Source organism: Adiantum capillus-veneris, chromosome 15 (genome assembly GCF_014529385.1).
Source record: "Adiantum capillus-veneris isolate H3 chromosome 15, ASM1452938v2, whole genome shotgun sequence".
Classification (NCBI taxonomy): domain Eukaryota; kingdom Viridiplantae; phylum Streptophyta; class Polypodiopsida; order Polypodiales; family Pteridaceae; genus Adiantum; species Adiantum capillus-veneris.
Genome location: NC_140945.1, coordinates 683,598 through 755,686, shown reverse-complemented (window position 1 = coordinate 755,686; position 72,089 = coordinate 683,598). Strand labels below are relative to the sequence as shown.

Sequence of the window (72,089 nt, the reverse complement as noted above, 5' to 3'; positions counted from 1 at the left end):
CTTCTTCGGTTTTTGTTGTATAGCACGAATTAGTCCCACTTCATTTCTCCTCTTTTCGGGAAGTTTTCACATCAAGTGCAAGCATTCGCCATGGTGGCTAACAACAACACATATGTATTCAAGATGTGTGTTGTTGAGGATTAATTGGATGGGGAAAATTACGAGAAAATTACCCAATGTGGGCTTACATGATGCAACATGTTCTTGTGTCAAAGGGCATGTGGAATGTTGTGTAGGGCATTGATGTATGTCCTACTTCTAAGGATACAAGCGATGTTGAGGATTTGGTGGCAAGATTGTTGCTACTAGAGCTGTTTTGCCTATGGCTGAGCAGGCTCATTGGGATGTAAGAGATGTGGAGGCTCATGCATTGATTTTATTATCTGTGAAGCGCACTATTACTCCTCACATTTGTTCATCTAAATATTCAAAACAAGCTTGGGGGATTCTGGTTGGTCTTTATGCAAGTCGCAACGAGGCTAAAATTGTGTTGCTGCGTAAAGAGCTAGAATCGAAGATTATGCATGAGGAAGATGTAATAGACACTTTCCTGGTTGGTATCAAGGATATTAATGAGCAACTTATTTTTGCAGGCGAAGTCATTTTTTATAGTTTCCTTGCGCAAATTGTTCTTGATGCTTTGCCAGATTCTTACCAGACTTTTGCTAGTACTTGGAGACTTATGACCCAAGGAAATCTTGAAGTTGTTAAGTTTGATGCATTATGCACATTGTTGTTGCAAGAGTCACTTTTTACAAAAAACAAGGCTAAACAACGAACAATTGAACATCCCTTTATTGTTGCTCAAAGAAAAAGTGGTAACAGCAATGTAGCCACTTCTTATGGTTCTTGTGCGGGTGGAAAGGCATTTGTTCCTAATGCTTCTGCTAGTAGCACTTCGTCTGGAAATTATGGTGAAAAGGGAAAGAAGAAGATGTGTTGCCATTATTGTAAAGCTAATGATCACTTGATCACGCAGTGCCCAAAATTGAAGGCAAAAGAGGCAAAGAAGAAAGAGGTTGGTTGACAAGTGTAGCTATTGTAGAGTCTTTTGTGAAAGGAGATTTGATCTTGATGTAGATGCAAAGGGTGCTTTTAGTGTTGAGGGCACTTATGATCCTCTTGTCCATGATGCATGTGTGTCAAATGCTGCAGATGCTCATGTGTGGTACATTGACAATGGTGCTACAAAGCACATTACATCTCATCATGACTTGTTTATCTCTCTCGAGGATGTCATTCGTGGGGTGCCGACTCTCATTCACCACATCACTACCAAGGGGGGTTTGTTACTATACATGTGGTAGTGATGTGTGTGAACACATCACTACCCCAGAGATCTTAAGTGTGTGTGCCCCGGAGATCTTAAGTGTGTGAACACACTTAAGATCTCCGGGGCATTTTTCCCCTCACTAGGAGGTTTTTCCCCATGCATTTTATACATGCCCATCACTCTAGGGCTACATTACACTAAGTAATACTACTCTCTGTTGTGTGCCTTGAGCTTTCTTTGTCTTCTTCAAGCTGTGTGCATTTCCGTGCAACCCTATTTCCAACAGTGAAGCTTGTCAGTTTGGAAAGCAGGCAAAAGCATCATTTCCTCATGATAAGCATGTAAGCAATAATGCATTGGATTTAGTGCATAAAGATGTATGGGGTCCAACAAAGACTGCATCTATGAGTGGATGTAGATACTATGTGAGTTTCATTGATGACCATATAAGAAAGGTATGGGACTATTTCATGAAGCAAAAAAGTGAAGTGTTTATGCACTTTCAAAATTTCAAAGTTATGGTTGAAAAACAAATTGAAAAACATGTAAAGTGCCTGCAGCTAGATGGAGGGGGAGAATACTTCTCCAATGAATTCAATGGTTTTCTAAAAAAGCATGAAATTCAAAGGTAGTTTTCAAGTAGGTATACTCCATAGCAAAGTGGTATTGTTGAGGGGAAGAATAGGCACATTGCAAAGGTTTCTAGAGCATTGATGAATGACAAGAACATGCCTCATTATTATTGGATTGAGGCTATTGCTACATGTGTTTACATTATCAACAAGACCCTAATTGTTGCAGTACATGATATGACACCGAAAGAGAAGTTTTTTGGTGAAAAATTGGATGTATCAAATTTTGCAATATTTGGATACATTGCCTATGTGCATGTGCAGAAGAAACTAAGAAGTAAGCTTGACCTAAAAGAAAAAAAATGTGTGTTCATTGGTTATTCCCTTGAGCAAAAAAGGTACAAATGTTACAATCTTGTCACAAGTAAAGATGTTATTTTTTATGAGAAGGCAAGTTGATATACTGATGCGAAGGATGGTTTAGGGGCTGATGTAAGAGAGAATGTGGCTACAAAAAATGCAAGTGCACAGACGTAGGTTTTGAGTGGGCTGCAAAGATCACCTAGTTTAAGTCATGGTGAGAATCTATGGAATGGCAAGTTGCGTGAAAGAGTGAGTCATGCTAACTCTTCAAATGTATCAAGAAAGGGGAAGGAAAAGGTAGATGATGCCCCTAAGCTGCAAAATTTGAGTGATGGTGATAACAATGGTTCCAATCAGAGTTTAGATGAGGAATTTGGCATACCCTCTGTGAAGACTCCAAGTGTAAGAAGTATGCAAGCAGGGAACAAGGCACTTGGAAGTGATCCTAGACCAAGCAGACCTAAAAGAGTAAGAAATCATGTGCAGAGATTGACTTATGATAGATATGTGGCTCGTCATTGTGTATATCTAGCAAAGATTACAAAGGAGATAGAGCCCACATGTTTTGAGGATGTTGTTAACGATGAAAAAATGGTGGCAAGCTATGGACAAAGAAATGACTACCCTTGACGTAAATGGAACATGGGAGTTGGTGCCATTATCAAAGGGAAAGAATGGATAAGTGGGTTTACAAAATAAAGCATAACATTGATGGTAGTGTGAGTACGTACAAGGCCATGCTTGTGGCCAAAGGTTATGCACAAACTTATGGGATTGATTATGAAGATACAATCAACCATGTAGCCAAGACTGCTATTGTTCGTGTGTTCATTGCAGTGGTCACATCTTTAAAATGGGTGTTGAAACAAATGGATGTAAAGAATGTCTTTTTGAATGGAGACTTGGGAAGGAAGTTGTGTATGTGGAGCAGCCACAAGGCTATGCAAATATGAGGCTATGTGACCTTGTATGTAGGTTAAAGAAAGCATTGTATGGGTTGAAGCAAGCACGTAGAGCCTTGTGTGAGAGGATTGTGGCATTACTCAGTTCTATAAGGGTCATGCCAAGGATCGTCAGTTACACCATCTCCAAATGGATACACCATAATTCTTGACATCCCTTCCACTTGAGATTGATACCAAGATAGGACTCCTCCTGCTTTTCAATGCCAACACAAGGGGGTGATAACATTCACTTTTTCTCATATGGAATCCTTAACCTCAAAATATCTTTCCTTATCCATTTAAAACTTTCAATTCAAAGCCATCAGACTAAATTTGAACTCTACCTTCCAAGGTCAACTGGTGAGAGATATCAAATTCACCCTTGATTCAAGGTCACTAATGCTTCGTTTTTTGGTTATGACCGAGCACAGACATCAGTGTGTTCCCCTAAGATGAGTGTATTTACTAACTACACGAGTCCTCGTTCCCAAGTTTGATCCCCAGTCCGTAAACCCTTTCCCTATTTTTAACTTAATTTAATGGACAACATATAATTGGGTTCAACTTTTTGGCCAACAAATTAACCCTTCAAAATCCACCCTCCCACGAAACCATTCGATAAATGCACCTTTTCGAGATAGTACTATGATACTAAAAAAAGCGCGCCAACCATGTCGAACCAAGAATACATTTCAAGGATTTGAAAGCAAATTGCAAACTATTGCATACCCTTGCAAGTATGCATTTATCAACTTGTTCCCACCTTTTTCCTGTTTATAATGTTTTAGTTACTTTTTTCTTTAGTATATAAAAGTTATCTAGTTATCTTTGAAGCAATCACATATACTTCTCTAGGCATATCCCTATCCTCGTCTCAGGACTCGGGTATCTAGTCTCCTTCGCCACGTGTGGAGGCAACACCTTTACACAATTTTCAATTCTTATTTTTCTTTATCTTATTGGAAAAGGCTTATAAAATTAATCTACCTTAAGTTCCTTTCATATAAATATTTTGAGAAGCACAGCAAAGGTCCAGCTAAGGAGGACAATTGCAGGATCGCCCGTTTAGGTTCCTAGTCTTTTCAAGGTTCATTTTTACCAAACAAATATAATAATTCCTTAATTAAATCACATCCTCCTCCCTTATCTGATCCCTTCTTGGAATCCCTTTTCCCTTCCTTCTTTTCTCGTCGACGCCAGGTCTACCTAGACTATGTTGATTTTCAGATGCATCCACGTGTCTCACCATCCGATCGTGACTCGCTCCCATCCAATCCCGATTCCAAGGAATTGAGTGAACTCGAGCTTAAAATGTAGACCAAACTTTATTAATCCTAGCTAGAAAGGACCATCCCATGTTGCATCCCACATGTAAAAACTACGCCGGTCTTTTTTCAAACATGTAAGACAAATTTCACACTTTAAACTTCTAGGTTATGCTAGGGCTATCCACATCAAATCTTCTCAGTAAAGTTTTAATCCTAGTTGAAATTTAGAGTGAGTTCCTTGAGTTATAATCCCTTAGTCCTTATATCCTTTTAATGTCTACTCAAACAAGACCTTAAGAAATACAACAAGTCTCTTGGGAGTTTAAGGTTTTATCTCGACGTAAGTTACAAGTTAATCCCGTCTTGGGCAAATTCCATTTGTTTTCCTTTGCATCGTTTACCATCCATGGGGCATCTCCATGAAAGCAATGGGATTTCTGTGTTCAAACAACATAGTCATCACTTTTGTGAATCTATCCCCTTACTCACCCCCATATCGCAATTGCAAAACAAATTTGAAAGAATACAAACTTGAGAAGAGCAATGCATATTCTCTTTATGATGATCTTTGCTTAAGCTTTGCTTTAGTGTGGACCATGAATTGCAAACATATAATTGTGTTCTGAGTGTGTTCACACACATCACTACTCTCTGTTGTGTGCCTTGAGCTTCCTTTGTCTTCTCCAAGTTGTGTGTGTTTTCCTACAACCCTAATTCCAACAATTGGTATCAGAGCAAGTTGCAACCTCGCGGGCTTAGTGGGCCAGCAGTTCAAGCACTTGCCTGCTCACTTTCTCCAATTTTTGTGAGCTTTGGTGAGCGTTTGCAGGTTGACAAATATTTTGAGAGAATTTGTAGAGTTTGATCAGCTTAGATTTTTTATTTGGTCTCATTTCGGCCTTCGTTTCCACTACAAACAGTACTGCACATGCTATTTTGTCATTTTGTAAAAAAAACAAATCAGTGTCGTTTTTTGCATAACATGTCCCTTGTAGTCTTCTATGGTTTGTGCTATATAGCACATGTTGTTCCCGCTTTCCTTCTCCACTTTTCGAGCAGTTGATGTGAAAACTGATATTCAAGATGTGTTCAAGATGTTTGTTGATGAGGAGACAGATTGGATGTGGACAATTACCCTATGTGGTCTTATATGATGCAACATGTTCTTGTGTTGAAGGGCATTTGAAACATTGTGCAGGGCATTGATGTACGTCCTAATTTTGAGGATGTAGGCGATGTTGAGGATGTTGCAGGTCTTGCTGCAAGGATTGTTGTTGTTAGAGTTGTTTTGCCTACGTAACAAACTAGCAACCAAAATGTGCATGCCAAAGGTTTGCATCTGAAATAGCCTTTGAATCCACAATTGCATTTGCAAAATTCTACCCACACTTGTCATACACAGTGAGCTTATACAGCCCACTACATAAAATGCCAAATGCAACAATTTCATCACCAAAACTGAGATCATGTACTGTACATTTGTCATCCACAAATTTGACTACAAGACCAAGTCAAGCAAATGCAAATACAGATAAAAGATTCTTCTTGATCCAAGGTACATAAAGTGCATCAACAAGTGTGAAAGAACTACCATTTCCAGTAGTAAGCACAATTTTTCCAACTCCCTGAACCGGATAAGAGGCATTGTTGGCACAAGTAATTGAATATCCATGAGGGACAGACTCAAGAGAGGTGAACAATCATGATGTGAGGTAATGTGCTTTGTAACACCACTATTAAAATACCACACATGGGAATCTACAGCAATTGACATGCATGCATCATGGATAGCAAGATTATAGGTACACTTTGCATTAAAAGACTATTCTGCATCAACATCAGCATCACAGTCTCCTTTCACAGAAGACTCAACAATAGCTGCATTTGTAGTGGAACCAGCATTTGCAGTGGAATCACCCTCTTTCTTCTTAGCCTCTTTGGCCTTCAACGTAGGACACTGCTTGATCAAGTGATCATTAGCTTTACAGTAATGGCAACGCGTCTTCTTTGTGCCCTTATCACCAGAATTTCCAGACAAATTTCTGCCATTAAATGCATTAGGAACATGTGATTTTCCACTCACAGAGGAACCATGAAAAGTGGTTGCATTACTGTTACCAAATTTTCTTTGAGCAGCAATAAAGGTCTGTTCAATCGCACACTATCTAGTCCTGTTTTTTTTGGAAAGCGACTCTTGCAACAACAATTTGCATAATGCATTAAACTTGACAACTTCAGGATTTCCTTGGGTCATAAGTCTCCAAGTACTAGCAAAAGTATGGTAAGAATCTGGCAAGGTATCAAGAATAGTCTATGATGGGGAGAGCTGGGAGCACAACGGAAGAAGAATACGCACGCACACACTCACACACACACCACCATAGCCACACACAGGTTGAAGGGGGAGAGCCAACGTACTGTATGTCCCCTTTCTTTCTTCTCTTATCTTATGCACTAAGGCACACTACACATTGTACTTAGTGTTAGTGGCTCACACAAGTGTATAGTTGTACACTTAGGGTTAGTGGCAGTTAGTGATGGGCGGTCGACCACATGGCCATTAAACCTAACATTCTCCCACTTGATGGCCAATGTGGGAGACTATAAAAATGGAAGAGCACCACTCTTCACCCAATGCCTATCAACTTATGACAGTGTTGAAACTGATGGCTGGAGAGACTCTTAGTGAGTGCATCCGCTGTGTTCTCTGACGTAGGAATCTTCACTAAATCAAGGCTCTTGTTTGCCAGGCATTCACGACTGAAGTGATAGCGCACATCAATGTGTTTCGTTATGGAATGAAACACTGGATTGTTAGCCAAGGCAATAGCACTTTGACTGTCACAATGAAGAACTGGTGTACACTGCTCCAATCCAAGATCTTTCACTAGGCGAGCAAGCCAAATAGCTTCTTTGCATGCTTCACTCAATGCAACATACTCTGCCTTTGTGGTAGAAATGGATGTACAATCTTGAAGAACAGATCTCCAAGAAATAGCAGAACCAGCAAATGTGTAAATCCAACCTGTTGTTGATTTACGACTGTCAACACACCCTGCATAGTCACTGTCTACAAATCTCTGAATGGATGACTCTCCACGACCATAGCATAATAGTCTATCTGCAGTGTCACTCAAGTATCTGAGAATCGACTTGACAACGTCCCAATGCTTTTTACCAGGGCTAGACATAAATCTGCTGCTCTCGTAGATGGAAGAGACTGCAACAATGGTACCTATAACTAGCTATGGAAGCACTGCAACACAAACTACCACAAGAGGGCTGAAAATTTTAGCTCCTGGAATGGGGTTTCTAATGGCTCGAATGGCTCCGAAAGGGGGGTAAAACCTCAAGACGCTTGCTGGAAACGCTCTCGGGAAGCTGAACTTGCCAATGGCAAAATCGGAATCCTGTTTGCACTCTTGAAAGTGTGCGCGCGCGTGGAAACGATTTCAGGAATGAAACCGCTCTGATACCAGATGATGGGGAGGAGCTGGGAGCACAACAGAAGAAGAATACGCACGCACACACTCACACACACACACCACCATAGCCACACACAGGTTGAAGGGGGACAGCCAACGTACTGTATGCCCCCTTTCTTTCTTCTCTTATCTTATGCAGTAAGGCACAATACACATTGTACTTAGTGTTAGTGGCTCACACAAGTGTATAACTGTACACTTAGGGTTAGTGGCAGTTAGTGATGGGCGGTCGACCACATGGCCATTAAACCTAACAGTCTACACAAGGGAACTATCTGAAATGACGTCACCTGTAGAAATAAGTTGCTCATTGATATCCTTGACACTAGCGCACAATATTCCAGACTTCCTTTGACATAAGAACATGTTGCATCATGTAGTCCACATAGGGCAATTTTCCCCATCCAATCTGTCCTCAGCAACGAACATCTTGAACACATCTATGTTGTTGTCGACCATGGCGAATGCCTGCACCTGATGTGAAAACTGCTCGAAAAGAGGAGAAACAAAGCGAGAACAACACATGCTATATAGCAAAAACTGTAGAAAACTGTAAGGGACCTATTATGCAGAAAATGGCACTGACAGAAATTTTGTACAAAATGAAAAAATAGCCTACGCCAAATTGCATGTAGTGGAAACAAAGGCTGAAATGAGCTTGAATCAGAAATCTGAGCAGACTAAGCTCTTCGAGCTTATCAAAACTTTTATCGGCCTGCGAACGCTCGGCAAAACTCACAAAGATCGGAGAAAGTGAGCAGGCATGTGTTGGAGCTGCTAACGACTAAGCCCGAGAGGATGTAACCTACTCTAATACCAATTGTTGGAATTAGGGTTGCAAGAAAACACACACAGCTTGGAGAAGATGAAGGAAGCTCAAGGCACACAACAAAGAGTGTTTTACTTAGTGTGAAATGGAAAGATTAGTTAGCCTTGGAGTGATGGGCGTATATACAATGCACGGGGGGAGAAACCTCCTAGAGATGGAAAAAATGCCTCGGCGGTCCTAAGTGTGTTCACACACATCATTACGACATGTACATGGTAACATGCCTAGACTCTCAAATGAGGATAATAATTGAGCAAAATCAAACAAGCCCAAGAAAATGTGGAGTTGAGTGCCACAATGTTTACAGGTGGTTGGATATAGATACAGCCTTATTAAAAGAATTCGTCGAGCAAGAAACTGTAACTGGCATATGCTCGATCGAATGTGGCACAACAATGTTCCACCTTCACTTCCAGATGGTTGTGAGGATCATGGCCACATTGATTGTGGGTATCAATAAGAAAATAAAACAATTTTTGGGCTAACAAACACCTTATTGGTGCAAATATCTAGTGCCATGTTTTGGAACAAAAAAGCATGCATACCGTTCACAATACTCTTGGGTACTACATCAAGGACATGGATCAACCCACACTATGAGAGTTTCTTGAACAATGTCTCCATAGATTATATTTACAAAGGTGTTGAGTTGTACAAGCATTATGGTACCGATGAGCTAAGAAATAGAGTTTTTGATGCACACCAATATTTTTTACTACAGATTGATGTTCTAGAAATTCAATTTGTAGCACCCAGTTGGCGATGATTTCCTCTCGACGCTTCATCACATGATAAAATCAAGGAAGTGTTATCAATAATCCTCATAGATAACACCATTCCACGGTCGTGGGTTTCCATTGAAAAAGATAAAGGCATTATGGTAGTGCATCATCTTTCCCTCAATGACCACATATGAAGATATCATGGACATTTTATAGACAATACTATGTATGCAATTTTGTCCTTTCATGTAGAATTTTTGTCATGCAATTTTCTACATGATAGGTCCCTTACAATAATCTTTGGGCTGTGCTATATAGCACACGTTAGTCCTACTTCATTTTTCCTCTTTTGAGGCAGTTTTCACATCAGGTGTTTGCTACTTGAAGACAAATTGGATGGGGCTTAGCTAATGCGATCTTACATAATGACACATGTTCTTATGTCAAAGGGCATATCGAATGTTGTGTAGGGCATTGATGTACATCTACCTTCTGTGGATACAAGCTTTGTTGAGGATGTTGCAGGTTCTAGTATAATCTATTGCTACTAGAGTTGTTTTGCCTAGAACCGAGCAATCTTGTTGGAGTGTAAGAGATGCACAAGCTCATGCATTGATTGCACCATCTATGAGGTGTACTATTACTACTCACATTCACTCAGCAAAATCAACAAAACAAGCTTGGGATACTCTTTGGTCTTTATGCAAGTCGCAATGAGGCTAATTGTATTGATATGTAAACAGATGGAGCAATGAGACTAATTGCCTACAGTTGAGCAATCTCGTTGGGATGTAAAAGATGCATAGGCTCATGCATTGATTGCATTATCTATGAAGCACCCTATTACTCCTCATTCGCTCAGCAAAATCAACAAAATAGACTTGGGATGGTCTTTATGCAAGTCGCAATGAGACTAATTGCATAGCTGCATAAAGAGCTCTAGTCAAAGATTATGCAAGAGAAAGATGACATGGATATCAATGAGCAACTCATTTTTGTAGTTGAAATTATTTATGACAATTCACTTGTGCAGACTATTCTTGATGTGTTGCCAGACTTTGATGAGACTTTGGCTAGTACTTATGACCAGGGGAAACTCTAAAGCTGTCAAGTTTGATGCATTGATCACATTGATCACATTGGTACTACAAGAGTCACTCTCAAGAAAGAACAGGGCTAAACAACATGCATTTGGACAAGCTTTTATTGCTCCTCAAAGTGGAAGTGGTAACAGTAATACAATCACTTCTCTAGGTTCTTCTATGAGTAGTAGGTCAGTTGTGTCTACTGGTTCTATTGGTAGCAATTCTTCTAAGAATTTTGGTGAAAAATGCAAAATGAAGATGCGTTTCCATTATTGCAAGGCTAATGATCACTTGATCAAGCAATGTCCTAATCTAAAGGTCAAAGAAAGAGGCTAGAACATCTACCAGTGTAGCTATTTCATAATCTTTTGTAATAGAGATTATGATGTTGATGTAAACAGAGAATGGGAAATTATTCTAGAGTGCACTTACGCTCCTTTTGACCATGATGCATGTATGTCAATTGCTACAGAGTCACATGTTTGATACTTTGTAGTGGTGCTACAAAGCATACTATTTTGCATCAAGGCTTGTTTACCTCTCTTGAGGCCGTCCATGCGAGTACGGTCACTTGTGCCAACATTGCCTCTAATCCGGTCAAGAGAGTTGCAAAGATTGTGCTAATTTTTGCGAGTGATATTTCTTTCACACTAGCTGAAGCACTTTATGTACCAAAGATCAAAAAGAATTTTTTGTCTATAGTTGTACTTGCAAGACTTGGTCTTATTGTCAAATTTATGGATGACAAGTGTAGAGTTCATGATCTTAGTTTTGGTGATGAAATTATTGCACCTGACCTTTTGTGTTGTGGGCTATATAAGCTTACTTTGTATGACAAGTGTGAGCAAAATTTTACAAATACAATTGTGGATTCAAAGGCTGTTTCAGATGCAAATCTTTGACATGCACATTTTGGGTATCTAAATTTTACTAGTTTGCCACGTTTGCAAAAAATTGATATGGTTGCTTCTTTGCCACCTCTTGAAGCACCTTTTAAGAATGTTTGTGAAGGCTATAAGATGTAGCGTTGAAAGTTTCCAAAGGATGGTTCGGTAAGGACTACATACAGGTTACAACTTGTGCATAGTGATGTTTTTAGGCCTGTGCAAACTCCATCCTTGGGTTATTACCTGTGCTTCGTGAATTTCATTAATGATTACTCCAAGCATGCATGGGTGTCTCAAAATGTACTATGGGAACCCTCCGTTTAGATAGAAGGAGAGTGTATATGTCTCATGAGTTTAATGCATTTACTGGCTAGCCGTGGGATTAAACATCAATACATAGTATTGTGTACACCTTACCAAATGGTATTGTTGAGAAAAAAAATAGGTCTCTTACGGAAATGGCATGATGTATAGTCAAGAGTCAAGCTTTACCATATTTGTTTTGGTTTGATATCATCATATGTGCTACCTTTGTACTTAATAGGTGTTTTTCTATATCTTTGTAGTCCAAGACTCTTTATGAAGCATGGCATGATAAAAAGCCATCTATTGATCACATGCACATTTTTAATTGTTTAGCTTATGCTTTGATATGACAAAAGTAGTGTTGATAATTGATAATAAGGCTGTTAGATACAATTTTGTTGGTTATAGTTATGAAAGCAAAGGTTACATGTGATACTCTCTGCTAACAAAATGTATCTTTGTTTTATGAGATGTTAGAATCTATTCAGCCTTTTGATCATGAACCATAGACAATAATGTAGGCTCAAAAGATATTTATGACACTTTGTTACCTCTTTTTAATGGTGGAAACTTGAATGTAAGTTCTAATGAGGTAAATATACAGCCTATGGGGGTTTTGAAAAATATTTCAAATCAGACTGTTATACTGATACATATGTACATTATGTACTTTATGTGGAAAGGGATGAGAATGAAAAGGCCAAGGGTATGCCAAAATGCTGGTGCATACTTTGTACGATAGCCAATTATGCAAATGTACATGATGTACTTGATGTGGAAAGGGTTGAGAATGAAGAGGCTAGGGGTATGCCAAAATGGTTGGTGTGTATTTTGCATGACAAAATTGGATGCACCTATGCAAAACTCATACAAGTTAGTCTTAGATCCAAAGGTCCATCACGCATAGGAAATTCAGATGAAATTACTTCCCAGAGAAAACTGATACAACACACGGGATTCTATCTTTGACCAAGAGATTGGCATGGACCACCTTCCTAGGGAAAGTGAGTCTGGGACAGGCCAAACAAATGCATTGATCCAATGCATCTATGAAAGGACTCTGGGAGATGCCTTGAAAATCCTCCTCCCTACCACCCTAGTTATAAGCCCTTGGCCCTCTAGGATTCCCTGTCCACCTAGTCAATTGGCCCTTGGCCTAGGTTCGTGACCCCCCCGGGGTTGCCCTTGGCATTACATTACTCCCCCCTTGGAGAAGTGTTTTTGTCCTCGAAAACAAGAGTGGGAAACTTCTTCGTAAGAGCACTACTATTTTCCCAAGTGGCACCTTCTTTAGGTCGGTATTTCCACTTGACTAAAGCTTGTCGACGTACGTGTATGTAAATCATGGTAGTCTAAAATTTGCTGAGATTCATGCGGTTGGGTAGGAGGTTCAACGACATCAACCAAAATCTATTGGTTAATGACATTGTCATCCCCATGCAAGCATCTATGTAAATGACTTACATGAAATATCGGATGAATATGAGAGTGTGCATGTAACAAGAGTTTGTAGGATCAATCACCAACTGGCTTGAGTATCTTGAAAGGCCAAAGTATCTCAGAGATAATTTAGGTGTCGGCCTAGTCGTCAAACTTTCTGAATTCTCTGGCACATGGCAAAATACCTCTTTCGCTTCCATGAAGGTAACTTGTCAACGATTCTCATCAGCATACTTCTTATATCGCTCATGTGCTTGTCAAACATTTTGACGAGCTAGATTCAGTATATCCATATGGTCTTGGATAAAATCCTTAACCTATTGGAGCTTTTTAGATGCCAACCCCACCATAATTGGTGACCTAGGTTGAAAATTGCACATTACATGAAAGGACTAAATGCAATCGTTGCATGCTTCGCACTGTTGTAAGCAAACTCAGTAGATAATCTTCCCAGTCTGATTTCTTCTTACTAACATATGCTCGTATTATATCCTCTAGCACTTGATTGACTCTTTCAGTTTGACCATCTGTTTCAAGATGATATGTTGTACTTAGGTTGAGTTGCGTACCCAATCGTTTAAACACATCCCTCCATATTAAACTTGGGATCATGATCACTCACAATGTTACTTGTGGCAATCCATACAACCTGTACAGATTGTCCACAAATAACTTAGCTAACTGTGGAGTCTTAATTGTTGATTTAATTGGAATAAGCTTGCATAGTTTAGTCAACCGGTCTATGACCACCAATACCGAGTCATGATGTAATGGAATTTGCCTATTCAATTTGAGAGTAGTGGAATTTAATGAGAGTACTTTCAAGAAATGATTTTGTGAGCATAGCGGGTAAACATAATTGAAGATAGCAACATAATTATAGCAATTAGTTAACTTGGCATGGACAATACTTTTGCAAGAGAGAGAATTTAGAGAACATGACAACAATTGAGGACCGGATTTATGTGGAGCCGGTCCCCCCTCCAATAGGCATTTGTATTATGATTTCTCCCATAAAGAGAGACTTGTTACAATACATTCTTTGTGTTCCTTGTGACCTAGGTGAAGCAATGAAGATGGAAAGCTTCATGCATCACCATCATAGCATAACCTAAACTTGAAGAAAGCTTTAACTATACCAAGCCTCAGTCCCAAGACCTCAAACACCTTCGAAGGTGGAGAGAGCTAGCAGGGAATGAAGGTAGGGAAGAGGAAGAAGAAACATTTCATACGAGAAAGAGCTAGTTCCTCACTTATCATAACTCTTGTGCTAGCATACATAATAGCATAGTAATGAAGAAGAAATAGATGGAAAGCTCAAGCATTGAAGCATGGCTCTTGGATGGATTTGCACTCCATAGCCAAGAGTGTTGGTGTAGGCTCTCAACCTCTACTTGCTTGGAGAAGGAGAGGGAGCTCTTGCACTTTGCATAGTACACAATGAGAGTGTTTGTGAGTGTGTGTGGGTGAGTATACCCCCTAAGCACCCCCCTAGATTGCTTGGGTCGACCCCCCCTTGTAGCTCATGCTTGAAGCTCATTGGACCCCTCCAGGCCTAGCCAATCACAAGCAGGAGCCATTACAAGCAACATGGGTAGCCTTGGGACAAGTGTCCCCCTTTCCCCTTTGAGAGAGAGGACTTGATAAATGCAAAATCAATTAATTAAATATCCTAAATTATCATTGGACCCCTCGGGTGGCCAACCAATAGGCTTCAGGCACACCATGAGGGCAACATGGGAAGGAACTTGACAAGTGTCCTTGCTGCCTCTTCAAGCTGGGGCTTCCCTTGTGTGTGTGTGTGTGTTCTCTCTCATCCCCCCCCCCCCCCCCTTGTAGGCTCACCCCCCTCCTTGTAGGGATATTTTTGACTTTGGATGAGCAAGCCCCTTAGTCATCAAGCATGACTAAGCACTTGAAGTAGGGGGTGTTCCCCCAAGCATCTCAGGCAAGCTTCTCAAGGCACCTCAAGCACCTTAATCATGCACCAAGTCAAGCACCTCAAGCATGGAGCCAGTCAAGCACCTCAAGCATCTTAATCAAGCACCTCAAGCATGACAAGCACCTCAAGCAGGACAAGCACCTCAAGCACGACAAGCACCTCGAGCTTGGGCCGGGTTCCCACCTCAAGCTCAGCCCTAGCTTACCTAAGGTCAAAGGACTTTTACACACATTATTGGAGGTCTTCAATGAAGCTAACCCTAAGGTCTTATGCTCCATTGGTTAGCCTTGCTCTTGATAGACCATCTCCCATTTGGGCCCCTTTACTATTGGCCCCGTGTTGAGATAGATCTATAAGCACATATCTATATCTTAACACTTGTTCCCATTTATTCTCCCACATTAAGTGATCAATTTAATATGAGAAAATCATTTGGGTTGGTAAGATATTAGATTTTATGACATTACCTCTCTCTTGAAATCATAGTCGTCCTTGACTATGAGGTAGAAGAGATAAAGCCTTAGTCATTAGTCAATCGTACTTAGCGGGTAGAGGATCCCTTTTTTACCCTACGACATCTTTCCAAGATGGATGACTAATCCATTTGGTGCTTGGGAGACATAGCTGCCGCAAGCATGTCTGCTCTTTAGTCCATTTCATTCTCCCAAAGTAGAGTGACAAATTCTACTTGGTGTTTGAGAGACGTCGTCATCACAAACATGATTCTAACCATGCATACTAGTTAAATTTGTGCACAATTAAAAAGAGGATTAGTCTTATAAGACAAAAACATGAGTCATTTAAAAGAGAGTTGTACATTTGCTTACTCTAATGTAGCATTGTAAGCATTGACAAGGTTCATACTATCCTTAAGTTGTACTCCTTGCATCCATTTAGCATCTTCAAAAGGATAATTTTTGAACTTAATAAGATACCGTCGGATTATCTTACCATGTCGTAGTACCTTGTCTTCATGCCGAAGGACAGCTTCGGGTTGTAGCACCTCTTCTTGGTCTTCAACTTCGGGAGGGTCTTCAATAATTGGTTCAGTTGGTGGCTCTCATATATAGGGCTTAAGTAGGCTTACATGAAAGGCATTGTGTATAAGCCAATGGTTGGCAACTTGAGTTGATAAGCCGTCTCATTGATGGGCTTCAAGATTTGGAAAGGACCATAGTATCTTTTTGCTAGTTTAGCATAATACTTTTGATGGCCCGTAGGATTTTTGCCCGTCGTTTGCCTTAATCGAGCCTTAGGAAACTTGAGTAAGACCCAATCATTTTTTTTGAACATTAAGGCTCTTCTGTCCTTATCAGCAACAGCTTTTTGCCTTTGTTGAGAGATGGCTATAGCCTCCCTAATCTTTTGAAAAGATTCTTGTAGGTCACGGCTATACTCATCGGCGGCGAAGATCTTCCCATGTACTTTGAGTAGCAAGGGACTTTTAGGTCTTCCCTCTATGATCTCGAAAGGTGCTTTCCCCGTAGAAGTATGTACAGTATTATTGTAGGCATACTCTACTAGAGGTAAATACTTTTCCCATTGTGAGCGTTGATCTACTTCGGTAACATAAGTCTTGAGTAGATCGAGTATCGTAAGATTGGCTATCTCACTTTGGCCATCCGTTTGTGGGTGATAGGCCGAAGAGAAATTCAATCTTGTTCCTAGATTTTCAAAGAGACCTTTCCAAAAATTACTGGTCATTCTAGGATCTCTATCTGACACGATGGATGTGGGTAATCCATGGTGCTTGAAAATCTGAGATATGAAGAGAGTTTCCATTGGATGTGCCTTAATAGTCTTTTTGACAGGAATAAAATGTGCTTGCTTGCTAAACCTGTCGACTATTGTCCATATTCCTGTATTCCCATGGATAGACTTGGGTAATCCAAAGATGAAATCCATGGATATACTCTCCCATGGTGAATTTGGAATAGGCAATGGCTGGAGTAATCCAGGTTGCTTCCCTCTATCATACTTGGTCTTTTGGCATACTACACATTTTGAAACATACTCTTGTATGTCCACTTTCATGGTAGGTCAATAGAAATACGTCTCTACTCCTCGGAGAGTAGGTTGAATACCTCTATGCCCTGCATATGGAGGAGCATGGGATTCATACATAACCTTCTCACGAAGGGAATGGGTAACACATAGCCTATTGCCGTGGAGAAGATAACCATCCTGCAAGGTGAATGGTTCCTCTTTCTTCCCCAAAGCAAGGGCTGACATTATGTCTCTAAAGTCAGGGTCAGTAGCATACTCATCTATCATAGAGGATAGATCATTGTGAGTAGCTATAGACACCGCATTAACTTTTGGTCGTCGTGAAAGTGCATCGGCAACTTGATTGTGCTTACCAGCTATGTGAGCAATATGGAAACTAAATTGCGAAAGAAAATTTTCCCACCTCATTTGTTTGTCGGAAAGTTTGGTTTGCGTCATGAAATACTTGAGACTTTGGTGGTCGGTTTGTAGGATAAATGGAGTCCCCAATAGGTAGTGCTTCCATGTATCTAGGGCATGTAGAACATCTAAAAGCTCTTTCTCATAAATGCCCAAGACTCGTTCATCACTATTGAGCCTTCGGCTCTCATATGCTATGGCATGCCCTTCTTGAAGCAAAACCGCTCCAAGGCAATCACCACAAGCATCACATTGGACCTCAAATGGTTTTGAGAGATCCGGAAGCACGAGGACTGGTTGGGAAGTAAGCTTCTCTTTGAGTTTTTCAAAAGTATTTTGCTCCTTAGTAGTCCATACAAACTTAACGTTCTTCTTTGTTAAGTCGTGTAGTAGACCTGCTACTTGAGAGAATTTTGCTATGAAGCGTCTATAGTATGCACACATTCCAATAAAGCTTCTTAGCTCATGTAGATTCCTTGGGTTAGGCCATGATTTTATTACCTCTTCCCAAAGGGTAGAGCAAGAAACTCGTAATGTACAAACCTTGTTCGGAACACAGTTTTGGGTATATTAGCAAGTCGAATGCGTACTTGGTCGTATCACGATCACAAGTCAATCTTAGTAAAATACGGTGAGCTTGTCAAACAACTCAATGGGTACTTGTTCTTAACAGTGGCCGCATTCAAACCACAGTAGTTTATGCACATGCACATGGTACTATCCTTTTTCTTCACCAATAGGATGGGAGAAGCCCATGGTGAAGAACTAGGTTGAATAAACCCTCTATTGAGGTAGTCAGCAAGCTGACATTCCACATCAGCAGCCTTAGGATGGCTAACCGGTTTACTGCCTACAACCACATCTATGCCATGTTGCATAGCCCATGTCGGCAATAACCCTGGTGGTAAATCATTGGGGAATACATCTTGATATTCCATTAATAAAAATTTTAATTGATTAGCAACATTTGCTTGTTTGAGTAGAGAGAGTGGTAGCCATTGCAGGAAGACAAGAGAGAGAAGCATATGGCATTGAGGAATTTTTAATGGAAATGGAATCCAATTTCAAAAGAAAATGACACAAAGAGTAACACAAGAAAACTTCTTTTATTTCATTTATCAAAAGTGAGCTTCATAAACTCTGAAGTACATATGAGCGGTGAGGAAGACGCATCCTTCTCTCCTAACAGCAACACATGTGCACCATGGGATTCAAATATCAGGTTGTTGTGCTTGTAGATACGTTTAAATAATGATCCTAGTCTATGCAACCATTCTCGACCAAGTACCACATCTGCCCGCTCCATACTCATGACCTAAAAATTCACGGATGTGTTATACCCTTGAATTTCCAACAGTACATTTGTCCCTTGTAATGGTGGGAACTCGGAGTCTGGGGCAACTTGAGCCATTTCACTAACCCGTAGTTAAGGAAATCGTACAAAGCACCATCATCTACCAATATATGCATCCTATGCCCTCAAATAGACCAGTGCATATGCACTAACTCATGTGGACCGAAGGTCTGCTGCCACATGGAAGCCGTTTTACAGTATTCATGAACCACCTCGATGTGTGTTACCTCAATTGGAGAAACGGGAGGAAGACTCAAGAGGCATTAACTGCACCATGTGCACTACTCTTCCTTTGCCATTGGCAACAGATTTCCCCTTGGGACAATCTTTTTGCCATGGCCGCTTCCCAAACATTGAAAACATAATTTTTCTTTTTCGCCTTCTCAAAATCTTATGTAGAGAGAGGCCTTCTAGACCCCTTGGGTTTCTTGGATGCCTCTGACGTGGCTACTATGAACTTTCTTTTATTGTGCCCATGCTGTGTACATGTATTACCATGTGTAGTGTCAAGCACATGAGTCATGTGATGTGCTTTATCATCAGAATCATCGTGAATATGAGCCTACAGTATGGCCTCCTCAAGAATCTTGGGATCCTGGGTTTTGCCATGCTTCTTAAGCTCAGGTGTCAGCCCATGAATAAACCCATGCACTTGCTTGAAATCATCTAGACCATCCAACTTCAGGATGACATCCCAATAGTGCAAGATATATTCCAACGGTGTTATATGTGGACGCATAGAACACTTATCCCAAGCAAGCCAGTTTATGTCCTTTTCATTAGTGGGTAGAAACTTTGTTCTAAACGCATCCTAGAAGGTTTCCCATGAGTGCAGTATGGTGCCCTTCTCCTTGAGTGACATCCACCACTTGTAGACCTTGCCCTCTAGTGTCAAACTTATTTGGAGTGCCATGACTGCATCTGGGTTGCACGTAAGATCGTGAATCCCATCCCACTTACTGAGGAATATATTCACTGCATCTTTATTGCGCTCCCTCTCCTCTCCCCTAAAAATTGGTGGCTTAGTATTTTTCATCAAATCATCCACCTCTTTTTAAGAGAGAAGGGGTACCCTCTCTAGATTGAAGCCTTGCTTCGATAGACCAGGTCCACCCCCAAATAGGAGTGGCAGTAACCCTAGCCTATCCATGGTCTGGGCCCTTGGCTGAGTGTTGCATAAGTTGCACAAACATATTAGATAATTTGGTGACATTGGCATTCAATTGTGCAAAATTATTCTCTATGACAAACATGCGTCCTTGAAGTGCTCTAAATTCTTGAATGTCAAGCAATTCATAATCGTCGTCCACTCCCGTAGCCGCACGTGTACCTCTACAAGAGTATGGTTACAACAAAGTTCGTGAACTTGAATCATCTTGAATACTCAATTCCTTTGGAATTTCTGAAATTTTTTGAAATGTACAAAATTTTGTTTGCTCACCCCAACCTTCTGCTCACCCCGGCAACGGGTTGATTGCTTTGATCACGAGGAAGAGAGATTGAAGGGGGGGGGGGGGGGGGGGGGGCACCCTCCCTTTGCTTAATTCCCTAAGGCCACAAGCCTCGGGCGCTTGGTGTGAAAAGGAGCTCTTGTAGAGCTATGGCGAGGGGTCTGCAGCATAGCAAAAGAGAGAGAGAGAGAGAGAGAGAGAGAGAGAGAGAGAGAGAGAGAGAGAGAGAGAGAGAGAGAGAGAGAGAGAGAGAGAGAGAGAGACCCCACTACGATGCTGCCCGACTTGCATTGTAGTGACATAGGTTTCTCCTCTCCCCCACGCGACCTAAGCAATCCCGGACCCATTTGCTTCATAGCACCTCGATTCTGCGTGCCTCCTCGAAACTAGTGGCCCTGCATATGGCCTTCATGACTTCTCCTTCTTTGACTATTCCAAGAAGTACATGAACTGCATGAATTATAATGGAAGACCACGCCCTTTCCCCAAAAACATCCAATGCTCTGATACCAGTGAAAGGGCCTTGAGAAATGCCATGAGAATACCCCTCCCTATTGCCCTATTTATAAGCCCTTGGCCTTCTAGGATTCCCTGTCCACCTAGGCAGTCGACCCTTGGCTTGGGTCCATGACCCCCGAGGTTGCCCTTGGCATTACAATCTATGACCTTGATGCAAAAATCCTAACCCTAAAATTTGTCACAATTTATGTTTCATGTTGGATAGTTCATGCATATCAAGGTTGACCAAGAAGCAACCTACCTGGCCACTTCCAATTGTGATGTTGAGTATAGGGCAATCTTCATAGCTACATCTGCGTGTGTATGGCTCATATGCAGTTGGGAAATCATTTTTCTTTTTGGTCAAAGGTTAGGTAGGATGGGCCCTCTTAAGAGTCAACCCTTGCATCCTTGAATGAAGACTTAGATGAATAATATCCTCTTGTAGGAAGAGTAGTATAAACTACTATCATTTTTCAAGGGGGTGCCTTATCCACCTCCCCTTATGGCCGATTTGGGTATTGAACAAGACACAACCAACATCATCCACATTGACAATCAAAGCGCATTGGCAACTTGCTAAGAGCCCACTTTTTCATGATTGCAAAAAGCACATCGAGGTGTGTTATTACTATGTCAGGGAGAGGCTCTCAAGAGGAGAGATCAACTTGGCATATGTTTTGACACTGGACAACCTTGCAAATCTACTTACAAAGGAATTGCCTTGTAAGAAATTCAAACCTTTCTACAAAGCTTTGGGTTTGTTTCCCTTTGTGGATTGATCATGTTCTTAGGGCATGGCACTTCCCTATACACTATGTGCCGACAAAGTGCAAGGTAAATTAGGTTGCCTGAGATCCCCATTCGTGGCCTCACCATAGGATATGTGTAGATGGGTATAGGTGCTTTGACACCAAGTTGGAAGTCTTTCGATAGTTATGCTACTCTATGCCTAGTCAACACTCTTTGTTGGTTTATGCATTGTTTTTTGCTCAATTTTGCTTGAGATTTTGATCGCTATATATATCGGAATATTTTGACGACCCCTTTAGTTTGCTTACCGCACTCTTTTGCATTGACATTGCAATGATTTTGCTGAGTGTTCTAGTTGAAATTTTCATTTTTGAATAGGTTCACATACATTTCAACATAAATTCCTAGTCTCACTCTCTTGTATTTGCTCGTGTCAGTTCTTGAAAAAGATGTCTCTTTCATTGGTATCATAGCACTAAGGATGGCCTCTTCCTTTATTGTGCATCCCGATCTAAGAGACTCCACCATCACAAAGACAAGATTAAAAAATGTCAAAGGTTTCTCTCTTTTGCAATCAAGAGATTATTTGAGGTAAGAAAGAAAGAAAAAGATGTCATAATTTTGTTGTAAGCAATGTTGGCAGAACAAAAGGTGCCCAAAGAAAAACTATTACAAACTTCCATAAGCATTTCAATTGACAAAATAGCAAAAATGTTAAGCAACATTCTTATCATGCTCCAACAAGACTAGCAGACAACTAATGATATTGCTAGCACTAGACATCGAATGAAATAAATGGCATAGCATAATAGGGCGAAAGAGTTTCAATGAAAAAAAGGTAATGGCACTGTGTTTCGAAGTAGCATGTTGGGACAAGCTTAACAATGAGTTGAAAAACTATGATATCAAGGCCATCAACGAAAGGACGGAAATTGGCATTGCTCGTTTCCAAATGTGATAGCCAAGATTTCCTAAGTAGAGTGCAAGGGGGAGGTGATGTTTCTCATTTCTAGCGCAAGAGCATTCAAGATGTAAATGGGTCATGACAAGTGCTTGGAAAAGGAAGGTTAGGTTGAAGGCCTCCATGGGGTGTTCATGATGGACATAAAGACTTATATATGTGAACACTTCCAACACTACAAAGCCCTCCCAAAACCTCCTCTCAAACACAATTTTCACAATATTTTTTATCTTTAGTTAGAGATATTTAATCTCATAACCAAGGGTATTTTGGGAATTTTGGACAATTTGAATTTTGAAGGGCATTTTGGTAATTTTCCCCGTTCCAGTCGCCTCTTGTATGCGTAGGCACACTAGGTCGAGCGAGCTCACCGTGTTAATCGCTACAGAAGAGAGAAGTATGAGAAGTTGGAGGATTGCTGCCGGGGTCATTCTGCCTCTCGTCTTACTTCTCGTTTTCCTGTCTCACCAGGTATTTTTTCTCTTCTTTTTCTCTTTGCTTTGAGCTTTTTCCTTATGGTCGAGAAAATGCAGGCTGCACGGGAAGGCCAGAGCACAGAAGCGGAAGTCAGGGAGGAGGTTACTCACAAGGTTTACTTGGATATAGAGATTGATAAGCAACGCTCAGGTACGCATCTGTATAGCTATCTATACGAGAAGTTTCCTTGCACTGTTTGTTGACATGAAGAGTCGCACATTCTGATGTACCATGCCCACACCACCTCCCCACATTGCTCCCCTTGTTTTAAACTTGCAAGTTCCCATGGAGGACTGAAATTTGCTATAGAAAAATCACTATTGGGTATGCGACATACGGGTGGTGTTTGAGCTGTTTGTACCACCTTCAAAGCTCTACTTGGTCAGCCATTGCTTTGGCAAGCGCTCTAGTATGATGCTCCAACCTCCAGTTGACTGGCCCTGAGATTTTGGGCTGTTGTCAGCTAAGTTCATTGAGTAGGCATCATATAAGTATCCATTTTACTCCCTTGAGGTCAAAAAAGTCATAATTTGGCACCTGCTTCGTTGAAGTAGAAAGAAGTCCTAGAGCCGTTATTACAATTGTGAAAAGTGTAGTCATGTTCCTTGCAATTGAAAGTTCAAAGACATCTACAAAGGAAAAAGGAAGCTTGATGGTGACTGTAGCGTCATTGATTCTACCGAGGACTGAGTCAATGTGGTGAAGACCCTGGTGTCTAATGAACCACCCAACTATAACCACCATTTGGCACCAGTGTTTAAGGTGCCAAAAGTGGCAGGGGAAGATGGATGGAAATCGTTCGAGGAGTCAAAAAGTGGCAGTGGTAGATAGATGGAAAGCACCTTACAAATTGACACATGTGCATGTACCCCTCTTGTCTGCAATGGCCAGTTAGTACACCTAGTGATGACGTGTTCAACCTTTTGAAGGTTGTAAGAGCAATGGTATAACACTGAATGTAGTACACCTCTTGTATCCAACCCTTGGCCTCATGAGAAGCCATCTAAGTGATCTATCACTCTTGAGAGAGACTCGAGAGTGGAAAATGGGTCCCTTCCGCCTCTCTTACAGTTTGGTTGTGCCGTAGATCTGCATTATTTTTTGGGGTGCAATATCCATACATGTTAGAGTAGATGTGGATGATTTTGGAGGCACAGCCCAAGGGTTTTACAGTCCCCTGACTTCTATGAGTTGCTACTACAGGAGGTTTCTTCACTAGTCAAGTAGCTAGCACTAGACATTGTGATTTCACTGCATGGTCCGAGGTGGACACAGCTTTTGGCAAATTTGTGTAGGTTTCTTATAGCTAGGGAGCTTCATTACCATTTCCTGATTAGAGTATCTTATCTATTGATGCATCCGATGGTTTGTATGGGATTTCTTCCCATGATCTCATTGTATATTTGCTAGGGTTTTTTCCATATTTCTTGTATATGGACCTATGGTCGATTTTATGTAATGCGAAGGGTCACAAACCCCACTTTTTGCTGTGTGTGTGTGTGTGAGAGGGAGAGAGAGAGAGAGAGAGAGAGAGAGAGAGAGAGAGAGAGAGAGAGAGAGAGAGAGAGAGAGAGAGAGAGCCCTATCAGGTTCGAGCTACATCTTTGTAAACTTGATGGCCATGTCCACTCCTATACGTCTCGCTTGTATTGCCGAGCTGCCATTTGCCCTCTTGATGCTCTGTGCCTATCAATCTCGCATGCCAGGCGAAGTTGCCACATGCCACAATTGGCCGATGGGCATTGATAGGCACAGTAGCATGCCCAATCATGCGACTACAACTCCGTCACCACTACAACCCATGCTACTGCAACCTCCAACGTGACCCCTTGGTAGTTGATTTCTTCCATTTCTCTGTCTGTTAGGTGCAGCGGAATGATTGTTTGCGCTTTGCTCAAGATGAGTGCTCCGAATTGTGCTCAAGGTTCCTTTTGTTCTTATGGAAGGGAGAGCCTTCCGTTCTTAATGGAAAGTGCTATGATCACAGACAAAGTGAATGGACATTGTGGGTGCAAGTGTATGAGACTGAGAGATAGAGAGAGAAGAGAGATACGACACCAGAGACGTAAAACCCCTCCTCCGAAGGCCCCACTCTCGTTGGCTAGACCACCGAGAGTGGTCTACTTATGATTGCACAATCTGGTACAAATGGTATGCATGAGATTGATGCAAGTCTAGGCTATGTCAACGATGACGACGGTGATGACGAAGTCGACCTAAGGGCTGAAATCTGCAATCTTTCTACCGCTGTCCAAAAACGCTTTGGGCTGAAATCTGCAAATCTTCTATCTGCTGAATTCTGACTCTATGTCGGTGATGATGTCGGTGACGACGATGCGACGACAACGCGCTGAAAACGCAGATGCTGAAATTTGCGTTTTTCGGGCTGAAACTGTAAACCTGGCGGAAACTGACCATGCGGCGAGGAACTGCTGCGGGAAGGTGAGATCTGCGAGGTTCGGGACTTGATCTGCGATGTCTGACTGCTGAAAACTGAAAACGCTGATCCTAGGGCTGATTCTGTCGCGATAGATCTGCAAAACGCTGAGGTTACTGGTAGATGCAAAAACGCTAGGGTTGAAAATGGTGTTTCTGTCGCCGCGGTTCTACAAATGCAAAAACGCTAGGCTGATCTGCTGGGGTCTTGTCGCCAGGGATCTGCAAGGGCAAAACGCTGGCTGATCTGCTTTGTCTTGTCCAAAAACGGTAGCCAAGTTGCTGGGGAGCAAAAACGCTAGAAGCCTTTGGGGTCCTGCTGAGAAGGTGCCTGTTGAGCATGTGCTCCTGCTGCCTCTTCTGCCATTGAGTGCTAACTTGGGTTTGCTTACATACAAACTTAGCAAAATTGCCCTACCTACTTTTGTTGGAAAGTCACTTAAATTAATAAGTGAAAAATGTCAAAAATAGAGAAAATAGGCTAAAATCACTGGAAAATTCGCCTAACTGATTCTAATGGATTCTGATGGGAATACTAATGAGCATGCTGTGTGCAACCAGAGGATATGCATCTACACTAAGTGATTGGGCATGCACGGTCTACGAATAGACTCACAAAAGTGCCAGATCACTTCTAATCTAGACTCGACTGGACTGACTGAACCGTGATCATGCTGTAGCTTGTCCACGGACACACGGACACATAGGGTTGGATGTGTCACGTGACATCCCCTCCTTTTCAAAGTGAGGTACTGATACCGAACTGTATGGCGTCGACGAAGATCGCCAATAGCATCTGGAATCCTGGAAGGGACTCTTCGCCGGCCCACTCTGATGTGTGGGTCGTGCGGTACTTGAACTTCATAAAGGTCTGCAAAGTCTTCTTCTTTGGGTTGCGCCGAAAGCGACACAAAATCTCTTGTGGCTCCTTCAATGCTTCAACTTTGTCGAGGGTCATGCTTCTTTCTTCTTCAAGAATCTCCATGGCTGAAAATTCCTGAAACCACTTCCAACACAAAACCATGAACATACCTATTCCATGTAAAGTGAAGGGAAAAAATCTTGTCGTCTCTAAAGACTGTGTATGCAATGTAGATGAACATAGAGACAGAGTGACAACCCGTACATCAAACACATGTAAACAATGAGATCGAATATTTTCTGTTTGATCGAAATCAATCAATTGTGGCAAATCACAATGGAAATGCCCATGCTTGGTGCTCACACTTTCATGTGCTCGTTCGGAAACTGTGTCATGCCAAGGAAGAGACATGGAATGTGACTTCCTGACATACATACTTTTCAACTTTTCACGAAAAATCCGCATACATTCGTGCTCATCCATGAGAGAAACGTGCTTAACATACAATATGTCATGCCTAGGAAAAGGGATCACATAACGACGTTGACTAAAATACAGGAAACGATCACGAATGAAACACTCGAACAATGCGTGCGTATCAATCATGCGAACACAATACTTCCTGTGAGTGTTCTTTGGACCCAGGCTCGAGAGCAAAGATCGATCCTTCCTGAATGATCGAATCGTCGTTCTTTGGACCTCGACTCAAAAGCCAAGATCGGTTCTTCGTGATTGATTGAATCTACAACGAGGTTAGCTTCGCTAGAAAAAGCATCCACTAACACATCATCCTTGTGAACAATCACATCATCTTCATGCAACTCATCATGCTTGTGAGAAAACACATCTTCATCATGCAAATCATTATGCTTGTCAGTGTCATCCAAATCATCATGCTCATCATTATCATCCAAATCATCATGCTTATCTTTGTCATCCTAATCATCATGCTTGCCATTCAAATCATCATGCTTATCATCATCATTCAAATCAATGTCATTCAAATCATCATCATGCTTCACACAATCATGCAAATCCTGTGTATCATGCTTTGGAGAAGGGAGTCTCCTTTTCCCGAATCTCTTGCATCTGTGCCTGAGCTTGAGAAAAGAGTCGCAAGAACTCTTTCATGTGTTGGTCGCTCTTTTCTTTGAGGGCTTTGTTCTCGCGATCAAATTTTGCTTGTCTTGCTTTGTTCTCTCGATCAAATTCTGCTTGTCTTACTTTTTCTTCCAAGTCGTACTTACGCTCTATGGCTGTCATATCTTCTTCGTAGTCACGATCTATGGCTGCCATTCGTTCTTCATAGGCCTTGCTTTCTGCTTCTCTTTCTGCTTTTCTTTCTTCGCGGTCTAACTGTCTTTCCTTAAACAACTGCGTCAACTCCTTCATAGGAGTTAGTGCAATCCTTGACGTAGATGGTGAAGGGGGAGGGTCGGAAAAACCTCCTGGTGGGGAAAATTCTTCTTCGCCTCTCTCATGCTCATCACCTCCAAGCGAAGTATCCATTCCGCTTCGAGTGATGACCATTCTGAAGTCGTGGGTTCTTGTGGTCTTGGGTTCTTAAGTTCACGAGGAACTTGGGTTCTTGTGGGTCTTGGGTTCTTGAATTCTCGAGGGTCTTGAGGTCCTTGAGGTTCTTGAGGTTTTCTTTCGCTTGCAAACCGTGTTTGAGAAGGATCTTCTCTTCACCCGAGTTCTGCTCTTTTCTGCGGGCGCACCCCTTGGCGGCCTTGCGCTCACACCAATGTTGCTTTTTCCCACCCCACGTCGATTGGCCGGCCGCTAAGTGCACGGTCCGCTCTCAATGAGTGAAAAGAGGCACAAGGGGAGGCTGAACAAGCCCTTCTTTCCTGGGATTCCTGTCACTCTTCAAAAACACGATTAGGAATCGACACGCCCAAGCGAACTTGGGTTCGTGCGACCTCAACAAGCAAAACAAATTCTGTGATTCTTGTGGTTGTTTCCTTGAGTGATACAGAACATTGCCAAAGCTCTGATACCAATGTTAGGTACAGCGGAATGATTGCTTGCGCTTTGCTCAAGATGAGTGCTCCGAACTGTGCTCAAGGTTCCTGTTGTTCTTATGGAAGGGAGAGCCTTCCGTTCTTAATGGAAAGTGCTATGATCACAGACAAAGTGAATGGACACTGTGGGTGCAAGTGTATGAGACTGAGAGATAGAGAGAGAAGAGAGATACGACACCAGAGACGTAAAACCCTCCTCCGAAGGCCCCACTCTCGTTGGCTAGACCACCGAGAGTGGTCTACTTATGATTGCACAATCTGGTACAAATGGTATGCATGAGATTGATGCAAGTCTAGGCTATGTCGACGATGACGACGGTGATGACGAAGTCGACCTAAGGGCTGAAATCTGCAATCTTTCTACTGCTGTCCAAAAACGCTATGGGCTGAAATTTGCAAATCTTCTATCTGCTGAATTTTGACTCTATGTCGGTGACGATGTCGATGACGACGATGCGACGACGACGCGCTGAAAACGCAGATGCTGAAATCTGCGTTTTCCGGGCTGAAACTGTAAACCTGGCGGAAACTGACCATGCGGCGAGGAACTGCTGCGGGAAGGTGAGATCTGCGAGGTTCGGGACTTGATCTGCGATGTTTGACTGCTGAAAACTGAAAACGCTGATCCTAGGGCTGATTCTGTCGCGATAGATCTGCAAAACGCTGAGGTTGCTGGTAGATGCAAAAACGCTAGGGTTGAAAATGGTGTTTCTGTCGCCGCGGTTCTACAAATGCAAAAACGCTAGGCTGATCTGCTGGGGTCTTGTCGCCAGGGATCTGCAAGGGCAAAACGCTGGCTGATTTGCTTTGTCTTGTCCAAAAACGGTAGCCAAGTTGCTGGGGAGCAAAAACGCTAGAAGCCTTTGGGGTCCTGCTGAGAAGGTGCCTGTTGAGCATGTGCTCCTGCTGCCTCTTCTGCCATTGAGTGCTAACTTGGGTTTGCTTACATACAAACTTAGCAAAATTGCCCTACCTACTTTTGTTGGAAAGTCACTTAAATTAATAAGTGAAAAATGTCAAAAATAGGGAAAATAGGCTAAAATCACTGGAAAATTCGCCTAACTGATTCTAATGGATTCTGATGGGAATACTAATGAGCATGCTGTGTGCAACCAGAGGATATGCATCTACACTAAGTGATTGGGCATGCACGGTCTACGAATAGACTCACAAAAGTGCCAGATCACTTCTAATCTAGACTCGACTGGACTGACTGAACCCTGATCATGCTGTAGCTTGTCCACGGACACATAGGGTTGGATGTGTCACGTGACACCGTCTCAAACTTCCAGCCTACCTTAACCCAATCATGTTGTCATATTAATAGCTAGTGGCAGTCTCAACATCATTCATTAGATAAAGGTTGATGTTTTTGTCAAAGGTGTAGCAGAAAAGGGTGAATTGGGTGATGATCTCGTCTGCAACCACGAGCAAACCTCCTCTTGGGACTAGGCAGCCAATGGATCTCGGATCTAAAATGACAAATCTATCTCGGATCTAAAATGACAAATGTGCTTAAACATGTCCTATGGCATATGGCCCACCGTATCGACATCGATAGAAAATCTTGCAATGCAACTTGCAGATTTTTTATTTTTTTATTGTGGGGAGGGGGCAGAGGGAGAATAAAGCGCATGCATAACGCCATATAGAGAGGTCGCAGGGCGTGAGAAAAACAATAGAGAGAGGGTGAGCATAAACTCAAAAGCGCGCGCGAGAGAGAGAGAGAGAGAGAGAGAGAGAGAGAGAGAGAGAGAGAGAGAGAGAGAGAGAGAGAGAGAGAGAGAGAGAGAGCCAAACGTTGGCAAGCTCTGCTAATCATTGATATGCAAAATGCAAAAGGGGAGGGGGGGGGTTCTCCCTATATAGGGAAGGCCAGAAAATGCCCTACCTCTGCTAGAAAACCCCAAGATTCAATAAATAATGCCTAGCTCCTAATAATTGTGAAAAGTCACTGAAAGTGACTATAATTGCACACATGAATAGGGAAATTGCAGAAGTTGGAGACTTTGACCTTTGGTAACCTTAGGAACAAGGGTCCCGCCTCATACGAGCGAACCGGATGGGCACAATTGTGGAATGCACTGCCAAGAAAGAACGTCTACCTTAGGTATGGCTGGGTCCAAAGCCCTCACCCCCTAATCTGTTCTTGGGAGATATTGGAGCTACCACCGGACATGCATTTTTTGAAACTTAACACCTCCTCTCAGCTCTTGGACGAGGAACCAATCCAAGGGAGGTGGCATGAGAGGATAATGCCGCTTGTGGTAGAGGTTTGGTGAAGATATCGGGAGGATTATCAGATGTAGGACATTACTCTAGTCAAATAGAGCCATCCGTGGTCTTCTCAAAATGATATTGTATCTCTATATTCTTGGTCTGGGCATGAATAACTGCGTTCCTCACACAATGGCTATACAACTCTCATCGTCATGACTCACATGTAGCAATGAATAACTGCGTTCCTCCCACAATGGCTATACAACTTTGATCGTCACGACTCACATGTGTGGATGATAAGGCACCTGTAGGCTGTTTCTTACTGTTCCTTAGCCAAAAGAAAAGGTGTAACTTGTAGTTGACCATCGTCCATCTATCTCCCAACCTAGTGATCCATTTGACTTGGGAACTAGAGCATGATGTTGCATTTATCTTAGGCTACAATGTTGCTGTATGCCCACGGAAGTGTAACAATGCGTGTCGAACACGCTTACAAACCATTTATGCAAAGATGGTTCCACTTGACAAACCTTAATTTGTTGGACTTGTTTGGACATGAAGTCTTGTGAACAAGTACACACAAAATCACCGGCACTAAATCCCTTAGATTTTCTAGACAAATGTTGGCTTTGAAGATGTACTAGTAGCATGTCCATGTGGCACATAGATTCATGTGCACATGAGACTGCACGTCTAGACAAGTTTGTTAGGTTAGGTTTTCTGCTAGTCGTAATCCTCTTTGCATGATTATTTGTACAAGGTATTTGTGGCAGGTGCTCTGATGCTTCTACGGGCATCCATCAACACTAGCAGGCGGCTTATGATAGGAGTGTATAACCGGCCTGTACAACGTAGAGGGCGGTACTATTTCAATTACTTGTTAACTTTACACAGAGCACTTAGAAGGAAAGAGAACACAGTTGCGTCCAGCGACTAGAATGTCACTGCGCACACGAGACCGACACCCTGTAGGCCCCAAAAACTGGCGCCCCTTTCGGTATTTCTTTATTCATTTAAGGTAGACGATCCGACCACTTAGCACAAGCTTTTACAAAGCTGTCCAAACCTCGCGAGGGCTGAAAACGCAGGTTTTCGACTTGATTTTGGCAGCATAACGGCGCAAAAACCCTTGTAGGTCAAAAGAACTTGTCTAGGGCGGATTCCCTCGCTATCTGGAAGCTTTCTGGTGAGCTGTCACAGAAATTCAGCGGGTTGTAATTCTCTGTTTTCACTGCTGGGTGCCCAAAAGCCTGTACACACATCCCAAGGCTCTCACGAGGCTCCCTGGTGTTCCCTTTTGCAGTTTAAGTGCGAAACCCTAAACCTGCAGAAAAACACAGCAGGCTGTAATTCCCTGTTTCGGATCGTTTTTAGGGGAGCGAACACGCCTACGCGTGTCCCAAGGGCTCCCGCACACAATGGGACAGTTCCCCTGTGAATTGGATGAGTTTTCACGCGAGAAAACTCTCCAAACTCACAATCTTTCGCGATGGAACTGTGCGTACCTGTGGGAGATTAGCAATTAGCTAATCCGGTTCCTGTTCAGAAGGCTCTTGCCTTGGCAAACGTGCATAAACCCCCAGAACTGTACATGTTCATCTGAGTAGCCCAACTAGTGGGGCATTACCATATGTGCCAAAGGGGAGAGAGAGATGCACGAGAGCAAATCATCGCACTACATGAGACAGAGGAGAAGGCAAGCTTTCCATTAAGGCTGTAGACCTGTACCCACTACTCACACACACTGTAGGTCACTTATGAGTAAAAATCAGCCCTCTCTCTCTCTCTCTTGGGTGCCTCCTCTTGCTGAGGTGTCCTACAGAAGTGATCTCCTCCTGCCAAGTGTCCAGTTTGCCCCTTTGAGTTAATTCCCTAGTTCCCACTGACTTATAAAGTTGTGACTTTTCGAGTGGCCCAGACTTCATTTGGCGCACACAGGCTTCCATACTCATCAGAATTCAGTGCTAACTGGCCCAACCAGTCCCAGACTGACCGACCTAGACTCTTGATGCGAGAAACTTGTTCGGCCGCAGCCGTTTCACATTGGCCATGCAATGTCCACTTGCACCTTTTCAAGGGTTCCGGCAAAACAAGTAAATATAAAAATAAATAAAAATATCTAGTACTTATTTATGGAAGGCAACAAGAAAAATACACCTCCTAGTGACACACCCCACCCTTGAAATACTGCAAGCGACCTCGCTTGCATGCCAATAATACATGCGGTATCTCTTGATATCACACATATTCTATGATGGGAATCCAAGATATACATGCTTCCGGAAATGTAGCGTTGGACGATTAAACAATCCCACCAACCTGGCTACGACACATATATCAAGCATAGAAGTCTTCTAGTGTACTCTCAAGCACAAACTTCTCTAGCTAAATTCTGTATGGAAAGAGTAGATACAATTTCTTAACTACTCTCTTGAGCATCATGAACCATGCTCTTGCCTTGCTTCAAAAAGGCTACTCAAGTCACTGTGGGTTCCATCTGAAAGGCTTCAAGATACAATTGCAATAGTTGAGGTGAATCAACCAATTTAGACTCTTCCATCCATTTGGCATCCAACGATGGATAGTTCTTGAACTTCACCAAATAGCGTCTTGCAACTTTTCCTCTAACCTTTCTTTCCTTATGTGCCAATATCTGTTCAGGAACAAGGATCTCATCCAATTCTTCCACTTCGGGTTGTTCCTCATCAAGTATATTCTCTGGCACATTACCAACAAAGGGTCTTAGAAGGCTGACATGAAAAGCATTATGTATTTTCCAGCCTTCTGGTAGCTTTAACCTGTAAGCTGCATTGCTGATTTTTTCCGAAATCTGAAAAGGACTATAATATTGCATACTAAGCTTAGGAAACAAGCCTTCCTTGCCTTTCCTTTTCCTTAACTTGGCCTTTTCAAAGCGCAACAGCACCCAATCACCAAGTGAAAATACAAGTTCACGACGGTGACGATCAGCAGCTTTCTTTTGCTTAGCCTGAGTCTTCTCAAGAGCAATCTTTATCTTCCTGTATGTTTCATCCATATCTTGCACATACTTGTCTGCCTCAAAAATCTTGTCCTTAGTCTGCAAAATGGGCGGGACTTTCTTTCCTCCTTTCACTATCTGAAATGGTGCCTTACCTGTTGATGTATGCACAGTGTTATTGTAAGCATATTCAACCAATGGAAGATGGTGTTCCCAAGTTGCCTTGTGCTTTGACACATAACATTTGAGCAGGTCCAGGACAATAGAATTTGCCTCTTCTGACTGTCCATCAGTTTGCGGATGAAACGAAGAAGAGAACTTTAGCGTAGTGCCCATATTCTCAAATTATGCTTTCCAGAAAAGACTCCTCATACGTGGATCCTTGTCACTGACAATTGACTGAGGCATCCCGTGATATTAAAGATATTGCTCATGAATATCTTGACCATGTGTTCTGGCTTTATCTTCTTCTTCACAGGAATGAAATGGGCCTGTTTACTGAACCTACAAATGATAGTCCAAATCCCATCATTGCCTGTTTGTGTTCTTGGAAGATCAAAGATAAAGTCCATTGCTATGCTTTCCCATGGCCTATCAGGGATCGGCAATGGCTGCAACAATCCCGGTTGCTTTTGTTTGTCAAATTTGACTTTTTGGCATGCTAAGCATGATCTTACAAATGTGTGAACATCTTGACGCAAAGCTGGCCAATAGAAGAATGCCTCAACCCCTTTTACTGTCGCATCAATTCCACGATGCCCAGCATAAGGTGGAGCGTGACTTTCCATCAAAATCTTTGGCCGTAATTGTTTAGTAACGCATAACTTTCCATGCATCATGAGAAAGTCATTCTTAAGCATATAGTGCTCATGATGTTGCCCATCAACAAGCTGGTCATAGATCCTTGCAAAATCTGAATCTTCAGCATATTGTGTCCTCATTCGTCTAGTTCACAATGGTACGGAATTGACATTGCTGAAATTTGGGGCTTTTGTGACAACGCATCAGCCACCACGTTCTTTTTGCCTTGCACATGCACAATCTAAAAATGGAACATTGACAAGATGTTTGCCCATCGCATGTGCTTCTCAGACAACTTCGTCTGTGTGAGAAAATATCGCAAGGTTTGATGATCCGTTTGGACAACAAAATCAGCCCCTAGTAGATAGTGTTTCCAACTAGTGAGAGCGTGAATTACTGCCATCAATTCTTTCTCATAGACTTGCAAGTTCCTTTCAGTCTTCAAAAAAATTCTGCTCTCATATGCGACTACTCAGCCATTCTGCATTAGAACTGCACCAAGACTATGGCCACACGCATCACATTGAACCACAAAAGGTTTGGAAATATCTGGCAAAATGATTATCGGATTTGAAGTCAACTTCTCGTTCAAGTGTTTAAACGCTAAAATTTCCTTGGCTGTCCACTTGAAAGTAACTCCTTTTCCTTGCAATGCATGGAGTGGAGAAGCAATCTTAGCAAAATTTCGGATGAACCTCCTGTAGTAGGAACATAAGCCTAGAAAGCTTCGAATGTCATGTACGAACTTCAAGTCTGGCCATGACCTAATTGCTTCCACTTTGGCAGGATCCATGCGTACCCCATCCTTTGAAAACAATGTGCCCAAGGAAGTGAATCTCTTGCAAAAAGAATTCACTTTTTTTCGCATTAATGAGTAGCTTGTTCTTACGTAACTTATTGAAAACTGCAGTCAAGTGATCCCTATGCTCCTCTTCAGACTTCGAGTAGACAATCATGTCATCAAAGAAGGTACCCACGAAGTTTCTACGTGGTCTAAAAATTATGTCCATCATTCTATTAAACGTGGCAGGAGCATTTGTGAGACCAAATGGCATGACAAGAAACTCATAGAGACCAAATGTTGTCCTGAACGCAGTCTTATGGACATCTTCTGGCCTAATATGTATCTGATGGTAGCCACTCTTTAGGTCTATCCTTGTAAACAATGACTCTCCCTCAAGCCGATCAAGAATGTCATCTATCCTCGGTATGGGGAACCTGTTCTTGATGGTATTCTTATTCAAGACGCGATAGTCAATGCACATGCGCCATGAACCGTCCTTCTTCTGCACTAAGAGTACAGGCGAACAAAAAGGGGATGAACTCGCTGAATCAGCCCCTTCTCTAAAAGCTCGTTGACCTGACTCATAATCTCTTTCTGCTGGGCTGCACTAACCCTGTATTGTGGTCTATTCGGTGGACTAGAACCTGGCACAAGATCTATGGTATGATCCGCAGGTCTCTCAGGAGCTAACTCCCCTAGCAAAGAGTCCGAAAAACAATCACTGAAACCATAGTTACCCGGAACGCGGAACGGGAACGGCGACGGGATCCCCGCGGAACGGGGGAATGGCTAGGGGTTCGGAACGGGAACGACGCGGAACGGGAGGTATAAAAAACACCCAAATAGTGCATTTTTTAGCTTCTTGTGTTTAAATACAAGGAGTATTAGAGTGCTTTGACTCTAATACTCACAAAAAACTCGTTTTGAAGACCATTCAATCTTGCTATGACTAGATGATGTGAGAGAGAGAGAGAGAGAGAGAGAGAGAGAGAGAGAGAGGGAGAGACTCGAGAGAGTGAGAGGGAGAGGGAGAGATTTGAGAGAGTGGGAGGGAGAGGAAGAGAACTTGATGGCTTAAAGCCTTGAGCCTTGAGAGAGTGAGTCTTGAGAGGGAGAGATCTTGAGAGTGTGAGAGGGAGAGAGCTTGAGCCTTGAGGATTAGCTTGTGGAGAGAAAGGGGGAGGGGGGTGCATTTTATGAGTGCTTGAGGCCTTGCACACTTCAAAAAGAAGCCCAAACATTTACTTCAATTTTTTCAATTTTTGCCAAATTTGTTTGTAGCCGTTGGCCGTTCCAGGGGCATTCTGGAACGTTTTGGGGGTGTTCGGAACGTTCCGGAACGGCCGTTTCGGTTTGCACTGCCACCCCGAACGTCAAACGTTTCGGGACGTTTCGGAACGTTCGGGAAGGGAACTGTCCCCCCGGAACGCCGGAACGGGGGCTAGGGGGCGTTCCCCGGTAACTATGACTGAAACCACTCAAAAAAGTTGACTTGTCTTTATCTAAGGTAGACAAATTAGATACAACTTTAGGTACTTCTTTTGCAAAGATTAAGTACGCAGAAAGATGATTCTTTATTACAGATGAAATAGCAGAAACAGAAACAACTGGAATAGACTCGCCTTTAAGCTTTACATCAAGGACATGAGTCTTTCCTCTATGTACAAGGGTAATCATTTTGTTGTAAGTATCCACCATAGCATGTAACCTGTAACACCATGGGATACCCAGTAACACATCACAACCCTCAAGTGGCATAATATGAAATTCTTCCGCATCCACATAACTTTGAATGTGTAGACAAAGCTTCCCCAAAATGGGAGTAACGGGCTCTGAATGACCTGGGCATGCCAAACCTGCTTCCCTTGTCATACCCATCTCCTTTGCACGAATGCCCAACTTTGATGCCAATTCTGGTGATATGAAATTTGCACAGGCTCCTGGATCAAAGAAAACCAGCACTGTCTGGTCTCTAACTTTGCCCCAAGCTCTGCACAGCTCCGTGGCATCTGTGTTTGGCTGGTCTCCAACCAAATCTGGAACAAGTCCTGCACTCGGCTTTGGCTTCTTCCCTTTATGGTCTGACTTGTCATCCTTATCCTGTGACTGCTTCTGTGGGCATTCATTTGCAAAATGTACTTCCTGTTCACAAATATAGCATTTCTTGACCTCCCTAAGAGCTTTCCTTTCTTCAAAAGTTTTGCCAGAAAAATGCCTTTTTTGTCCTTGTCCTCGTCTCGAAGAAGATTTAGACTGCTTCTTGGACGTATCAGCTTCTTCAGTGGAGTGCTTCTTTGTGGGAGGCTCAGAAGGCTTTGCTGCAACATTGCCCTTGGCTGAAAACTGTTTGCCCTGGGACCCTTTCTTGTGGCTATTAAATCCATCGGAATCTCCCTTCGACAGATTGCTGGCCACTCTTGCATTCTCTATCAACTGAAACATATTCATGACAGTAGTCTTTGTGCAGTAGTCCCTGATTTTCTTGGGCAATCCGCAACAGTACTTCTCAATCTGTTCTGACAATGGCACAAACCTGTAAGAGGTGACTGGCAACAATGCGGCCCAAAACTCTTTATTGTACTCTTCCAGATTCGCACACTGTTTAGCATTCAACTCGTGCCATTCTGTCATCACATCCACTTCAAAAGTGTTTGTCAGCCCTGCAGGCGCAAAAAGCTGTTTGAATTGGACCCACGTTGTTGGGGCTTGACCCCGGTTCAACAATGCGGTCCACCATTGAAGCGCATTCCCTTTCAAGAAAGTGGCAGCCTTGCATATCTTTGAAGATTCCGTGAAGTTTCCTCCAGCATAAGCTGCATCGAACTGCTGTATGAAGGTCAAAGCCTTCAATTGATCCTGAGTTCCTCTGAAAGTTTCAAACTTCACTCCCTGCCCACCTTCCTTGTAATCCTTAGGCTAACTCAAAGGAGCCACATTATCATAAACAGGTGCCTGTAAGAGTGCCCCATGATTGTTCATTCCAGCACTCGCATCAACTGTTTTACCTGTCATATCTGCATTTTGTACGTATGGCTGCGAAAACCAGCCATACCAAATTGTGTTTCAGGCACTCGAAACTTGCCATAGGCACCCTCAAAACCTGGTTGGACACCCATGTTCGCGTACATAGGGTTACCCATGCCTGCTTGCATTGTCCCAAACACATTCCCTGGCATATAACCTGTGGAAGGTTCAGCCATAGCTTGAAACACTGAACCACCTCCAAAATAACCATGATAAGTAATAGGTAATGGAAGGGTCTGACACATAGCCTGTTCATTACTCCCTTGACCATTCACAAACGGTTCTTGTCCAGCTAAAGCAAGTTGCTTTGGATCATTGGACACCGCTAGTTGCTCAACCACATGGGCTTTCCCTCGAGCATCACGAGTCCTCTGCGCATTGGAAATCTCCTTCTCCTGCAACGGCGTAGTCATGCTCTTTGTAGGAGGCTGAAAACCGTGTCGGAGGCTGTAAGAACTCCTACATCCTTGGGTTGTTAGCCAACTGCTGAAACATGTCCATGCAGCAACGCAGATGAGTTCTAAACAACCTGTCCTCTTCTTGAAGAGTTGAAGGAATTTTCTCTGTGCCATGTGAGGAAGATCCCTCTTCAGGTACTTGGTCTCTCTTCTCTGCCATATCGACAAGCACTGTGTTGCTTTCACCCACAACAATCCACGCTGCACTTTTTGAAGAAAAAGTGACTATCTTGTCGATGGAACCATATAACCGGCCTGTACAACGTAGAGGGCGGTACTATTTCAATTACCTGTTAACTTTACACAGAGCACTTAGAAGGAAAGAGAACACAGTTGCGTTCAACGACTAGAATGTCACTACGCACACGAGACCGACACACTGTAGGCCCCAGAGACTGGCGCCCCTTTTGATATTTCTTTATTAATTTAAGGTAGACGATCCGACCACTTAGCACAAGCTTTCACAAAGCTGTCCAAACTTGGCGAGGGCTGAAAACGCAGGTTTTCAACCTGATTTCGGCAGCATAACGGCACAAAAACCCCTGTAGGTCAAAAGAACCTGTCAAGGGCGGATTCCCTCACTATTTGGAAGCTTTTTGGTGAGCTGTCACAGAAATTTGGCGGGCTGTAATTCTCTGTTTTTCACTGTCGGGTGCCCAAAAGCTTGTAGACACATCCCAAGGCTCTCACGAGGCTCCCTGGTTTCCCCTTGCAGTTTAAGTGCGAAACCCTAAACCTGCAGAAAAACACAGCAGGCTGTAATTCCCTGTTTCGGATCGTTTTTAGGGGAGCGAACACGCCTACGCGTGTCCCAAGGGCTCCCGCACACAATGGGACAGTTCCCTTGTGAATTGGACGAGTTTTCACACGAGAAAACTCTCCAAACTCGCAATCTTTCGTGATGGAACTGTGCGTACCTGTGGGGGATTAGCAATTAGCTAATCCGGTTCCTGTTCAGAAGGCTCTTGCCTTGGCAAACGCGCATAAACCCCTAGAACTGTACATGTTCATCTGAGTAGCTCAACTAGTGGGGCATTACCATATGTGCGAAAGGGGAGAGAGATGCACGAGAGCAAATCATCGCGCTACATGAGACAGAGGAGAAGGCAAGCTTTCCATTAAAGCTGTAGACTTGCACCCACTACTCACACACACACACTGTAGGTCACTTATGAGTAAAAATCAGCCCTCTCTCTTTGGCGCCTCCTCTTGCTGAGGTGTCCTGCAGAAGTGATCTCCTCCTGCCAAGTGTCCAGTTTGCCCTTTTGAGTTAATTCCCTAGTTCCCACTGACTTATAAAGTTGCAAGTGACTTTCCGAGTGGCCTAGACTTCATTTGGCGCACACAGGCTTCCATACTCATCAGAATTCAGTGCTAACTGGCCCAACCAGTCCCAGACTGACTGACCCTAGACTCCCGACGCGAGAAACCTGTTCGGCCGCAGCCGTTTCACACTGGCCATGCAATGTCCACTTGCACCTTTTCAAGGGTTCCGGCAAAACAAGTAAAAATAAAAATAAATAAAAATATATAGTACTTATTTATGGAAGGCAACAAGAAAAATACACCTCTTGGTGACGGAGTGAGTTATGGTCTAGATCTTGCATAAAACGGGTGAGTCGTACGGGAGAAAACGTGTCATTTACTGCTTCGAAACTATGTGCACCTTTGTACATTTTTATCCAAGCCGGATTGCGAAACTGGAGGTAATCAAGGGATTAAGAGCCCCTATCAGCAGGAGTGAGCTATAGTCTAGATCTTGCATAAAACGGGCGAATCATACGGGAGATATGTGTCATTTTGTAACAGACTTGGGCACCCCAAGTCTAGGTTCTGTACCTCATGCTAAGCTTTGGAAAAAGCTGCTTCTTTCCCTTTTGTTTCCTTCGGCATGCCTTCTCAAAACGTAAGAGCACCCAATCGTCTTCCTTTAATTTCAAGTTGCGACAATGTCGATCTGTCGCCTTCTTGTATCGTTGTAGAGACTTCTCTAGAGCCTCGCGGACCTTGGCAACAGCAGTGTCCAAGTCCCTCGTGTACTGGTCGGCTTCAAAAATCTTGTCTTTAGTGCTGAGAAAGGGAGGAACTGTCACCAGCCAGTGGCAATTCCATTTTTGTTTATTTTCTCTTTCTTTGGGGAATTTCGTTTGTTTTACCTTTTGGAAACATCCCTCTGGAAATCTAACTGCCCTGCATTGCATAGCCAGTGTGGAACTGTTCAGAGAGAGTCTAGGCGTGAGGGCTAAAGAGCACTAAGGTTGGACAAGGACTATGGTTAGCCAAAGTGGGGTCATTGGCTAGCCAAAGCGGAATCCTTTGCTACATAGGCTACATTTCAGTTCTGGGTGTGGCTGCAGTGTACAAAGAGGGTCAGATGACCTAGAAGAATGTAATGGCAGAAACTCCTAAATTTTAGGGACTGCTATTTTTGGACGGCAAAATGTCTTCGCGTCATTACGTGCAGTTTGACATGGGGATCATTTTGTTACTCTGTGGCCAAGTCAACAGAGGGTGCAGGTGAGATATTTTTAGACCCGAGGGTCTAAAGTGGGAAAATGCACAAATGAGTGACACTTGGCACTCTGAGGCCAGTTTACTACTTAAAGAGAAGGCAAGAACGTGATTTTCAGCTGTGAGCTCGTTTTTGAGTGCTGTCATAGGTGGGAGAGCTTCAATGGAGTGCTGGCTTACCCTCTATGTACAGTGAGGTGCAGGATGTCATGACCTGCACACCTCTCACTGCTCTCTCTCTCCCCTATTCTTTATGGTTATGCCCCTCTAGTGGGCTCATCAGATCGACCATGTACAGTCTTGTGGTTTGATGCTCTATTGCTGAGGCAAGAGCCTCCCTGAACAGGAACAGGAGTAGCTAACTGCTACTCCAAAGCAGGGAAACGAGAGGGTGATAACCTCTCAAGTAAACACACAAAAATCAGCACTGTTTTGGGACTGTTTTGTGCTCGGAATCATGCCAGAATCAAGGGGCACGTAGTCCAAGGCATTGGGAACAGTGCAAGGACAATTGACAGCTGAAATTAGGTCAAAAACAGGTCCTAACCAGAAAATACAGCGGTCTGAAATTTACTGTTTTGCAGTCGTATGGATGCCAGATGCATTGGGAACAGTGCCCAATTGTTAGAGAACACTTCTGGGAAGTGTTGGGGCTCAAAACAAGTGAAAACCAGAAATTCTAGCGAGCTGTAATTGCTCTTTTTGAGTTGAAATCAGAGGGTTTTTGTCAGTCGAATCAAGTTCCAGTGTTGGGAATTGTTTGGGGTCAATTTTGGAGCCGTTGTGTTGCCAAAATTTAGCCAAAACAGGTGTAGGTGTTGTATTGCTGGATACAGATTAGGATTCCCGGAACTTTGATTTTTGCAGGTTTGGGGTTGTTTCGATGCCCTAAATCCTTCCAGATTCAAGGGGCAACTAGTCCAAGGTGCAGGGAACAGTGCAGGGGCTACAGAGAGCTGAGAACAGAGAAAAACCAGTCAATAACCAGAAATTACAAAGGCTGGTTATGCTCTGTTTTGGTCAAGTAAAGGTGGAATCGGGACAAGGACAGTAGTCTCCTTAGGATTCCCTACTTGCAGACTGTTTTGGGCAAGGTTCTGCGTCGTTATGCTACCCAAATTCCTCCAAACAGGATAGAAACTGCGGGATACATGTTAAGAACCGAGGGATATAGGTTTAGTGCTATCAGCACTCTTTGTACTTCCTCTTAACTGTAAAAGAATAAAGAAATACCGAAAGGGGCGCCTATTTAGGGGCCAATCTAGTGTCTGACTCGCATACAGATACATTCTAGCATCTGTATCCCATTCCCCTCTCTTGTGTCATTATAGCACAGGTAGAATAGACGACTAATAATGGGTGAAAGCTAAATCAAGGTTTGAAGTAAAGTCTACCGCCCTTTTTGAAGTTAATAGGCCGGTTACATGGTTCCATCGACGGGATTAAATCACTTTTTCCTCAAAAGTGAGCCTTGGTCAGTTTGGGTTAAAGACACAGAGAGAGTTTGGGATGACCTTGAAAACACAGAGAGTTTGAAAGTAGATCGAGTGGATTTACAGGTGAGAAAGGCTACGAGAGAGTCTTTCTTTATATACAGGTGAGAAAGGCTACGAGTCTTTCTTTGGATATAGGATGGATGGCAACAAGGAAGAGAGTTCCTCTTCAGAGGATAGACAGCCTATTCCAACTGCACATGAAATTGACGAGAGTTCAGGCCAAGCAGAGAAAGCTTTGCAGGTTGTTACTGCTGTGATCATGTTCAAGCAATTGATGGAGAATCCAAGATTTATGGAGTTCATACAATCTTCATCAATGCCACATCAAGTTCAAGGCAGTTTTGGCATGCTAGGAATAGTGTTTAGGGGTATGCAAGGCATGGTGCCCAACCCCATGTATGCAAACATTGGTTTGCACCCAGCATTTCAGGGCACACAAGGTCAGTTTGGGGTGTCACAAGGCAACTTGGGTATGGCTGGTTTTTCAATCCCATTAGTGATTATGACACCTGGACATCAACATGTTACTGGCCAGGGAGTACAGATGGCTCCCACAGGTGTACCCATTATGCAAACTGTCTCTTTTGACAATTTGGAGTCAATGGATAAGCTAAAGCCATACAAAGAAGATGATCAGTGAGTCCATTGACACATTCAATGGCTTTGATGAGAGGACAAAGGTTTTCTCTTTCCTCGAACAGTTTGACAAAGCATTTGTTGGAAGGAGCATTTAAAGTCAAGAAAGCTGCCACTTTTCTGAAAAAAAAAAAGCAAGTCAGTGGTGGAATACACTGTTGTTACAAGGACAGACTCCTTCCACTTGGAATGATTTTATACAGGTACCGAATTAGCTAAAGGCTAATTCAAAATAGGTACAGGATGATTTAACAAGATTTCTTGCGAGAAATCTCGTGTAAATCAAAGGGCAAGTAGTCCTACTGATGCAGAAGATCAAAGGCGACGAATTGGTGCGATTGGCACGCAAAACAGAGCCCGAAAGAAGAAAATACAGCTTGCTGTATTTTTCTGCAGATTTAGGGTTTTGACCCTATTTGATGCCTTTTTGTCCCAAGAGCTTCGGGGAAGCTAGAGGACAGTAATACAAGTAATCTGGAGCATTGTACGAGCTAAAAACAGAGAATTCAGCGTGCTGAATTTCCAGGACAGGTTTGCAAAAGTGCTCTATTATGCGTGGATAATCACTTGGATATGTGGATTTTTGGTTGTGAATACAGTTATGTTGCCAAAATTGGGTCAAAAAGAGAATTCTCAGCCCAATAAAAGTGACAGCATAAGGGTAGATCACAGGTTAATCTCCAAAGATCAAGATGAAGAGCAGAGCAAGATTGTTTTCGATGCTCAGTATGCAAATTAGTGATATTGCATAAAGGTTGAAATTGCATGAGAGTTGGAAGATTCACAATGCGTTTCACGTGAGTCTTCTCAGACCCTATGTGGGTGATGTGCCAGAAGATATGCCAGCTGAAGATCAGCTGGAAGTCGAGGAACTTGACGAGATCTTGGTCCCGGAACAGGCAATACAAGTGCAAGGTGCTGTTTGGCAAAGTTCAAAAGCTATCCACCTCTGGATGTCAAGTGGATGGAAAAAAGTGAACTTGCAGAGTCACTAAAAGTATGGGAACTTAAAACCTTGGTTTGCAACCTACCTTGACCCCTTGAGATTCAGAGCTACATGGATTGTCAGTGTGACAATGGCTTCTGAAAGAAATGATGTACATGTTACTAACAGTGAGCTCAAATGAAGTGCATGTTACATGAATGTTAGAGCTATACAGATTGTCAGTTTGGCAATTGCTCTTATGGAATGTCCAAAAGTTTGTTTAGTGCTATAGAAGTGAGTATTTCTTGTCCGTTTGTCAAGGGTACAACAATTGTTTCTATTGAAGAGTACATGTGTAAGTGCATTCTTAAACTGCTGGTTTGGGTATGCTCGAAAGGTTACTGGATCCAACGTGTACTAAAAGACCGTGGCAAAATGTGACGCTTCCATTTTGTCATTGGAAAGTTATGGACTCAAAGCAATGGCAGAGTGTGCCGCTTCCACTACGTCATTGGGACAGGGTTCACACGCAGGCAATACATGTGTCAACGAGTTGTTGACTTTGAGCATGTATGTGTCGTACATGTGTCGACACGGTGTCCGGACACCCGAGTGCTGACTGTAAGCATGTACGACATAGGTGCAAACGAGGACGTTTGAGATTTCAAGAGGAGGGTATGTCACCAGCCAGTGGCAATTCCATTTTTGTTTATTTTCTCTTTCTTTGGGGAATTTCGTTTGTTTTACCTTTTGGAAACACCCCTCTGGAAATCTAACTGCCCTGCATTGCATAGCCAGTGTGGAACTGTTCAGAGAGAGTTTAGGCGTGAGGGCTAAAGAGCACTAAGGTTGGACAAGGACTATGGTTAGCCAAAGTGGGGTCATTGGCTAGCCAAAGCGGAATCCTTTGCTACATAGGCTACATTTCAGTTCTGGGTGTGGCTGCAGTGTACAAAGAGGGTCAGATGACCTAGAAGAATGTAATGGCAGAAACTCCTAAATTTTAGGGACTGCTATTTTTGGACGGCAAAATGTCTTCGCGTCATTACGTGCAGTTTGACATGGGGATCATTTTGTTACTCTGTGGCCAAGTCAACAGAGGGTGCAGGTGAGATATTTTTAGACCCGAGGGTCTAAAGCGGGAAAATGCACAAATGAGTGACACTTGGCACTCTGAGGCCAGTTTACTACTTAAAGAGAAGGCAAGAACGTGATTTTCAGCTGTGAGCTCGTTTTTGAGTGCTGTCATAGGTGGGAGAGCTTCAATGGAGTGCTGGCTTACCCTCTATGTACAGTGAGGTGCAGGATGTCATGACCTGCACACCTCTCACTGCTCTCTCTCTCCCCTATTCTTTATGGTTATGCCCCTCTAGTGGGCTCATCAGATTGACCATGTACAGTCTTGTGGTTTGATGCTCTATTGCTGGGGCAAGAGCCTCCCTGAACAGGAACAGGAGTAGCTAACTGCTACTCCAAAGCAGGGAAACGAGAGGGTGATAACCTCTCAAGTAAACACACAAAAATCAGCACTGTTTTGGGACTGTTTTGTGCTCGGAATCATGCCAGAATCAAGGGGCACGTAGTCCAAGGCATTGGGAACAGTGCAGGGACAATTGACAGCTGAAATTAGGTCAAAAACAGGTCCTAACCAGAAAATACAGCGGTCTGAAATTTACTGTTTTGGAGCCGTTGTGTTGCCAAAATTTAGCCAAAACAGGTGTAGGTGTTGGATTGCTGGATACAGATTAGGATTCCCGGAACTCTGATTTTTGCAGGTTTGGGGTTGTTTCGATGCCCTAAATCCTTCCAGATTCAAGGGGCAACTAGTCCAAGGTGCAGGGAACAGTGCAGGGGCTACAAGGAGCTGAAAACAGAGAAAAACCAGTCAATAACCAGAAATTACAAAGGCTGGTTATGCTTTGTTTTGGTCAAGTAAAGGTGGAATCGGGACAAGGACAGTAGTCTCCTTAGGATTCCCTACTTGCAGACTGTTTTGGGCAGGGTTCTGCGCAGTTATGTTGCCCAAATTCCTCCAAACAGGATAGAAACTGCGGGATACAGGTTTAGTGCTATAAGCACTCTTTGTACTTCCTCTTAACTGTAAAAGATTAAAGAAATACCGGAAGGGGCGCCTATTTAGGGGTCAATCTAGTGTCTGACTCGCATACATATGCATTCTAGCATCTGTATCCCATTCCCTCTCTTGTGTCATTATAACACAGGTAGAATAGACGACTAATAATGGGTGAAAGCTAAATCAAGGTTTGAAGTAAAGTCTACCGCCCTTTTTGAAGTTAAGAGGCCGGTTACAGGAACCTTATGAGCACCTTCAATCATCTCAAATGGCGCTTTCCTCGTCGAAGAGTGAACCGTGTTAGTGTAAGCAAATTCCACCAAAAGCAAATATTTTTCCCATTGAGGCTTCTGATCAGAGATGTAAGACGTGAACATATCTAAAACAATTGAATTTGCGATCTCAGATTGCCCACCTGTCTGCGGGTGGAAAGATGACGAGAACTGCAATCGTGTGCCAATGTTCTCTCGAATAGCCCTCCAAAACAAACTCGTGAATCGGGGATCTCTATCGGAGACTATTGTCTGAGGCATGCCATGTAACCGAAATATCTGTGCAATGAACAATCTCGCTAAATGGTCCGGCTTGATTGTTTTCTTCATTGGAATGAAGTGAGCTTGCTTGCTAAATCTGTCAATGACAGGCCACACTCTGTGTCTTTGGGAGATCAAAGATGAAATCCATTGCAATACTTTTGCAGGGGCGGGTGGGAATGGGTAAGGTTGTAGTAATCCCTATGCCTTATGCGCGTGACCTTTTGGCATACTAAACAACTGCGAACAAAGTCGTCCACATCCTTCTTGAGTCTCGTCCAATAGAAATAACGCTCTACCCCCTTCAAGGTGGTATTAATGCCGCGGTGACTCGTAAATGGTGGATAGTGGCACTCTGTAATTACCTTTTCCCTCAAAGGCTGTGTGACACACAACATGGTTTTCTTCATCAAGTAGCCATCCCGTATGGAATATTGTGGAACTGTCTTTCCATTTTGTATCCGAGTGAAACATCGGTAAAGTCCGGATCTGTGGCGTACTTGTCAACCATATCCTCGAAGCTGGATCGCAGAAATAGGCAAGATAAGGGGCTTTCGAGACAATGCATCTGCCACTAAAATTTTTCTGTCCTTGACCATGGACAATCTAGAAGTGAAACTGTGACAAGATGTTAGCCCACCGCATCTGCTTTTCCGAAAGCTACTTCTATGACAAGAAGTAACGTAGACTCTGATGATCTGTAAAAACTGTGAAATCGTGTCACAAACTGCTGACGTGTCAGCCACTAAATAATGGAGCCATGTTGGAATTAGGGTTGCAGAGAAAAACACACAGCTTGGAGAAGACCAAGGAAGCTCAAGGCACACAATAGAGAGTGTGTTACTTGGTGTGCAATGGAAAGATATATAGCCCTAGAGTGATGGGCGTATATACAATGCACAGGGAAAAAACCTCCTAAAGAGGGAAAAATGCCCCGGCGGTCCTAGTGCGTTCACACACATCACTACCACATGTATATGGTAAAAAATCCCCCTTGGAGTGATGCGGTGAACGAGAGCTGGCACATGAGTAAAGGGAAGTGCCATGCCCTGAGGACATGATTAGTCCACAAAGGGGAGTAAGCCCAAAGCTTTGCAGAAAGCTTCTCACTTCTCACGAGACAATGCCTTTGTGAAAAGATCTGCAAGGTTGTCCTGTGTTGGCACATAAGCCAAGCTGATCTCTTCCTGTTGAGAGCCTCTCCTTGACATAGTGGTAATGCACCTCAATGTGCTTTGTGCGAGCATGAAAAACTGGGTTCCTCGCAACTGCCAATGCGCTCTGACTGTCAGTGTAGATAGTGTTGGCAGTGTCCTGTCCAACATTGAAATCAGCCATAAGGCGTCTGAGCCATACACACTCAACCGTAGCTGTGAAGATTGCCGTGTACTCAGCCTCACAACTCGAAGTGGCCACAGTAGGTTGCTTCTTGCTCAACCATGATATACATGAACTGCCAAGCATGAAACAAAAACCACTTGTGGACACTTGCGTGTGAAAACAACCAGCCCAATCTGAGTCCGAAAAGGCATGTAAATCTGGCGGCAATGATCCCCCCCTTGGCATAAAACAAGCCAAGATGTAAAGTGCCACTAAGGTAGTGAAAAATCCTCTTGACAGCCTGCCAAACCTGTGAGACTGCAAACTGAATATCTGGCCTCGTGTTGCATACATAAATGAGGCAGACAACAGCAGTTTGGTAAAGAGTGACATCAACAGGATCGCCACAATCGTGTATACTCAACTTCAAACCTTTTTCTATGGGAGTGGCAATAGGTTTGCAATCCTCAAGTCCAAACTTACATAGCAATGTCTCTATGTAACTTTGCTGACACAAGGCAATACCACCATCACATTGCTTAAACTGTATGCCCAAATAATGATGCAACAACCCCAAATCTTTCATCTTGAAAGTAGCATTCAAATCAGCCTTAAATTCAGCAATATGTCTCTCATTTGGTCCAGTGATCAGCAAATCATCTACATAAAGAACCACAATGAGAAGTACATCACCCTCACGCTTTACATACAATGTGCTTTCTGTTGGACTGTTACGAAAGCCTTGTTTGACCAAATGAGTGTCAGCTTTCTCATACCAAGCACGAGGAGATTGCTTCAACCCATACAAAGCCTTGCTACATTTGCACACTTTGTCCTCTTGTCCTTTCTTGACAAAACCGCTAGGTTGCGTTACATAAACTCCCTCAAATATGTCACCATTTAAAAAAGCAGTAACAATGTTTGATTGATGTACATCCCAACCAAAATGAGCTGCCAATGCACATAGAAAACGCATAGTAGTTATACGATAAGTGGGAGCAAAGGTCTCTTCATAATCTATGCCTTTTTGTTGTGGATAACCCTTTGCAATAAGTCGAGCCTTATGGCGATCGATCTCACCATCCGGCTTGTGTTTCAACTTGTAAACCCACTTTGTACCAATGGCCTTTTTGCCAGGAGGCAAATCACATAAAGTCCATGTGTCATTTTCTGTAAGTGCATCATATTCTGATTGCATGGTAGCCATCCAATTTTCTGAATTCTGTGCTTCAGCAAAAGACAAAGGCTCCTCAACATCATGTAAGCTAGACACAGCCAAACATAACGATCTGATGCATAAGATGCATGGTGAGAGCCTGAACGAGTATGACTAGACCAGTGTGACATAAAAACGCGTTTCATAGGTATGAAACCTCGAAACCCCGAAACGGAGGAAACGTTTCGGCGAAACTCACGAAACAGGAAACTGTCTGAAAAAAAAAAGACGTCAATTTTTTGAAAAAATTTAGCGATTTTTTTAAAATTTCAGTAGTTTAAAAAGATTTTTTTGTACTCTCTTTGCACTATTGCCTCTCTTTTATGCACACTGTACATACATATACATACGTACATATATGTATATATGTACACACGTATATGTATATGTATGTCTATTATACACGTGTGCTTATACATATGTATGTGTATGTGTATAAACACTAATAAGAGTACATAATAAAACCAGTTTACTAGTCAGTATGTACACACAGACACACGTGAATCTTTAATCTATCCATCCATCCATACATAGATACATACTTACATACATACATCCATACATGCATGCCTGCATATATAAATAAATAAATATTTTTATATCTTTATTTAAATGTATTTCTACGAAACCTGTTTCATAATTTTTGTGCCCTGAAACGAAACGTTTCAAAACCTCGAAACCCCGAAACGGGCGAAACCACGAAACGTTTCATGTCACACTGGACTAGGCAAACGTGCATCCAATTTACTGTCACGCAAAGTGTGCACCGCCATTTTGGCATACCTCTAGCTTGCTCATTTTCAGCCCTTTCCTCATCAAGTACATCATGTACATCTGCATCAGTAATAGGCTGATCTGTAACATTTTCAGAAACCCCCATAGGCTGTACATTTGCCTCATTGGAACTTACATTCGTATTTCCACCACTGAAAAGAGGCAACAAAGTGTCATAAATGTCCTGTGAGCTTACATTACTGTCTCTAGTACATGTCAGCAAGGGCTGAATAGAATCTTCTACAAACACTACATCCCGTGAAACTAGAATACGTTTTGTTTGCCGATGGTACAACCTGTAACCTTTGCTTTCAGCACTATAACCAACAAAAATACATTTGACAGCCTTATCATCCAATTTTTTGCATTGTGTTTGTGGCACCAAAGCATTTGCCAAACAGCCAAAAACACGCATGTGCTCAATAGAAGGCTTTCTATCATGCCATGCTTCATATGGAGTAATAAACTGCAAAGCTTTCGTAGGACACCTATTTAGTACATAAGTGATACACATGATGGCCTCAAGCCAAAAAGAATGCGACAAAGCTTGACTTTTGACCATACATCGTGCCATTTCCGTGAGTGACCTGTTTTTTCTCTCAGCAACACCATTTTGCTGAGGTGTATAAGGCATTGTACATTGGTGTTTTATCCCACGACTAGCCAGAAATGCATTGAATTAATGAGACATATACTCCCCCCCTCGATCGGAATGGCGGGTGCCCATAGTACATTTCGAGGCTTTTTCAGCCATAGCCAGAAATTGTTTGAAGCACATAAAAACTTCGGACTTCGCTTTCAGCGGAAATACCATTGCATGCGTGAAGTAATCATCAATGAAAGTCACGAAGTAAAGGTAATTGCCCAAGGACGGAGTTTGCATGGACCGACAAACATCACTATGCACAAGCTGCAACCTGCATGTGGCCCAAACTGAACCATCCATTGGAAACTTAGAACGTTGCATCGTACCCAAAATACAGCCTTCACAAACATGTTTGACAGGTGCTTCAAGAGGCGGCAAAGAAGCAACCATATTAGATTTCTGCAAACGCAGCAAACTGGCAAAAATCAGATGACCAAAACGTGCATGCCAAAATTTTGCATCTGAAATAGCCCTTGAATCTACAACAACATTTGCAAAATTTTGTCCACACTTGTCATACAAAGTGAGCTTATACAGCCCACGGCACAAAAGCCCAGATGCAACGATTTCATCACCAAAACTGATATCATGAACTGTACATTTGTCATTCACAAATTTGACTACAAGTCCAAGTCTAGCAAGTGCAGATACAGACAAAAGATTCTTCTTGATCCCAAGTACATAAAGTGCATCAGCAAGTGTGAAAGAATTGCCATTAGCAACAGTAAGCACAATCTTTCCAACTCCCTGAACCGGATAAGAGGCATTGTTGGCACAAGTGATTGAATTTCCATGAGGGACAGACTCGAGAGAGGTGAACAATTCACGATGTGAGGTAATGTGCTTTGCAGTACCACTGTCGAAATACCACACATGTGAATCTGTAACCATTGACATGCATGCATCATGGACAACAGGATTGTAAGTGCACTCTGGACTAAAAGCCCATTCTACATCAACATCAGCATTACAGTCTCCTTTACAGAAGACTCAACAATGGCTGCATTTGTAGTGGAACGAGCATTTGCAGTGGAACCACCCTCTTTCTTCTTAGTCTCTTTGGCCTTCAACTTAGGATACGACTTGATCAAATGATCATTAGCTTTACAATAATGACAATGCATCTTCTTTTTGCCCTTATCACCAGAATTCTAGACAAATCGCTGCAAGCAAAAGCATTAGGAACATAAGTTTTGCCACTCGCAGCAGAACCATAAGAAGTGGCTGCATTGATGTTACCACCCTTGCTTTGAGAAGCAATAAAAGCGTGTTCAACTGCACGCTGTCTAGTCCTGTTTTTTCTGGAAAGTGACTCTTGCAACAGCAATGTGCATAATGTATCAAACTTGGCAACTTCTTGATTTCCTTGGGTCATAAGTCTCCAAGTACTAGCAAAAGTCTTGTAAGAATCTGATAAGGCATCAAGAACATTCTGCACAAGGGAACTCTCTGAAATGACTTCACCTGCAGAACTAAGTTGCTCATTGATATCCTTGACACTAGCAAGGAAAGTGTCCATATCATCCTCCTCATGCATAATCTTCGACTCCAGCTCTTTATGCAACAAAGCAATTTTAGCCTCATTGCGACTTGCATAGAGACCAGTCAAAACATCCCAAGCCTGTTTTGCAGATTTTGCGGAACGGATGTGTGGAACAATGGTGCGTTTCATAGACAACGCAATCAATGCATGAGCCTGCGCATCCTTTAAATCCCAACGAGCTTGTTCTGCCGTAGGCAAAACATTTCTAATAGTAGCAATCCTTGCAACAAGACCTGCAACATCCTCAACATTGCCTACATCCTCAGAACCAGGACGTACATCAATGCCCTGCACAATATTCCAGACGCCCTTTGACACAAGAACGTGTAGCATCATATAAGCCCACATATCCAACCTGTCCTTAGCAGCAAACATCTTGAAGACATCTGTGTTGTTGTCAGCCATGGTAAATGTTGCACCTGATGTGAAAACTGCCCGAAAATAAGAGAAATGGAGCGGGAACAACACGTGCTATATAGCACAAACCGTTGAAGACTGTAAGTCACCTGTTATGCAGAAAACGGCACTGACAGAAATTCTGCACAAAATGACGAAATTGCCTGGGCAGACCTGCTTGTAGTGGAAACGGAGGCCGAAATGAGCCCGAATAAAAAATATGAGCAGACTAGGCTCTACGAGCTCTCCCGTAAAATGTGTCGACCTGCGAACGCTCGCCAAACCTCACTGTAATCGGAGAAAGTGAGCAGGCGTGTGTTGGAGCAGCTGGCGACTAAGCCTGAGAGGACGTAACCTGGTCTGATACCAATTGTTGGAATTAGGGTTGCAGAGAAACACACAGCTCTGAGAAGACGAAGGAAGCTCAAGGCACACATTAGAGAGTTTGTTACTTGGTGTTCAATGGAAAGATAGATAGCCCTAGAGTGATGGGTGTATATACAATGCACGGGGGAAAAAACCTCCTAAAGAGGGAAAAAATGCCCCGGCGATCCTAGTGTGTTCACACCCATCACTACCACATGTATATGGTAACAAGCCAACCTTCAGATCCCAGCCGAGGGGCCTAAACCCATGGAAGAAGAAGAAGAAGAAGTGGAAAACTGATGACATGGCATCCAGTATGGAATTCCGGATTTTACTTTGATCGATGACGTGGCATCTTGTACGGAATTCCGTATTTTACGCTGGCTTGTTGACGTGGCAGAACTGTACGGATTTTCGTGTTTTGTGCTAACTGTAGTTGTACGGATTTTTGTAAATCACGCTGGCAGTTTTTGTAGCTTTTTGGACCGGTTGCTTTTGAGTTTAAAGCTTTTCATGTAAACTGCTTTTAATGCCCAAGGGCCTTTAAATATGAGGCTAGGGCTCATTCTCTGGCACTCTTCTAGGAGAAGGTGCAACGCGTGGAGTATCGGCTTGTACTGTGTTGACGTAATATAAGGAAATACCGAAAGGCGCGCCAAGGTTTGGGGCCAATACTCTCTGGGGTGGAATTCCACCACTCCGTGTCGCGTGTGCTCTCTCTCTTTCAATTTCAGTTGTTATTGAAGTGCTAAAAGTCTGTTCAGTCTGTTCTTTTCTATTGGCACGTGGTGTCAGAGCATCAGGCGTGTGCTATTCTGAAAGCATGCCGGTCCTACAAAAGAGCAGACAGAGCAAACTGACGATTCCAAAGTCTATTGGAATCTTATTTGAAGTATCTTCGGGTCTCGACACGGGGCTTATTAGCCACTCCCAGCCTTACTTCATCACGCATCGGGCGCGCTCCCCGTGTTCATCGCTTATGTCTTACAGGGCATAAGCCATAAAGATCACTTGCAAGAGAAGGATCCAAGATTCGTCTCGAGCTACTGTTTTTCTCAGATGCAGTGGAGGAAGTCTACAGCTACCAAGCCGCATGCTCTAAGGACTTGGCAAGCTTTCAAGAAAATTTTTACCCAAAGTTATATGGTTTCTCATATATTCCTTCGGAGTGCAACTTCTGGCAAAGAGGGGTATCTTGAAATGCTTGCCATGGAAACCCTAGTAGATTATAACTTGAATTTTCTCGACATCTCTGAGTAGGTGTCTCTTCTCGAGCTGATAACCTTGGAGGTCCGGTGTGATTGCTATGTCTTGAGACTACCATGGCCGCCAGAGGAAGAGTGTCTGTCCAAGAGCTGATGGACCATGTTGTGGTCGGCTACGACCTTATGGAAGGAATCTAACCCTAATTTTTGGTGCAGGTTTCAGGTTGGAAAGTCAGTCGACTTTTCTAGCTCGAGTGATGTCGAGATTCCTTTTTAAGTTTGAATTTTGTACGGGAGTTTTGTTTGAGAACTTGTTTGGTGATCCTATTTGGAATTTGTTTGAAATGGATGGTATCTGTTTTAAACGTGTCTTGGTGCCAATTTGAGTTGTTTGACTCTGGTTTTAATACTGGTTTCGATGATTGGTGATTTTTACTCCCGAGTAGAGTAGTGAGAAATGATGTTTGAGAATGTTGTTCATACTCATGACCTGGACCCTTGTGGTTATTTGCGGGGGGAGTACTGAATGGTGGAAAAGTATTATTGTTGTTACTCTGGGCCCGGACCTGGATGGTTATGCGGGAGGAGTATTAAGACGTTTGAGCAGTGGTTACTCTCAGCACCTTGAAACGACACAAGCTACGGTTTGGGGGGCGTTCGGTTATAAAAGGCCTCTATATCCCGGCCCGGACCTTTTTAGGTTATGTGGGAGGAGTGATGAGGGAGTCGTTGAATATCTCCCGGCCCGGACCTTGTTAGGTTATGCGGGAGGAGTGTTCATCGGCAACTTAATGTTTCTATTTCTTGTAACATGCATATGTGAGCATTTGTGTTGCAGTATGATGTGCCAACCACTGAATATTCCTAATTGGATGAGATTGCCTGGGTAGTGCATCAAGACACCCGTGGAAGATGAGTGCGGTCTGGATGGCTAATTTTACTACGCCGGAATATCAAGAGCTCCGATCATCTAGACGAAAGGAGAAGCCAACTCCTTAACAAAAAGAGCAAACTGATTGTCCCTCGGATTGTCGCTTAGAATGACCCTTGGAAATTTTTGAGCTAACTTGAGTTGTTTTACAGATATGCTGGAATCGCGGACGATTACTTTCTTTCAAGAAGGGGGGATGTCACAAACTGATGACGCGTCAAGTCATTAAAGAATAAAGCCAACCTTCAGATCCGGGCCGAGGAGCCTGAACCCTAAGAAGAAGAAGAAGAAGAAGTGGAAAACTGATGACATGGCATCCAATATAGAATTCCGGATTTTACGTTGATTGATGATGTGGCATCCTGTACGGAATTCCGGATTTTACGTTGGCTTGCTGATATGGCAGAACTGTACGGATTTTTGCGTTTTGCATTGATTGCTGACGTGGCAGTTGTACGGATTTTCGTAAATCACGTTGACAATTTTTGTAGCTTTTTGGACCAATTACTTTTGAGTTTAGAGCTTTTCATGTAAACTGCTTTTAATGGCCAAGGGCCTTCAAATATGAGGCTAGGGCTCATTCTCTGGCACTCTTTTGGGAGAAGTTCCAGAGCGTGGAGTACCGGCTTGTACTCTGTTGATGCAATATAAAGAAATACCGAAAGGGGCGCCAAGGTTTGGGGCCAATACTCTCTGAGGTGGAATTCCACCACTCCGTGTCGCGTGTGCTCTCTCTCTTTCAGTTTCAGTTGTTATTGAAGTGCTAAAAGTCTGTTCAGTGTGTTCTTTTCTATTGGCATGTTGTGCCCATCTTGTGACAAATTGGCTCCGAGTAGATAATGTCGCCATTGTGTAAGAGCATGGATCATTGCCCATAGCTCTATGTGCGCAGAAATTCTTGTCGTTCTTTGTCCAATTCAGACATGTTCGGTCGTTGTCAATTCTTTCAAATAGATCGAGGAAACAAAAAGACTGGATTTCATTAATTTTGAAATGGCCGAAGCCGATACAATAGGGACGGAATCCCCCCTTCAATTTTACATCAAGTACAATTTTCCTGCCCTTCTCATTGGTCAAAGTCGATTTCTTGGCCCGATAGTCGACCACGGCGTTGTTCTTGTGGTACCAAGGGATTCCTAAGAGGATGTCACACCCTTCCAAAGGCATGATGTAAAAGTCTTCCAAAGGCATGATGTAAAAGTCCTCGTGCCCTAAATACCCCTCACAATGCAAACGAAGTTTGCCAATGACAGGTGTAATGGCTACATCTCGTCCGGGCGCCGCTAGAATTGCCTCCGCCGGTGGCCCCATCCTGTCGGATGTAATCTCGAGTCGAGCCGCCACTTCATGGGAAATGAAGTTGGCCTTGGCTCCTCCATTAAAGAAAATGAAGGCTTCCTAATCTTTTACTTTGCCCCATGCGCGGCAAAGTTCCGTACTTTCATCCATATGACTTGGGTCGGTTCCACGCAATCCGGTACAAGTCTTGCTCACCTTGCCTTTTCTGCCACGTTCTTCCGCTGCTCTAGAACTCTCTGGCCTTTCTTCAGTTTGTCCTCATTGTGCCTTTTTGGGGCACTTTGCGAAGATGTGCCCTTGTTCCCCGCAACCAAAACACTTCCCCTCTTTGAGATAGTCGGCTCTGTGTTTCGCAGTCAATCGGGGTCGTGCATCCTTCTTTTTCTGGGAGTTCTTCTTCTTTCTATTGTCGTTTATCGAGTTATGTCCGGTCCTTTTTGTCAAAACTTCATCAGTGGGGTAGGTCAAGTTACCCGAATGTATCAAGAATCCCCTCTTTGCATGTCCCATCAGTTGTTGTACGGACTCGGACTTTAGCTCAAGGCAATAATCTCGGATCTCTTTACGGAGTCCTAGCAAAATTGCTCAATCTATTCTTTGAAAGTGACCTTCTTAAACGAAGAGGTCGGTAGAAAAGAATCCCAAAACCTTTCACAATATGCGTCCAAAGTGTCTCGGAGCTCAAGGCAATAATCTCGGATCTCTTTACGGAGTCCGCAACAAAATTGCTCAATCTGTTCTTTGAAAGTGACCTTCTTAAACGAAGAGGTCGGTAGAAAAGAATCCCAAAACCTTTCACAATATGCGTCCAAAGTGTCACCCTTGGTCATCCGAAGATGGTTCCAAGCTGTTCTCACATCTCGTTCGTACTCCTTGGTCAACCAAGAAGAAATAAAGAGCTGTTTGAACTTCAAGCACTTGGTTGGGGCTTCTTTCCTCACAAGAAGAGTGGACCACCATATTCGTGCATTTCCCTTAAAAAACGATGCTACCCTCCTTATCTTGGAGTGCTCTGAGTAGTGTCCTCCGGAGAAGGCTATATCACACTTGTTGGAATTAGGGTTGCAGAGAAATGCACACAGCTTGGAGAAGACGAAGGAAGCTCAAGGTACACAATAGAGAGTGTGTTACTTAGTGTGCAATGGAAAGATAGATAGCCCTAGAGTGATGGGCGTATATACAATGCTCTGATGATCTGTAAAAACTGTGAAATCGTGTCACAAACTGCCGACGTGTCAGCCACTAAATAATGGAGCCATGTTGGAATTAGGGTTGCAAAGAAAAACACACAGCTTGGAGAAGACCAAGGAAGCTCAAGGCACACAATAGAGAGTGTGTTACTTGGTGTGCAATGGAAAGATATATAGCCCTAGAGTGATGGGCGTATATACAATGCACAGGGAAAAAACCTCCTAAAGAGGGAAAAAATGCCCCGGCGGTCCTAGTGTGTTCACACACATCACTACCACATGTATATGGTAAAAAATCCCCCTTGGAGTGATGCGGTGAACGAGAGCTGGCACATGAGTAAAGTAAAGTGCCATGCCCTGAGGACATGATCAGTCCCCAAAGGGGAGTAAGCCCAAAGCTTTGCGGAAAGCTTCAAGCTTCTCACGAGACAATGCCTTTGTGAAAAGATCTGCAAGGTTGTCCTGTGTTGGCACATAAGCCAAGCTGATCTCTTCCTGCTGAGAGCCTCTCCCTGACATAGTGGTAATGCACCTTCATGTGCTTTGTGCGAGCATGAAAAACTGGGTTCCTCGCAACTGCCAATGCGCTCTGACTGTCAGTGTAGATAGTGTTGGCAGTGTCCTGTCCAACACCCAAATCAACCATAAGGCGTCTGAGCAATACACACTCAACCGTAGCTGTGAAGACTGCCCTGTACTCAGCCTCACAACTCGAAGTGGCCACAGTAGGTTGCTTCTTGCTCAACCATGATATACATGAAATGCCAAGCATGAAACAAAAACCACTTGTGGACACTCGCGTGTCAAAACAACCAGCCCAATCTGAGTCCGAAAAAGCATGTAAGTCTGGCAGCAATGACCCTCCCCTCCCTTGGGATAAAACAAGCCAAGATGTAGAGTGCCACTAAGGTAGCGGAAAATTCTCTTGACAGCCTGCCAGTGCTTAGACCCTGGGCTATGCATAAATCTGCTGACCTGTGAGACTGCTAACTGAATATCCGGCCTCGTGTTGCATACATAAATGAGGAAGCCAACAACAGTTTGATAAAGAGTGACATCAGCAGAATCACCAGCATCATGTAGACTCAACTTCAAACCTGTTTCCATGGGAGTGGCAATTGGTTTGCAATCCTCAAGTCCAAACTTACATAGCAATGTCTCTATGTAACTTTTCTGACACAAGGCAATACACCATCACACTGCTTAAACTGTATACCTAAGAAATGATGCAATAGCCCCAAATCTTTCGTCTTGAAAGTAGCATTCAAATCAGCCTTAAATTCAGCAATATGTCTCTCATTTGGTCCAGTGATCAGCAAATTATCGACATAAAGAACCACAATGAGAAGTACATCACCCTCACGCTTTACATACAATGCGCTTTCTGTTGGACTATTATGAAAGCCTCGTTTGACCAAATGAGTGTCAGCTTTCTCATACCAAGCAGAAAGAGATTGCTTCAACCCATACAAAGCCTTCTTACATCTGCACACTTTGTCCTGTTGTCCTTTTATGACAAAACCGCGAGGCTGTCTTCCATAAACTTCCTCAAGTATATCACCATTCAAGAAAGCAGTAACAATGTTTGATTGATGTACATCCCAACCAAAATGAGCTGCGAATGCACATAGCAAACGCACAGTAGTCATACGACAAGTGGGAGCAAAAGTCTCTTCATAATCTATGTCTTTTTGCTGTGCATAACCGTTTGCAACAAGTCGACCCTTATGGCGATCGATCTCACCATCCGGCTTGAGTTTCAACTTGTAAACGCACTTCGTACCAATGGCCTTTTTGCCAGGAGGCAAATCACAAAAAGTCCATGTGTCATTTTCTATAAGTGCATCATATTCTGATTGCATGGTAGCCATCCAATTTTTTGAATTCTGTGCTTTATCAAAAGATAGAGGCTTCTCAACATCATGTAAGCTAGACACAACCAAAGCATAACAATCTGATGCATAAGATGCATGGCGAGAGCCTGAACGAGTACGACTAGACAAAGGTGCATCCAATTTACTGTCACGCAAAGTGTGCACAAGCCATTTTGGCATACCTTTAGCCTGCTCATTTTCAGCCCTTTCCTCATCAAGTATATCATGTACATCTGCATCAGTAATAGGCTGATCTGTAACATTTTTAGAAACCCCCATAGGCTGTACATTTGCCTCATTAGAACTTACATTCGTATTTCCACCACTGAAAAGAGGCAACAAAGTGTCATAAATGTCCTTTGAGCTTACATTACTGTCTCTAGTACACTACAGCAAGGGCTGAACAGAATCTTCCATAAACACTACATCCCGTGAAACCAGAATATGTTTTGTTTGCGGATGATACAACCTGTAACCTTTGCTTTCAACACTATAACCAACAAAAATACATTTGACAGCCTTATCATCCAATTTTCTGCGCTGTGTTTGTGGCACCAAAGCATATGCCAAACAACCAAAACACGCATGTGCTCAATAGAAGGCTTTCTATCATGCCATGCTTCATATGGAGTAATAGATTGCAAAGCTTTCGTAGGACACCTGTTTAGTACATAAGTGGCACACATGATGGCCTCAAGCCAAAAAGAATGCGGCAAAGCTTGACTTTTGACCATACATCGTGCCATTTCCTTAAGTGTCCTGTTTTTCCTCTCAGCAACACCATTTTGCTGAGGTGTATAAGGCACTGTACATTGGTATTTTATCCCACGACTAGCCAGAAATGCATTGAATTCATGAAACATATACTCCCCCCCTCGATCGGAACGGAGGGTGCCCATATTACATTTCGAGACTTTTTCAGCCATAGCCAGAAATTGTTTGAAGCACATAAAAACTTCGGACTTCGCTTTAAGCGGAAATACCCATGCAATGATCAATGAAAGTCACGAAGTAAAGGTAATTGCCCAAGTACGGAGTTTGCATGGGCGCACAAACATCACTATGCACAAGCTGCAACCTGCATTGGCCCGAACTGAACCATCTTTTGGAAACTTAGAACGCTGCATCTTACCCAAAATACAGCCTTCACAAACATGTTTGACAGGTGCTTCAAGAGGCGGCAAAGAAGCAACCATATCCGATTTCTGCAAACGCAGCAAACTGGCAAAATTCAAATGACCATAACGTACAGGCCAAAGTTTTGCATCTGAAATAGGTCTTGAATCTGCAACAGCATCTGCAAAATTTTGTCCACACTTGTCATACAAAGTGAGCTTATACAACCCACGACACAAAAGCCCAGATGCAACGATTTCATCACCAAAACTGAAATCATGAACTGTATATTTGTCATCCACAAATTTGACTACAAGTCCAAGTCTAGCAAGTGCGGATACATATAAGAGATTCTTCTTGATCCAAGGTACATAAAGTGCATCAACAAGTGTGAAAGAACTGCCATTAGCAACAGTAAGCACAATCTTTCCAACTCCCTGAGCTGGATAAGAGGCATTGTTGGCACAAGTGACTGAATTCCCATGAGGGACATACTTGAGAGAGGTGAACATTTTACGATGTGAGGTAATGTGCTTTGTAGCACCACTGTCGAAATAGCACACATGTGAATCTGCAGCAACTGACATGCATGCATCATGGACAACAGGATTGTAAGTGCACTCTGCACTAAAAGCCCATTCTACATCAACATTAGCAATACAGTCTCCTTTCACAGAAGACTGCATTTGTAGTGGAACCAACATTTGCAGTGGAACCACTCTCTTTCTTCTTAGCCTCTTTGGCCTTTAACTTAGGACTCGACTTGATCAAGTGATCATTAGCTTTACAATAATGGCAACGCATCTTCTTTTTGCCCTTATTACCCGAATTTCCATACGAATTGCTGCCAGCAAAAGCATTAGGAATAGAAGTTTTGCCACTCGTAGCAGAACCATAAGAAGTGGCTGTATTACTGTTACCACCCTTTCTTTGAGAAGCAATAAAAGCTTGTTCAACTGCACGCTGGCTAGTCCTATTTTTTTTGGAAAGTGACTCTTGCAACAACAATGTGCATAATGCATCAAACTTGACAACTTCTGGATTTCCTTGGGTCATAAGTCTCCAAAGTACTAGCAAAAGTTTGGTAAGAATCTCGTAAGGCATCAAGAACAGTATGCACAAGGGAACTGTTTGAAATGACTTCACCTGCAGAAATAAGTTGCTCATTGATATCCTTGACACCAGCAAGAAAAGTGTCCATATCATCTTATTTATGCATAATCTTCGACTCAAGCTCTTTACGCAGCAAAGCAATTTTAGCCTCATTTCGGCTTGCATAAAGACCTGCTAGAATATCCCAAGCCTGTTTTGCAGATTTTGTTGAACGGATGTGAGGAACAATGGTGCGCTTCACAGACAACGCAATCAATGCATGAGCCTGCGCATCCTTTACATCCCAACGAGCTTGTTTTGCCGTAGGCAAAACAACTCTTATAGCAGCAATCCTTGCAGCAAGACCTGCAACATCCTCAACATCGCCTACATCCTCAGAACCAGGACGTACATCAATGCCCTGCACAATATTCTAGACGCCCTTTGACACAAGAACGTGTTGCATCATATAAGCCCACATAGGGTAATTGTCCCCATCCAACCTGTCCTCAGCAGCAAACATCTTGAAGACATCTGTGTGTGTTGTAGCCATGGTAAATGCTGCACCTGATGTGAAAACTGCCCGAAAATAGGAGAAACGGAGCGGGAACAACACGTGCTATATAGCACAAACCGTAAAAGACTGTAAGGCACCTGTTATGCAGAAAACATTCATTGAAATTCTGCACAAAATGACGAAATTGCCTGTGAAGACCTGCCTGTAGTGGAAACGGGGGCCGAAATGAGCCCGAATCAGAAATCTGAGCAGCGAAATATTTGTCGACCTGCGAACGCTCGCCAAACCTCACTGTAATCGGAGAAAGTGAGCTGGCGTGTGCTGGAGCAGTTGGCGACTAAGCCCAATTCCTTTGTCTTTTTGTTCTTGTCTTTGAGGAAATCATGCTGGTTGGCTCTGTAAAAGTGTTTCTTCTATGCATAAAACATGTGATCATTGGAGTCCGAACTATTAGAGGATGACTCCTCCGTAGAACTGTCAGAAATTGGTCGGAATTTGATCTTCTTTGCCTTTTTCTTGTACTTTCCAAAACTCTGTTTCTTGCTTCGCTTCTTGCCCTTTCTGTCCTCCTCGCTCGAGTCGGAAGAAGAAGAGCTAGAAGAACTGTCGGAAGAAGAGGAAGAAGAACTGGGTAGTCCTTCAAAATGCACATCCTTCTTCTGTTTTTGTGCAGTTGCAAAAGAAGATTGACGGCCCAAGTAACCGGGGTAGTCAGTCCCCGTGTTACGCTTCTTCAATTGCTTCTTCGATGGATTCTTCGTGTCTAGAAGCTAATTGATTTGGGTCTCGACAACATCATGGAGTTCTTCTTCAGTGAACATCCTCGGAGGAGGAGGTTTCTTGATTGCCGGTTTGATTGGTGTCTCAATGGCTTTCTGCCAATGAGTATGCACTTCATCCATCAAGTGCCAGGTCAAAAATTTGGCATATTGGGGATCCTTGGCAAACTGAAGCATCTGCTTTGCGCACTCATCAACCTGCTGTTGACGTTGCATCTCCATGAGTTCATACCGCGAGGGCCAAGGTGGCCCGTACTCATTCTCCGCTAATCCGCTTGAATTTCCCGTACTGCTTCCCGCTTCAGAGATGGCAGATGGAGTCGTTTGATTCTTTTTGGAATCCATAGGTGCCGCGAGAAGAAGGATCGGATTTTTCGGTGGAAGAGAAATCGGCCGTGGTCTGATACCACTGTAACAAACTTGGGCACCCCAAGTCTAGGTTCTGTCACGACACAAGAGAGATTCACTTAAAACACTTCACAATTTATTGAGTCGACACGGCCCGGTGTAGTTTCGTGCCAAGAGAGATTGGCCCCAAAGACTGGCACCCCTTTCAGTATTTCTGTTTGTATTTATCTTTGAGCAAAGTATAACTCCCGCGGATCCTCAGCTCTCAAACACTACGTCCAGATGCTCTGAGAAGTGAGGCCCTTGGGTCCCTTTTATTCTTACATAGGGATGCTAAATGTAGAGCCTCCAAAAGCAAAAACTCAAAAGCTCCTGGTTCCCAAAAGCAATTAGCTCTCAAATGCTGTCAACAAAAACGAGTGTAAAAAGCGGAAATCCGTACGTTGTGCCACGTCAGCATGTTGGCGTGATTTTTGGGAATCCATACGGCGTGCCACGTTAGCTTCTCCGTACAGTGCTACGCCAGCATTGGTTGTACAGTGCCACGTCAGCAGCCTGACTGTCCACGGGTGGTCATGCCACGTCATCAATTTGTGACACATTTATTGCTTTGAAACTATTTGCACCTTTGTACATTTTTATCCAAGCCAGATTGCAAAACTGGAGGTAATCAAGGGTCACCCAAACAGTTATATTAAGAACCCCTATCAGCAGGAGTGAGCTATGGTCTAGATCTTGCATAAAACAGTCGAGCCGTACAGGAGATATGTGTCATTTACTGTCCTGAAACTGTGCACCTTTGTACATTTTTATCCAAGGCGGATTGTGAAAATGGAGGTAACCAACAGTCACTTAGATGGGTATATTAAGAGCCCCTATCAGCCTTAGTGTGGCCATTTGCAGAGGCCCCACCTGCCGTTTTTGGAATGGTTGAATTATTTCACCCATTCGGCTACTTAGCCTTCAATTCCCACCGCCACTCAGGTCCAGATCGACGAGTGGGTGGATCGGGACATACGAGTCTTAACCTTTCTTATGATGAACCTCTCGGACCGCATCACGAAGGAAGTTTCCAAAGAGGAGCATGCACATCCATTGTGGAGACGGATTCTTGACTAGTTTGAGGAGACCTCGTTTGCCAGATAGATCACACTTGAATGGGAGTTGTACAACCTCCAGTTCAAAGATTTCAACTCATTTGATGGGTTGACCCACCGCATGCGGGAACTCTGGTACGACCTTGTCTCTGTCGGAGGCGACATCACCTCGGCACGCATGGTTGGCCTCTTACTATTCAAGCTTCCCCCACGCTTTGATCCCTACTTTCAGAGTTTGGTCACATCTGGACGTACCTCGTTTCCCACTTGGGACGAGATTCTCCCTTCCCTTAGATAGATTGAGGGACACTCCGCATTCCGAGCCGGAGGTGGTGTTGATGCAGAAGGAACTTTTTGGTAGCTCAAGGAGGTAACAAGAAAGGTAAAGGTAAGAAGAAGAAGAAGAAGAAGAACAAGGACATCGAATGTTACCATTGCCGCAAGAAAGGGCACAGAGAACCAGAATGCAGAAAGAAGAAGCGAGACGAGGCCAACATGGAGAAACAGACAGCCTCGACTACAATTGTAGCCTCTCACAAGACGGCGGGGACCGCTCTTGTTGCGACGACGGACCACGCTCTTACTACATCGCAGCTAGGTACTTGGGTTGTTGGCAGTGGAGCCACCACTCACATGACTCCCCAACAGTCATGGTTTAGCTCTCTCAGGGAGACTCATGGGCAGACTGTCACTATGGGTGACAACCATGAGATTCCAGTGTCTGGCACATGCCAGATTACCCTCTTTCGTTCTACCTCAGACCCAAGTTCAGCTTAATGGAGGCGCTTTATGTTTCGGACATGGCCTTCAACCTCCTTTCTGTGTCGAGTTTGGACTCTCAGGGAGTTGATATACACTTTGGGAGTGGCACAATCACCATTTATAATTCTACGACGGGCACTATCCTTGCACGCGGTGAGTGCGATGGTTCTCTATACCGCCTCATTGCTCTTTTGTCTAGGACCACGGAGTCTTCTTCTCTATGGCATGCACGATTTGGACATCTATGTTATCAACAACTTCAACAGGCTGCTAAGACCTCTATGGTGGAGGGTTTACCAACGATACGCTCCTCATTAGGCGTATGCGAGGCTTGCCAGATGGGCAAGCAACACAAGGTTGCCTTTCCGAAGCAGGCATCTATTAGAGCTTCGGCACCACTTGCACTGGTTCACATTGATTTATGTGGCTCGATGAGCACTCCTTCATTTTCTGGCTCACAGTTTTTGCTTGTGCTTGTAGATGATTTCGGCAGGTACACTTGGGCTTGGTTCCTAAAGCTCAAGTCGGAGGCTTTCTTTTCATTCAAAATTGGAAGACGATGGTTGAAAAGGAGGAGGACTTGCACGTCAAATGTATTCGCTCAGACAGAGGGGGTGAGTTCACCTTGAAGGACTTTGCACAGTGGTGCAAGTCAGAGGGCATCCAGCGCCAGTTGACTACTCCTTACACTCCTTCCTAGAACGGAGTTGTTGAGAGAAAGAATCGGACTATCATGGAGATGGCTCGTGCAATGCTTGCGCATGCTTCTTCGCCTCGTGTTTATTGGGTAGAGCCTAGAGGCGTGCAACATGGCGGTTTACATCCAGAACCGTTCTCCTACCCATGCTTTGTAGGACATGACTCCTTATCAGGCTTACTACGGGCGCAAGCCCTCGGTCTCACACTTTCGAGTTTTTTGGTGTCCGGCCTTTGTCCATCTGCCAAAGGAGAAGCGACAAAAGTCCGACTTCAAGGCGAAGAAGCTCATCTTCCTGGGCTATTCATGAGAGTCTGACAGATACCGGCTTTACGATCCTGACGCCAAGACCACGAGAGTTAGCTGTGATGTGACTTTCATGGAGCTCTTCAGCACCCCTGCAGAGGGGGCAACATCCAAGCCTATACCTTCCCTACCTCCTCCTCGTCCACCTACTACACCTGATCCTATCCCTATTCCTGTTCCCGTTCCCTCTACACCACAGCCAGTTACTTCACCCGATCATGCCATGTCAGATTCCGATTCTGATGTGGATGATGGTTCTCCTTCGGTGGAGGCGGTCCCACCTCGCAAGGAGAAGTTAGTTCTTGGTTGGCTCTACTCTACGGTTTCTTCCTCTGGAGTCACGAAGTTACTAGACTCGCCAAACCGTGGAAAACCTCGACGTTTTGCACGCCTCAAGAACAGGCAAGTTTATGATGGCGCAGAGTTCGTGAACTTTGCACTCATGTCTCAGATTTAGGCTTCACCAGTTGAGCCTTCCTCAGTGGAGGAAGCACTCTAGCATGATTGCTGGAAGCGTGCCATGCAGACAGAGATGGACGCTATCGAGCGGAATAAAACCTGGACTTTGGTTCCTAGGCCCAACAAGCGGAAGGTGGATTTTCAAGACAAAGTACAAGGCCAATGGTTCCCTCGACAAACACAAGGCGTGACTTGTTACTCGGGGTTTCACACAGCGACCAAGCGTGGACTTTGACAAGACCTTTACTCCCATCGCTCGCATGACTACCATACGCACAGTGTTTGCTCTCGCAGCCAACTTTGGTTGGTCTATCTTCCAGATGGATGTCAAAAGTGTGTTTTTGAATGGAGATTTGGATAAACCTACAGAGACGGAGTACAGAGCAGCTTGCTATGCTGCTTGTGAGGCCATATGGCTACGGAGATTACTGGGAGAGTTGTGTTTTCCCCATACTGCTACGACTCGTCTTTTGTGCGACAATTAGAGTTGCATTGCTATTGCCAAGAACCCTATCTTTCACGCTGGGACAAAGCACTTTGAGGTGCAGTACCACTATGTTCGGGAGCGGGTTTTGGTTGGGGATCTTCATTTGGAGTATGTTCCTACAACGGACAATGCAGCAGACATCTTGACGAAGGTTGTACCTCAGCAGACTTTGGCTTCTCACCCTTGACTCTTTTGTGTTATCTCAGCATCTGGTGCTGAGAGGGGGTGTTAGAGTTACACCACCGTTGCTTCGCCATTTTGTACGGCTAGTGATTGTCCCGGGTTGGCCACCCGTCGCACATCATGTAGATTGCATGGGCAGACATTTTTAGCACGTGTCCGGCCGGTCATTTTTTGAGCCTGGCTTGGTGCACACATTTTTAGCCATTTTGGGCTTTTATGTTTTTTGCACCAGTTACACATTTTGCCCTACCTCAACCTAAGATTCTATAAATAGAATGCTTAGGGTCTTGTAGTCAGTCAGAGTGAGATTGTGTATTGAGAGCATCATTTGCAGAGCGCTTGTGTTCTCTCTCTCTCTCTCTCTCTCTCTCTCTCTCTCTCTCTCTCTCTCTCTCTCCAGTGTTTTCGGCGCGCGTGGCTCACACTCTTTCCGCTGCTCACTCTCACACCACCTCTTTGCACTCTTGCTCTTACAATGCATCGAGCATTATTAATTGGTTTCCGTTTACGATTAGCATTGGTTTTTGAAAATTAGCTCCATTGCTTCTTTGTCTCTCCTCTTTGCTCCGCTCTTTGCAATTTCTTTGTGCACTGTGATAGATGAGCATGTGCCTCCATTTCTTAATTCTTGGTTGTGTCCAGGGCGGATAGTTATTGGCCTTTTTGGAAAGGTCGTACCGAAAACAGCAGGTATGACTAGTTTTGGGTAGAGTTGGTCAAATTTTGGTCTATTTTTCTTGTCTAACTGTCCTTTTCTTTGTTATTAATTGCTGCATGGCTGCAGAGAATTTTCGGGCCCTGTGCACAGGTGCTACCCCAAGCAGTTGACGTGATTGTGGTGGTGTCAACATTCAACCTTTTTCTAGTCGTAGAACAATTCCTCGGCAAGAATGATGTCAAGCTTGTTTTGCCTTCAGGTGAAAAAGGAAAAGGGGTAAATGGCAAACCGTTGCACTATAAAGGAACAATATTCCATAGAATCATTCCAGGATTCATGATTCAGGGAGGTGATGTTACACATACAAACGGGAAGGGTGGAGAATCAATATATGGGCCGGTGTTTCCAGATGAAAATCTCAGTTTAAAGCATTCCAGTGCAGGTAACCTAAGCACTTGGCCAGTCACATTTTTTATTCTCGTTTTTTCTTCCTTGAGCTTTTTCTCGAAGAAAGAAGCAATCATCATTGTTTTGGTAATGGTGTACTGAGGTGGTCTGATTTAAACTGTTGTAGTATCTCTTTCTGAACTGACATCAGGGGTCATCATAAAATTGTGGGTTAAGCTTTTTCTTGGAAAGGGATGAAGAAAGTAGGTAGGGAACAAGTGAACCGGGTTCAGAAACTGCTATAGTTCGGTTGCTATGCTTCATAATTCAGTGTTTTAGTCAACAGCTTTTTATGACTTGTGAGCTTTATGCAAAAAATAATTGTGTGCGCGTGGGTGGGGTTCTTGGTGGTGGGTTTGAGCTTGGGGGGGGGGGGGGGGGGGGGTTTGGTGATTAGGGGAGGGTGTCACTGAATACACTGAAGATCTGGCGAAAAGCTCCAAGAAGCTCACTGGGGCAGTGTACAATGTCTGGGCAGAATCCCTGTAGCAACTGTGGTAGGAGAGGAACGAAGTTGAAAATTTGTTTTAAGGCAAGGAATTTTGTAAGTGATGCTGGCTTCATCATATTTATGTTCCAGGAGACTAGCTACATACCTTGAGGTAAAGAAGAGCTAAGCCATTACTGGAGCGTACATGATCAAAGCTTGCATTCCTTGCTTTCTGCCATGTAGTGCAGCAGCAGCTCCTGCCTTCGGAGTCCCTTTCTTGCCTCCTCCTTTTATTTTCTTGATTGCTAAATTCATGCTATAATCAACTTCGTTCCTAAAAGAGCTGATGGTGAAAATTTGTAAAACTCCATTTTAAAAGTTACACGTAAATTGATAGTGCGTGTATCACACAGAATAGGAACTAGAGTGCTCCTACACTATAGAAGGGGTTCCCCTAAACTGGCATTGTCACTATTCCTGTCACCATTTATTTGTCAGGGTAAGATTTGTTTCTGCATATGCTTGCTTAAGCTGAGATGTCCTCACTCAAAATAAGGCTATGAGTCTATGGCATGGCATGCCATGACTTTGTAAATGGTGGCCCAATAGCAAAAAGCAAAATTGACTTCGAAGTTTGAACAAATAGGTATGACGTGTCATGTTATGATTTAAAAGTTAAGGCCCCAAAAGGAAAAATAAAAGTGGTTTTAAATTAAATAAAGTGATTGCAAATTACTGCTGGTCTGTTTGGAAAGAGGTGCATAGTGCTACCTGCTGGCCTTTCTCATGAGTAAATTTGGGTCCATATTTTGGAAAGCTAAAGCTAGCCTTATATTTTATATGGATGGTTGCACTTGAGGCTTTGGCTGTTGGCACTTGTGCTATTCTCACTGTCCACGTTCCTTTTTCAACACTGTTCACTATAATATGACAGTGTCAGTTTGGAGAGTGTTCCTTGATGTGGTGGCTAGGGCCACAAGGTGGCAAGACCACCTTTTTTGGAAGGGAGGAGGGGTGTGTGGCCAGGGTTTGGTTGTGGGCTTCATTTCGAGTATGAGAGTGAAGATACTGATTCAGTGGGTATTACACCAAATTGTGATGTGCTTGCTTAGATTGCTTCCAATGATTTGCTCTTGGGAAAATTACCAAAAATTCCCCTGAAATTTGTGGAAATTACCAATATACCCCTCATATTTCGAATTTCCCAAAATACTCCAGATGTTTGGCAAATTTTGTAAAAGAGTCCTAAAATGCCCTTGAATTTTATCGAAATTCCCAAAATATCCCTTGTCAATCTCGCAAACATCTCTCAAGACATTACGTTCGGCAACTTATCGTAGGAATATTGGTTTTCCGTCGTTAGAATATAAATGGAACTATTGGGAGTTTTGATGATATTGTGGGCTCGCAACAGGAAACAGTTAATTGTTTGTAGAGAGAAGCGCCAGTATTGGTGGAGCTTCTTGATCAATTTTTTTAAATTTAAGACACTTTAAGGTAGATTTTCCTATAAGATAGTAACATCTGTGAAAATTGGAGCAATTCATTCAAAATTTGTACAAGGGTATTTTGGGAGAGCATAAGTTATAGTTTGCTTGGGGAATCCCCTGGTTGCATAGACCTGCAAAATAACAATTAGCTAGTGGTGAAAGGTCAGTTTTACATCAACTTAAATCTTGTCTTTGAATGTATGAAGATAACTTTTCTTAAAGAGATTGCTTTGAAATCAAATGGTATAATGAACGCACACAGTAGAGCACTGTCTTTGCTCTTTCAATCGTAATCATTTCCTGCTCTTTCAATCTAAAAAATATTGTGCAAAACAAGGTGCTTGTTGTGTGTGACCATTTTCCATTCAAGGCATACTGTAATTCAGTTTTTCTGCTGATTTTTGTTGTTTTAATAGGGGTTGTGTCTATGGTGAACAATGGGCCAGATAGTAATGGATCACAATTTTTTATCACCACTGTGAAGGCAAGCTGGTGAGGTGTTCTTTGAAGTTATTCTTTTGAGAGAGAGAGAGAGAGAGAGAGAGAGAGAGAGAGAGAGAACAATAGCACAGATTGGAAATGGTGTCTGCAGGTTAGATGGCAATCATGTGGTTTTCGGAAGAGTCATCTCTGGCATGGATACAGTGTTTGCGATCGAAGGTGGAGCAGGAACTTACAGTGGTAGACCACGAAAGAAAGTGCATATTTTGGATTCAGGAGAGATGAAGCAGGGGGAAGAGAAGGGTGTTGAGAAACATTAGCTTCATGAGCATCCATCGCACAATTGGACGAAAATAACCATCCTATCAATCTTCTCCTGGATGGGTTTTGTATCAGAAAATGCTCAGAAATAACCTGTGCTCTCAAGTCGGGAAATGCTTAAGGAAACAGGAATCTGATGCATGATGCTTTGTATGTCTCAGACTGGTGTTTATATGGAACGCTACTGATGAACTTTTATGAAGACATGTCCATTGACATGTCCACTGACTTGACATTCAAGGAATAGTATTCATGTACATGAACTAAGCTTTTGATATAGATATATCATACCCTGTGTCCACAACACCACCATCACCACAGTGTCCTCCATATAAGAAATGCCAAGAGCCACAGTTGACTTGTGAGGCTTTTTGATTAAAACAAGTGAAAGGGTCACGACGGCTTTCAAAAACAATAAGAAAGTGATAAAATTGTTAAGTTGAATATAACTGGTGTCAATGTTTGGGAAAGGATTGCCTCAGCTTAGTCTTGAGCCAATTGAAAATCGAGACTAGCTAATTGCAAATCATGGTAAATGGAAGAAAAACTGATGAAATATGTGAAAATCGTCCAAAAATTTAACAAGTCTCAAAATTTATGCTAGTATTTTTGATTTTCTTCTTTGTGAGGAAGAAACTTGATCAGCAACCGTTTAATAAAAGAGATTTTTTCGAACGTTAACACTGATTGGAATCAAGCTATAAAATGCAAGAAATGTAATGACGTGAAGTTGTGAAATGAAAGGTGAAATAAAAAGAACTAATTAATATATGTGTATAGAATTTATTAGAATTATTCAAAGTGAAGCTTCACTTTAGCATTCTAAAACAATAGAATGCAAAAAAACATGTATGTGTGTAAAATTTACTAAAATGTATGCAAGGTGAAGCTTCACTTTAGCATTCTAAAACAATAG

General features: G+C 43.1%; 1 protein-coding gene across 1 annotated transcript; it reads left to right on the top strand.

Annotated features, from left to right (window-relative positions):
• Positions 1-22,851: 22,851 nt before the first annotated feature.
• Positions 22,852-71,477, top strand: LOC147440149 (peptidyl-prolyl cis-trans isomerase CYP19-4-like). The gene is made up of 7 exons (XM_086529925.1): positions 22,852-23,010; positions 23,073-23,166; positions 68,029-68,076; positions 68,171-68,194; positions 68,304-68,486; positions 70,828-70,903; positions 71,004-71,477. The coding sequence occupies exons 1-7, from the start codon at positions 22,879-22,881 to the stop codon at positions 71,170-71,172; spliced, it is 726 nt and encodes a 241-aa protein (XP_086386051.1). The 5' UTR covers positions 22,852-22,878; the 3' UTR covers positions 71,173-71,477.
• Positions 71,478-72,089: the final 612 nt, after the last annotated feature.

What these genes read in the sequence shown, in the direction of transcription:
- LOC147440149 (XM_086529925.1), top strand. Translation starts at nt 22,879, where the DNA reads ATGCGTAGGCACACTAGGTCGAGCGAGCTCACCGTGTTAATCGCTACA. An exon ending in GATTGATAAGCAACGCTCAG is followed by an intron (nt 23,167 to 68,028) that starts GTACGCATCTGT and finishes GGTTGTGTCCAG; the next exon opens with GGCGGATAGTTATTGGCCTT. An exon ending in ACCACTGTGAAGGCAAGCTG is followed by an intron (nt 70,904 to 71,003) that starts GTGAGGTGTTCT and finishes TGGTGTCTGCAG; the next exon opens with GTTAGATGGCAATCATGTGG.